This window comes from Podarcis filfolensis (genome assembly GCF_964270895.1).
Source record: "Podarcis filfolensis genome assembly, chromosome: W".
NCBI lineage: Eukaryota > Metazoa > Chordata > Lepidosauria > Squamata > Lacertidae > Podarcis > Podarcis filfolensis.
In genome coordinates, this window is record NC_139619.1 from 8,958,321 (window position 1) to 9,030,409 (window position 72,089).

The following is a 72,089-nucleotide window of genomic DNA, read 5'->3' on the forward strand; positions in this document are numbered from 1 at the left end:
AGAAGACAGAGGGCCCTGTCACTAGGATGACTTACCTGGGAATCGAGTTGGACACAGTGGCCCAAACTTCCCGCCTGCCTGACGAGAAGTTGTTGGCCCTGAAAGACCTAATTTCACAGCTTTTACCCTTGAGGAAGGTCACCCTGAGACAAATTCAATCTCTCTTGGGTCACCTCAACTTTGCGTGCCGTGTAGTTTCTCCGGGTCGCCCCTTTTGCGGACGGCTGGCAAAACTGTCAGCTGGCCTAAGGTCACCGCATCATAGGGTGCGCCTTTCCAAGGCTGTAAAATCGGATCTCCAGGTCTGGCTCCAATTCCTGGATGGCTATAATGGAATTTCTCTTTGGCAGGATAGCTTAGCCCTTCGGTCTGACTTCCAAGTGCATTCAGATGCAGCAGGTTCCCTGGGTTTCGGTGTATACTTTAGAGGGCAATGGTGCGCCCAGCGATGGCCTCCTTCTTGGCAGGGAAAACCCATTCTTCGTGACCTAACATTCTTAGAATTCTTCCCTATAGTAGCGGCAATTCATCTTTGGGCTGAACAATTTAAAGATCGCCGGGTTTGCTTCTGGACAGACAACCAAGCGGTGGTGTCTGTGCTGAATAAACAATCGTCTCGCTCCCCTAGAGTTTCTGCTCTGCTACGATATTTCGTCCTATCCTGCCTTAAACTAAACTTATACGCTTCAGCCAAATTCGTGCCGGGGATTGATAACAACATTGCGGACGCTTTATCTCGTTTCCAGATGGAGCGCTTTCGCTCATTGGCGCCGAATGCGCAGCAGCTACCGCAGCCGTTTCCGGAGCACCTCTGGAGTATTGGCAACGAGAAGCAATAAAGGGAGTATTGTCAGCAGTGGCGCCCTCTACCCTTAGATCCTATAACAAGGCGTGGTTAGACTTCACATTATTCCGTCAAAAAAAAGGACTGTTTAAACCAGGAAGACCCCCAACTAAGGCAGAGGTGATAGAATACCTGGTGCGCCTTCGGGACCTAGGTCGGGCCCCCAAAACTCTCAATATCCATTCGGCGGCTATATCCTTCTTCTCCAAGGCTTTGTTCTCAGTTGACCCTTGCGCACATTTCGTGGTGCGGAAGATGCTGGAGGGTTGGCGTAGGTCGCAGCCTCCGAGTTCCGATAGTAGACGGCCCATAACTTTAGACATACTTACGCAAATACGCGCGAAGCTCAGGGTCATCTGCTGGTCCAGGTACGAGGCCAGGCTATTTTCCACAGCATTTTCTTTCTCATTCTTCGGCGCCTTACGCGTGGGAGAGGTGGTCTGCGACGACCAATCAATCGGCATCGGCAAGGGGCTCCTCTCTGAGGATGTGTCCTTGTTCAGTTCCGAGGTAGTCCTAAAAATCCGCAGCTCAAAGACTGACCAGCTCGGCAGAGGGGCTCTAGTACGTCTGCAGGCTACTCAGAAGGCCGGCCCTTGCCCAGTCAAGGATGCTAGAAAGTTTTTGTGCTTAAGGCCAAAAACTAGTGGCCCTTTCTTCATACATGCAGATGGTTCCCGCCTTTCTAAACACCAATTCACGAGGGTCATGCGAAAGGCGATTGCGGCCATTGGGCTCCCTCCCGAGGAGTACGCCGCACACTCTTTCCGTATCGGGGCCGCCACCACCGCCGCCCACATGGGTCTACCAGCAGAGAGGATAATGGACATGGGTCGGTGGAAGTCGAATGCCTACAGGGGTTACATTCGGAAATCACGCTAACCCCCTCTTTTGTGTTTCCCGGCACACCCAAACATAACCCAGACATACGGGAACCAGCAGCCTTCGACCTACGCTCCACAAGTGCCCCAGAACACACTACCCCAAGGCCAACGACCCCAGCCAAGTCCACGAACCCAAATGCCCACCATAAATCCACCTACTCACCCTTGGACTAACGCTACCGCTCCTCCCTTACACCCGCCAAACCAACCACCCCCCGATGACCAAGAAATATATTGACAACTAGATGGGGATCCCGATCCAAACCAAGCCATTTGTCCCGTCCTAACATTATCACCAGATGACCCTGTCTGCACTATCGAGATAGACGGCCACCCCTACCAATGTCTGCTGGACACAGGAGCCACATATTCTACCTTAACCGACAGCCACCTAGAACCAGGCGCAGAAACCAGGAAAGTCATGGGACTGGATGGGATACCCCGCACTTGCCCACTCTCACAGCCAGCTAAAGTCACCCTCGGACCCTTACTAGCGGAGCACACCTTCCTCCTAACTAGCAGCCCTGTAAACCTCCTTGGCAGAGACCTGCTTTGTAAACTCAATGCCACCATAAAATGTTCCAGAGGCGGCATTTACTTGTATATGCCTGAAGACTCTATCCCTGCATTCCAGGGCATGATACAAGAAGCAAAATTAGACCAAAAATTTCCTGAACTCCCTCCAGAACTGGAAAAGGAACTACCCCTTTCATTGTGGGGTACCGAATCAACCTCCGTAGGACTCCTATTATCGGCCACCCCAGTAAAAATCACTTATAGGACCGACCTGCCCTTCCCTTGCACCAAACAATATCCCTTACCCAAGGAAGCTATTGAAGGATTAACCCCTATGATAGAAGACTTCCTTGAGAAGGGGATCCTGATCCACTGTGCGTCACCTTGCAATACCCCAGTGCTCCCCGTAAAAAAACCTTCAGCAGAAGGCTCCCCAGTCCGGTATCGCTTCGTCCAAGACCTAAGGCTGGTAAACCAATTCGTAATACCCCGCCACCCGGTGGTGGGCAACCCAAACTCCCTCCTAAACGCCATACCGGCAGGGACAACGTGGTACTCCGCTGCGGACCTCTGCTCCGCCTTCTTTAGCATACCTTTAGACCCCACCAGCCAGTTCCTTTTTGCATTCACCTGGGGACCTGGCCAACTAACTTGGACCAGGCTGCCCCAAGGCTACGTGGAATCACCCGCAATTTTTTCTGCGATATTACATCAAGACTTGCAAGACATACGCCTACCTGCTAGCTCCGCCCTCCTTCTTTACGTAGATGATCTTTTATTATGCTCTACTAGCGAGGAGGCATGCAAATTAGATACAAAATACCTCCTTTTCGAGTTGGCACGAAAGGGACATAAAGTGTCCCCAAAGAAGTTGCAATATTGCAAGCAAGAAGTTAAATACCTCGGGCATATCCTAGGAGTGGGTACCCGAAGCTTAGCCACTGATAGAATCGAAGCTGTCACCAAAATTCCCCTCCCCAAGACAAAGCGGCAATTACGCGGCTTCCTTGGAATGGCCGGGTTTTGCCGAGCCTGGATTGCGGGCTATAGTGAAATCACAAAGCCCCTATCTGCTATGACTCACCAAGACCACCCAGATACACTAGTCTGGGAGGAGGAAGCCTATAAATCTTTTGAACGATTAAAACGAGAATTACGATCTGCCCCCGCCCTCGGCTTACCGGACTATCGGATTTCCTTTAATCTGTTCATCCATGAGCAAATGGGGGTAGCCTCAGGCGTTCTAACTCAAACCTTCCGAGATCAAGAGAGGCCAGTTGCCTATTACAGCTTACAGCTAGACAATACCGCAAAGGGAGCAGTAAGTTGCCTCAGGGCTATTGCCGCCGCTGCAATCCTCCTCGAAAAGGCCCAGGAGACAGTGCTAGGACATGAAATTACCATCCATGTTCCTCACTCTGTCTCCACCCTCCTAACCCTAAGAGGCTGTCATCACTTTTCAAACTCCCGTCTAAACCGCTACGAAGCCCTTCTATTAACCCCATCCAATGTCACCATCAAACGAGTCAATTCTCTCAACCCTGCCACGTTGCTGCCCCTCCCCGATGATGGCACTCCACACCATGACTGCGCCACAATAGTCCGCCAAGCAGAGAAACCCCGTGAGGACTTAGATCACCTCCCCTTAGAAAACCCGGACTTAATACTCTATACTGACGGTAGCTCAAAGGTCATCGAAGGGGAAAGAAAGACTGGATATGCCGTCGTCTCCGACTTTGAGGTCCTAGAATCCAATCCAATTAACCCACAATATAGCGCCCAAGCCGCGGAGTTAATCGCACTAATACGCGCCTGTGAAATTAGCGAAGGAAAAAAGGTCACCATTTATACAGACAGCAAGTATTGTTTTGGACTAGTCCACACGACCGGCCAAATATGGCTCCAAAGAGGCTTCTTGACTGCTGCCAGCTCCCAAATCTCACATGCCGCCCTGGTGGAGAGACTGCTAACAGCCATTCACTTACCCACCGCAATAGCCGTTGTCCATTGTAAAGCACACACTAAAGGAAGGGACCCAGTATCAAAGGGAAATAGACGGGCTGATAAAGCAGCCCAAGCAGCTGCACTTCGCCCCCCCCCCCCAATGAATCGGAATTCCAAGCCCTACAATTCCCGGCAGACATAGACCCTACTCAAATTTATCAATCCGCCTCAGAAGAGGAAAAATCTATGTGGATATCTATAGGCGCTACTGAGCAAAATGGTATGTGGACCCTCCCCGATGGCAGAGCCGTCCTTCCAAAAGTCTGGACTCCAAAATTGGTAAGGATCCTTCACCAACAAACACACTGGGGAAAACAGAGGTTAATAGAGCATGTTAAAAGGTCCTGGTACGCGCCGGGAACAGCAGTCGCGGCCACCGCAGCCTCAAAGAACTGCATCACCTGTAATAACTTTAACCCCAAGCGTGAGCCCAGGAAACCACCGGGTGCCAGACCATGGGCTTTTGTCCCCTTTGAAAATTTACAGTTGGACTTCATCCATTTGCCTCAATGTCAGGGCTTCAAGCACGCTCTAATCATAATAGATCAACTCTCCTCTTGGGTGGAAGGGTTTCCCTGTCGGAAAGCCACTGCCACAGTAGTCGCTAGGGCCCTCCTACAGGACATTATTCCCCGTTTTGGGGTGCCCCGCCGCCTGGACAGTGACAGGGGAACCCACTTCACCGCTGAAATAGTACAAATTGTGGCAAAAGCTCTCCAAATAAAATGGGATCTACATACTCCATACCATCCACAATCTTCCGGCCAAGTAGAACGCATGAACCAGGAAATAAAGATACAACTAGGAAAGCTCTGCAGACTCACTGGGCTGAAATGGGTAAATGCGCTCCCACTGGTCCTCCATAACATACGCAGTGCCCCAACTGGACCTTTGAAGCTTTCCCCATTTGAACTCCTATTCGGGAGACCCCCTCCCATCTACAACACTCTATTTCCCCTCTCGGAATTCGAGGTGGGGGAAGCAGAACTCACTAATTATATTATTCAGCTCCAGACACAGCTCCAGCGTCTCCACCAATACGCAGCCATCGAAGGACAGAACCTGCCCACCGACGTCCAGGCCCACTCTTTCCACCCAGGTGACTGGATCCTCGTCAAGGTCTACCAGAAGCAACCTCTCCAGCCCGCCTGGGAAGGCCCCTACCAAGTGCTTCTGACCTCACCAACCGCTGTGAAAGTGGGAGAAAAGAACGCCTGGCTACATCACACGAGGTGCAAGACATCGCCACCACCCCAGGAGACGCTAGAGAGCTTCGGGGAAGATTATACCTTCGAGACCCCACCTCCAGCTCCAGCCTCCTACATCGACGACGACGAGGAACAGACCGGACCGGATCGGGGCCAAGATCGGGCTCAACAGACCGGACCAGATCGGGGCCAAGATCGGGCTCAACAGACGCTGCAACGCCCAACTGGACTTCTGAGATCATCCCAGACACCAACGCCATCAAATTACGCTTTAAACGGGTTTGACAGCTCGTTTGACAGCTAGTTTGACAGCTCATTTGACAGCTCCCTAGACTGCCATTAGCTTGACAGCTCGTTTGACAGCTCGTTTGACAGCTCGTTTGACAGCTCCATAGGCTGCCGTTGTTTGACAGCTAGTTTGACAGCTCATTTGACAGCTCCCTAGACTGCCATTAGCTTGACAGCTCGTTTGACAGCTCGTTTGACAGCTCCATAGGCTGCCGTTGGTTTGACAGCTCACTTTGACAGTTCAACAGGCTACCTCCCTCCCGTCCAACCTCTCACGACTGGGAACTACCAGTCAACCATGGACTTGATCCTCACCCTCCTCCTCCTCCTTGTACGGGCGAGAATCACGATATCCTCCCCTGACCATTGTGCAGGGCTACAAACGAACTATCATTTCCTGGACTACCACAAGGTCGAGACCGGAGGAAAATCAAATCCCGACCGAGTGGGAGATTTTGATTTCTGCCTTCCAGAATCCCGGACTCTACTGCGTCACTCGCTTGTACCCCAACTCACTGATAACGAATACTGGGAACTCTTCATCCGAGATCAGGACTTACACCGCATTGGGTCAGCTGTCCTCACACTTGACCATTCCTTTTATCGGCTCAAGTGCCATAATGGGACCTATCTTCTCTACAACAACGGTGAAATCTCACGGCACCCAAGTTGGACTGAGATCAAGGTGGGAGGGGCCTCGCCTATGTACACGGACTCCAACCATCCCTCCGAGAACCTGATCTTCGGGTTCCAATGCCTTCTCATGACCCCGGAACCCCGTAAGCCTCAACTCCAAGGAATCTGCCTAAGACGGTTCTGCTGCCTGTGGAACCTTGGGGTCACTCGTGAATGGAAGGGGGCCGAATATCTGGAAGGCTGGCACCACCCCGTGCATCCCTCTCGCTCCCCCTCGTGGGACAATGTTGGGCCTCTGAGATGTGGTGGCATTGCCAAGGATAGGCGCCTCCTCAACACCACCGACCCACTCCATCCATTCGGTACTGCTCCCCGACAACTGGGTACCGACCCCGCCTTCCCGGGGGAAGATCTTCTATCATCCTGGGAACAAAATTCCTACATCAAACTCCTCGGCCAGGTGGCAAAGGAAGCCCCCTACCCAGATTGCTGGATCTGCGCCCACGCACCCAGCCACCTTCAACAGAGCCTCCCCCTTGTCCCTGTACCCGTGACTTTGGAGCAATTTCGTTCCGGGGACGTTACTTCCTGGAACCTAACCGCATTAAACCTCACACATCAGTACCTATACCTCACCGGCCCCACAAAGGGACCCCTCTGCCGCAGCTTCACCGGAGAGGAAACCTTCATCGGATCCAGCTCCTGCAATTCTGACCTAGAGATTTTAACCACTGGCCAAGTCACCATCACCGACACAGCAGGCTCCCGGACTTTTCCAGACCTCACTACTGCCGGGGCCGTGGTGGTTGACCAACCCCCCCACTGGAAGCCACAACCTACAGACTCTATGCTACTGCAAGCCTTTGCCTCCGGGAGGATGGAATCCTACCTTAGTGGCTTATTCTGGGTATGTGGACACCGCGCATACACTTGGGTCAGCCCACACATGTCTGGATCCTGTTTCATAGGATACATCATCCCTGGCATCAGGATCGTCCCACATCTACCCCCCGGGAGGCAAAGAAATAAGAGAGAACAAAAGGAGTTGTCAGACCTCTCGGACGTGGCTGCAAATGGAGAGACTGTCGGCCGAGCCCTCTTCCCCGCCTATGGGGCTGGATCTAACCACGTAGACATCCTTCGACTCACCGACATCCTTCTCAAATTCATGCAAGAAGCAACCCAGGTTACAGACTCCCTGATGACGGAACTGTCTGAGGTAAGACAGCTGAGTTTACAGACCAGGATTGCGACAGACTTTCTGCTGTCCAGTCAGGGAGGCCCTAATAGGCACAGAGTGCTGCACATATGTGACTGATCAATCTTTAAATATTACCGGACATCTGAATAATATCCACGAGTTAGCAGGGAGACTAAATGAGATACAACATGAGGGACTGTCTGATGTGGACTTATGGGGTTGGTTACCCAAGCTGGGGTGGCTCCGACAACTGCTCAAGGCTATCCTTCTTACTGCTCTTATTGTAGCCCTTTGTATCTCAATCCTCTGTTGTACTATACACTGCGTTACTCCTTGCTGCTCCCTCCTTCGCTGCCCTACCCAACCTGCCCCTCTTTCCCTTCGAGCCTATTCCCACTCACAGGGCACCCCTACCTTCCCAGAGTACGTGCAGATGAGACACTTGGGGGAAGGAGAATACGAGATCACTGAGATATAGGGTGCGGAGAAAAGATTTGCAAGTTCTTACAGAACTTTAATGCAAATCTATCTCCGAATGGGGGACTGATACGGAAGGAAGGGGGGGGCATCTTCCCTTGTCCTTCCACTGGCCACCAGAGGGTTCGAGGCGATGACCTCGAAGGCACCCATCTAGCCAGCGCCCTCCACTGTTGCACAAGCACCACACTCTACCCAAAAGTGCCCTTCTCTTTCCTCTGTACGGGCGAAATAAGCCCTCCATTTCTTAAGCCTCCCTCTCGCTCTATCATTACTGCGAGTGGACCGTGTCAAAATGTATCTCCCATTCGCTATAATGGCCGCGTTTTAACCAATCAGGACCATGCATTCGCCCTGCAGATGCATTCGCCCTGCAGAGCTAGCTCAGCGAGCTCCTGCACGCCTCATTTAGCCCCTTGACAAGCTACTGACAGCTCCCCGCTGGGAGAACAATGGAACCGAAACTCGTAAAACCCTGAAAGTGTCAAACCTTGCAACAATGTATCTATTTTGTTTCCGATTTCAATTACCAATGTCAGAACGGACTGAAATGGACTAAAACTTCAGAAATTCATATAAAATCAACCGTAACACCGATTTCCTTGGTTCTGGTGCCGATCGACTCAGTTCCTTTAGGACTCCACGACACTTCCTCTACCTCCGCCTCCATAATCCCTCAAGCGAGGGGTCACGTACATAGGAAGACCCTAATCCGGTCAAACCACTCTGCCCAACCTTTCCTCCGGGCAATGCCAGGTGGCAGACTTTGCATACTTGGACCATTGTCCTCCTATCACCGGTACTCAGGAAGCGCTTATCCGCGCATATCTTCAACTCTGCATAATTCCCCCTCCCTCCTCCATATGTTAATCTGTGTAACCCTACCTCCCCCTAAATATTCCTGATGTAATCCATGTAATCCAACCCCTCTGTAATGTATTCATGACGCAAATATGATGTATTTCGCACTGTATTCTGGGGCATGGAGGGAAGTTTTAAAAGTTTATGTCACCCCTTTCCCGCTGTTCAATCTCGCCTTGAACCTGTTGCGCAATAAACGTGGATCTTCTGCAGCTTGCTCCTGTCTCCGGCTGAGCTCATTTCCTCCGCAGGGACCCACGGACTTAGTCCGACGAGCTGGGTGGCTGAGCAGCCTCGCGCCCAGATTTTTCCATAACAATTAGGAAGTCTCGCGGGGAGCTTCTCGCGGGAAGCTTCTCGCGGGGAGGGAACCACCAGAAGACCCTCGGAGGAGGACCTCCGGGCTGAAGGATGGGGGTGGAGATGCTCCTTCAGGTATACTGCGCTGAGCTTCCTGACCTAACATTTGCCTCGCTTAACATAATTAATTAGGAAGTGAAGTTTTCCTCTTCCATTCAAGCAGTACAGGAAGTAAGAACGTGCAAAAAGGAATACTACTTCTAGAATTCCCAACTCCTGACATAAAACAGCACAAAGGTTGCCTTTTCTTGACCATCAATCACCTGCGCAAAGTCCCTACACCACCCCCTATTGTGCTTCAATACAGCCCCATCGGTCAGGCTGGACACTGAGGTCCAGCGCTGAGGGTCTTCTGGTGGTTCCCTCATTGCGAGAAGTGAAGTTACAGGGAACCAGGCAGAGGGCTTCTCAGTAGTGGCGCCCGCCCTGTGGAACGCCCTCCCACCAGATGCCAAAGAAATAAACAAGTATATGACATTTAGAAGACATCTGAAGGCTGCCATGTTTAGGGATGCTTTTAATGACTGATGTTTTAATGTATTTTTAATCTTTTGCTGGAAGCCGCCCAGAGTGGCTAGGGAAGCCCAGCCAGATGGGCCGGGTAGAAATAAATTAAAAAATATAATTATTAAATTATTATACACGTTAGAAACAGAATTTGAAGGGGCAGTCTTTTCTGGCATTGCCAAATGAAGCTGCTGACCCATTTCTAAGTCCTAATATCCACAATTTCTCTGAATGCCTGAAAAACCCAGTGGTGCAGGACCTCCTAGCATGCCATCTGCTGGGGAACATTTCCTAGCACTTGGCTGGGAGCTGCTGCAGCGCTATAGTCAGGAAAGGCTTTCTGTATATCGGTAAGTCCCAACAGTTGAATAGGAACCTTCAAAAACAATGTATGTATTTGTATCTCAGATGTTTTAAGCTATTTCACATGTCCACCAAGCACGAGAAAATGTCCCTTCATCTTCTTGACATTTCCAACAAATATTTGGTATGTTTTCATGTATTCTAAATAACTTCTCGAGAGTTAGATACCAGCAATACTTAAATATATATATATATATATATATATATATATATATATATATATATATATATATATATTTAAAAGTCTATTTTAAGTCATAACTCAATTATTATTTTAACTCTTTAGTCCACATATGTTACCACTATTCCAACTGTACAATATAACCAAAAAAAGAGAAAATCCTGCCTCTTTAATCATGCACTTTTTAATCTGTTCTTCTTCCATTTAGGATTTCAACAAAAGTTTCTACATTTTTGATATCACATGATGTGCACAATTGTATCTCAAAACCCGTCTTCCACTCTTCCATACCCCAAGTCTTCATTTCCAACTAGAATCTCTCAATCAATCAATCAATCAATCATTTATTTGTATGTTGCCTTTCCAAATTTCAAACCATGTGCAAGGCAGCTTACAAAAAAAAAAAAAAATATTCCATAACTGCAAACATAACAAAACTAGTCGTAAACAATGAACAAAATATCAAAAAGTACACAACAAAATTGAAAAAAAATCCACATAAATAATAAGATTCCACGTAAATCATATAATCCAAACTAAAGAGATAAAAAAATAACATCAGCAACAGCAACACCCCCCCCCCCCGGAAAAAGAACCCATAAACAACACCCCAACCCTCTTTTATTAAGTGTAAAAGAGAAACCCCTTGTTTAAATTTTACAATCTCCACGTTTCCACTTTAAGAACTCTCAGTAGATTAACCATTTCTCTTTATCCGTCACCCTTTTGTCTATAAAAAGTGTCTTCTGGTGAAACCCAAAATAGAGTCTTTGTGTATAAACTAACTTTATATCTATTTTCAGATTCTTAATACGCCACGCACGTCTAATACAGTGGTTCTCAAGGTGCGCATTTACTCTGACTTGATCTACCACAACTATCCAAGCCATCTAACCCTGAAATCCTAACCTTCTAATTCCAAGTCTCTTCTTTCTCAATATCCCCATTCTGTTAACCGCACCAAGCAACAAGCTGTAAAATGCAAGTTTAAAACACAAGCTTTCCTTTGCATCTCGCAGAACTTTAAATGTAATTTGTGGGTTTTTTCACCTGTCCTCCAAACTTCGGTCTTTTTGCCATCCTTTAAATGGGAAATCAGTAGTCAAGCCATGCTTTTTGGTAAAACGTTCGTCTGGATCACAGAAGTCCTACCTGAGATGGGAGGTTCTGCTAGTACCAGCCACTTCTCCTTCTGCAAGCAGCGCCACCCGAATTCCCCCCTGGGATGAGCCGCTAAACTGAGCCGCCTGAGAAAGACTGGGGCGGGCAGCAAGTGGGAGGGGGAAGTCGTGCGCTTCTGTCCCGTCAGAAAAGTGCTGGTCCTCCCCGGAGGCAGCCTGCTTGCAGACAAGGGGGCTGGGCTGCCTCAAAGCCCATCAAGGCCACAGGCTGCTAGCATGACTCATCCCGGCTTTCTCATCTGAGGGGAAAGGGTGCGCGATCTTAAATGCTGGCCTTGGCAACTTGGCTGAGCTACCTTGGGCCAGCTTAGCCTCCCTCACAGAGGGTTGTTCTGAAGATACACTCAGGAAAACACCCGAGGCATGAAGAAGAAGAACGAGGAGAGTCTGGAAAGGGGGGTGGGGAGCGCTCTCACCCCAGCCGCTCCAGGATGGGAAGTGCGTCCCAGGGGAAGGGGGATTCAGGCGGAGGAGGACGTCGGGGTGGGTGGGGGTTGCCAGGAGCAGCACGATGTCCCTCCAACCCCCGGCTTCCACTCTCCAGGCAGGCGCCCAACGTGGCCAGCTGGCACTCCAGCCTTGGCGTGCAGATCCCGGGTTCAGCCCCAGTTCCAGGTTCTGATATTGAGGGAGAAAACATCGCTCTGCACATTTCCCACATCATGCATACTTCTATGATGTCCCCACTTTCCCCCCTCTCGCAAAGCCCCAAAGCCTCCTACATTGTAAGCCTTCCTTACAGGGGAATCATCAGAACCACCTGTGCTGCAGAGCTTCTGGCTGAAAGGCGACTCAGGAGATTTGCAATGACTGCTGCAATGCACCCCTAATGATTCAGATTGTATCATTATAGGCTTATGGTGTTTATTTGTTGTTGATATATTAAATTTGTATAATCTTAGAAGCGGTGTGGCTGTGAGTACCATGAAGGGAGCCTGCACTTTGTGATTTGCCAGGGCACTACTGCAGGTTAGGAAGGAGGAAGAGGCAAAGATCCTTTCCCCAGTAAAACATGTTTGCACCCAGGGTATTCCAGACTGTCAGTATTTTGTGGAAGGGATTCAGGTCCAGCCGAGAACTTCAGCTTTTCCAATGAGAATGGATTAAAGCACTCTGACCATTTTCTTAGTAGAGTCTAACCACTGTTGTAAGTTTTGGGTAAGCAAGTCATGAACGCAAAACAAACAAGTGGTCGTCTCCTCCGGGTGAACCCCTGCACTGTAAATATATTGACAGCACACTTCCAGGTCTTTGGCATCAGCATCCCAGAACTGTGAAGGTTGCCTCAACTGTTGAGCAACACAGCTAAGGAAGAAGGAGTGGAGTGTCTCCGGGGGGAGCATAGCTCCCATTCCCTTCCAAACACACAGACAGGACAGTGTGGTGGCACCCAGGGAATAGTTGCAGCAGCCGGATGGCTGGCTGAAACACACACCATTGCAATCTTTTTGCCTGGGATTCAATCTGAATCAGCCAGTTAGTGAACTTGGTGCTCCTGTGCAACAAAGGCACTACAAAATTGCTCTTCCCTGCACACTTCCAGGTCCCTCCAGCTGGGCTTTTTGAGTGTGATGGGTTTTTCTCACTCCAGAGCAGTTTGTCTTTAAGCTGAAGGTCACCAGGAAAGCAAGGGAGACTAAAAAAATTGCACTCTTGCTTTCCTGGAAGAAGATCAAAAGACTCCCCTGGACTAGAAGAAACATCTCATTAACAACTGGAGAAATGCCAAAGAACTTTGGATATCTGCTTGGGAGCTTTCTGATGCAGTATTAATTTAACAAGGAGCCAGGAGTGAAACCGAAAGTAGACTGACCAGCTAGCTGAATCCAATTATATTGCTATGGGGGGGGGGAGGGAAAACCTCTAACATTTTACTTTTCAATACTTGTACTTCCAGGGTTAATTGAATGGTTGGGGGTGTGTGGAGGAGAGGCAGAAAGAAGAGCTAACTTGTCCGTGGCTGGGGGCACAATCTGGATGGTTATGCCGGGGCGCAAGATCACCTAACTACTGCTCTGCGCCTCTGGACCAGGGGTGAATGGTGCTCATTGGGACTGGGAGGGTGGAAGGCAAGGAGGCCAACAGTAGGTGGTGCCAGAGCCAAGGAGTGGCTGAGCAAATGTGTTCTGTATCTGAGATGGAGTGGGAAGGGGCTGGCGGCCACCTCAGCCATCCCGTCTGCCCTCAAGGACCGGCCAGAATCCACTGGGCAAATGCTCATCTTGCCAGAGTCTGGGTCTTCTGCTCTTATTCTCTCAGAAACCGTGCCCAGGTGGGATGTTTCGTTTTTCGAAGCTGCTTCATCCCTGAGGAGGTTGGAGGTGACGCAACTCCTGCATCTCTGACGTGGGAAGGTTTGGGGGTATAACAAATTTCCCCCTTCTCCCTTGGCTCCCTGGAAAGAAGGCATCTTTACATTTTGAGCGCATTTCACAGGCCAGGAGCCAAGCATCCCTTCCGGAGGGGGAGAAGAGGCCCAGAAAAGATGAGCCCTTCTCAGCCCAAAGGCGTTCCCCTGAGATTCAGCTTCCGGGCTATGGCTAACCAGGTTAGGAGCAGGAATATTGGGAGCGGGAAGGAACTGATGTCATCTGCCAGAGCAGCTGGCTAATTGAAGGGAATGAGGTGATAACAAGGCTTTCAAATCTGAACTCTTGTTTGCGGCTGATTAGGATAGAGGGAGGTGGAGAACACGGGCAATCAGAAGCAGACTCTGGGTAGTTGGTTCCTTCTCTTTGTTCGGGTTCCTACGTCACACCAGCAGTTTAAATGGCAACACTCCTTTGCAAGATTGTCCGCCTTTTTAATTGTTTGTTATGGAAAATCAATAAAATGATAAGTTGCCCCTGCCGAAGGGTTGCATGACATCTAGCTGAAGACTTTTTGTGCTAAAAGTTGAAGCTATGCTGGGTTGTGTGTGTGTGTGTGTGTGTGTCCGTCCATGTGGACGCTGTGTATTCAACATTCCACCCCTCCAAAGCATCCTAAGAACCTTAGTTTTCCTTTCACAGTGCTACGATTCCCAGCACCCTTAACAAACCATTGTTCCCAGGACTTTTTGGGTGTGGGTGGGAGGAGATGTACTTTACGTGTGCGGTGTGCAGGCATCTCCAAGCACATGTATGTGGGGATTCAAGACTAACTCTTATGCTTTTCTTCCTTAGACCAGCTTGACGTTGAACGAGAGGTTCTCTGGGTTGAGGAACACACGCCATTTCACAGTGAAGCAGAACACGGGCCGAATGGTCACTCTGCCATTGCATTTGGTGAAATCAGACTGGATTTGCAAAGGAGCTTGCCCCTGAAGCCAGTTGGTTGCCTGCCTCTGGCTGGCTGGCGGCTTGGCACCAGCAAAACACAAAGAGACAGCCCCATGCAACCTCACACCCAAAGATTTCTGCCCATGCTTCAGACATGCAGCCCTAAGAGCAGCTCTGACTCCCACTCTAGGCCCCTCTGCCCCAGTCTTCCTCCTGATGTAGGCTACAGGATCTGGGAAGTCTGATCCAGCTTTGAGGTGTGGTTCCATATGGCCGTTAGTACTGTTCTGCTTTTGCCAGAGAGCCACCTGGTAAGGAAGATCTCCAAGCATGCTTCCTAGGGGGTCCTCTTTAATCCTCAGGTGTGCCAAAAAAGGCATGATCCAGCACCCTCATGCCACAGCTGCCTCTGGAGTGACCCTCCCTCCGGTAAGAGGCATGCCTCACAGCTGAGTGCCTGGTTGTTTGTGTAGGGCGAAGGCTGGGAATCTTGTGGGCTCCCAGATATTGCCAGATCCAATGGCCTTCTGCCTCAGCCAGCATGGCCGACGGTCAGGGGTGATGGAATCCAACAACATCTAGAGGGCCACACAATTCCCCATCCCTGGTGTAGTGAATTTGAGGTTCTTGGTTTCTCTCCCTCTGCCCCCTTTTGCCTGGAAAAGCACTTTGGCAGATTCCTTTGGAGGATTTGGGTGTGACAAGCTGTAGCAGCGCACTGAATAAAACAACTCTGAGAAGCTGAAACACCGGGCTGTTTTCTTTTCTAATAAAAATATTCACTGTGCAGTTCACAGGCAGGAAACACAATGTTGATATTGTCCAGGAAATGGGTTTTCAGTTGGAGGGCATGGGTTGCGTGAGAGCATGTTGTGTGGGATAACCAGTCTCATATAACCAACATGCTTCAGTCTAATTATTGCATGAAGGGGTTAACACCATAGAGTAAGCTGTCCTGCCATCTTAGCCATGTCTCTTCCCCTTACCTTGGGAGTGAGTTCTGATCTATTCTGGTATTCACTTCTTCAGCGTTTAATGTACTGTAGGTTTTTCCTGATTTTATGGTTTTATCTTTCTGTAAACGGCTTTGATGTTTCCTACCATCTGGTAGTGTATAAATTTTATGAAATAAATCAATAATTTTGAATAAATAAATGAATAGGAAGATGTAAAACCACAACCTCCGAAATGAAAGCTACTGTGCCTCCAGATGGATGTTTTTGCCTGGAGGGGGGCCGTATTCTGCAATGTGCTATCGATGCAATAATAGTGCAGCTTTCTAATGGACTGTCCACGCAAACATCATTCTGCTTTCTCAGTTGCTCTGCAATGCTTCGCCAGGGTTACCACATCATGGCCCCCTGGGGGTGCGCTCCTGTGTTGTAGCTCAGCAAAAGCAGGACAAAATTCCGCTAGTATGGCTCACAGTGAGGGCTGCTGAGAGTTGGGAGAGATCTTGGAGGCCAAAGAGTTTGCTTTTCTGCTCAGTACAGGGGATCTTGCCAGCTCTTCACCCCTGACTGGCCGAAGATGCCCATCTCTCATCCATGCAGCTCCACAGCGTGCCTGGATGATGACTCAGATGGAGCTGGACACACCATTCCTGAAGGATGCAATAATCTTGCAATTGTGGTGGACCAACTACATGTCATTTTGCTTTGCAAGTTGTTCTGTGATGCGTCCCCTGTGCTACTATATTATTATCAGCCAGAGGGGCCCTCTTGAGCTATAAAGTGCAACTTAAGTGGGACAATTCCCCCCCATAACATTTAGATGGATTTAGGGGAGTGCAACTGGTTTGGTCACACTGGCGTGAAGCCTTGCGGGCTCCACAGGGGACACCGCAACTATGATGTTGAATAGACGTTGAGAGGCGTGGGGCACTGAATTTTGGCATCGTACAGGGCTCCCCTGGAATTTGAGATGCCATGGTTCACCACTGAAGAACATTTGTGGTATGAAAAAGGTACCTGGTTTCAGCTGGAAGTTAGGGGGCACTGGTTGGAAGGGTTGGAGTATGTCTGTCCCGAAAGCTTTGCAGGCACGAACAGTACTGAATACAGTCTTGCAGATAACTTCCCTCCTACTGTCATGAATAGAAACAATCTGTTTTACAGAGGCTGTTTAGCTTGCTCTTTTTACCCCTTTACTAGACAGCATTTCTGTGCTGTTTTCAGAGTGGGGAATGCCCATTCCTTCATGGCCAGCATGGAAACAAAGAAGGCTAGCCATTTAGGAGGTTTGCAAAGAGGACAAGGGTGTTACGGGGTAATCTTCTAGCAAACAAGCTTGGTACAGCAGATCTGAGAGGTGGTTTTCTGCTCCCGGAAAGCCAGCCTGGAAACCAGGTTGCCAGGTGAAGGAAGAAGGGAGAGATCAACCAACTCACTTGCCTTCAAAGAATTTCTGGTTGCCTGTGGCTACTGGGATAGTGCTTAAATATCAGGCTGGCTGACACATCTTAAAAAATACAAGGAAAAAGCTTTTTTTCTTTCATGAGCAAAGCTCCTTTGGGGCCCAGAATAGCTAAGCTGAGGAAGAAGTGGCTGGTATTACTTGTTTGTTCTTGGTCCTGATCTTGCCTGCCCTTGCACACTCCGGTTGTCTTTGCATATTTAACCAGCACGTCTGTTCCGATTGGAGTCCTATTCCTGCAGTTCCACATCCTTCTCTTTGGCACTTGGGCATTCGGTTCCAGGAGCTGGACCTGAGCACAGAGGCTTTCTTCTACTTGGACTCGACAAAGGAGCAAGAGTGGCTGACAGCTGTGGAAAAGGCTTTGCGTTCCAAATCCAAGTACAAGAAAGTAAGTCAAACCCCACCCATTTCTTCAGCAGCCAGACAGCTGTCAGGAGCTGGAGTGAGGAGGAGGAGGTCAGCAAGAAAAAACACCTGGTGTCAGTGGTGTTTTATTCAAAAGAAGCCAACATTCTTTATTCAAAGAAACCCAAACCGTGCAGGCCTCGTGATCACAGAAACCTTTCCCAACAGGTCTTGCCCCAGTGAGGTAGTTGTGAAGGCTGAAGGTTGCTACCCTCCCACCACTCTCTGAAGTCTCCTCCTCCCCCTGGTCCTTCCCAAGCAACCTGAGACTCTGACACCTTGCCTGTCTTTGCTCCCTCCTCTTAATTTCTCTGTGTTCTCGGAGACCAGCAGGGAGGGGAGCTGATCGCAGCAGGATGGGGAGACCCCCTGGCTTCTTCAGCAGCCTGCCTGATCTCTGCCTCTTGACCCCCGCCTCCAGCCTCCACTTCTGCCTCGGATTCTGGACTGCTGTTTGCCACAGAATCTTCCTGCCCTCCTGCCTCTTCAGTTTCCAACACCTCCTCTTGCTCATAGTCTGCTCCCTCTTCTCCCTCGGACGACCCCCCACCAGTTCCCTGGCTCTGAACCTTCTTCCCTTGGGGGATCCCCAGCTGGTGCCACCTGCCACTCCTATCTGCATCCAGCCGGCCCAGGACAGCAATCAATGAACAGAGCTGGTAGACATCCCAGTACCTTGCATCTTCTAGGTGCAGCTGGTGCTCATCTTTGTCAGGAAGGACCAGCTCAGCCACATCAAGGAAGTGATGAGGGAGACAGTGGGCACAGGCATCATGGGGAAGATGGGGAGTAGACCCTGACAGCGGAATTCCCTACGTCGATCTATCTGTTTTTCTAATCTCTGCCCATGACAAAGTCTGCTCACACACTCTCAAGCCCCCATGGATGGCTGAGGCAGGTAAGGTTGTGTGTGTTGGAGGAGGGCAGGAGCAGGCAAGGTGAGCCATGCCCCCAAAGGAGGCAGCTGCAGCAGCCCCCTCCTCCTGCTGCCCTCCAGGAACAGGGCGGGGAGGGACCAGCCCCCAGGAAGGACACGTTTGCCTCCCTCTGCAGTGCTCAGAACAAGAGGGGAATGAGGCCACCCAGGCCCTCTGGAGCACAGAAGGGCTCACCATCCTTGACTTTCCCCCTTCAACTTCCTTTTTACCCAATCCCTCATTTTGAGGAAGTCTCCTCTTTTGAAGTCAAATGTAACTGTTCTGGATTTCCTTAGCAATTGTCCACTTCCATACTGTGTATGTTGAATTTGATAGCACTGTGGTCACTGTTCCCATTTGATTCAACCACACCTACATCTTGTCAGTTGAGAGCATCAGGCAGAGCACCCAGCACCTACCGAATCCTTTTTTTATTCTAGCAGGTCTTTTTAACGGAAGTCTGATGTCATCAATGTTAACTTTTTCTGCAATGTATTTCTCGTGTGTCACTTCAGAGATGATTATAGTCAAGTGGTGTATAAGCTGTTTAAATAGTAAATGGTTGAATGCAATTTTAAAAATAATAATTGTATAACAAGGGGGAAAACATACTTGTATCTGACCATATCTTAATGGGCACAGACTTTGATAAATAGCATCCTAGCCATAGGCTAATTTTGTGGAGTTTAAAGCTAAGCATACAAGTTCTCAAAGCATGCTTTGAAATCCATATGAACTCTAGTATGCTGTCGGGGGAAGAGGGAGGGGGAAGAGGAAGGATGTGGTTGGCTGAAATGAAGTCCGATCCTGTACAGATCAATCACTAGTGGAAGCGCCAACAGAAACGTGTACAGATTCCACACAATCATGAGGAAGCCTGAATCTGGGCAGGACCTTGTCTCTTTGCCTGTCATTTGTGGCTGCTCCACCCAGGTCTGAGACGCCTTCCGGAGTGAAACAGTGATCGGGGGGCGGGGGAGGCAAGAGGATGGAGCCGTGTAAACCCCTCCGCGGGTACTTTGAAAACAGACTCCTTTTGTCTGGATCTTCCCCGCGCAAAGATGGGTCTGTATGCATTTTGAGCAGAGGAGGAGGGTCTGTGGAACTGCCCACCACTGCGGTGTACTGTTCCCAGGATAGGTAAAGATCATTCAACAGTTTTCAAATTGAAAAACGGTGTTTCATTTTGAGATCCTTCGTAACACCATCCAGTTCATTTAACCACAACCTACGACCCTTGAGGTTTTTACTGAAGCAAAAGGATTGATTCCATCCCTGCATCATAGAATCATAGAATCATAGAATCATAGAGTTGGAAGAGACCACAGGGGCCATCGAGTCCAACCCCCTGCCAAGCAGGAAACACCATCAGAGCACTCCTGACATATGGTTGTCAAGCCTCTGCTTAAAGACCTCCAAAGAAGGAGACTCCACCACACTCCTTGGCAGCAAATTCCACTGTCGAACAGCTCTTACTGTCAGGAAGTTCTTCCTAATGTTTAGGTGGAATCTTCTTTCTTGTAGTTTGGATCCATTGCTCCGTGTCCGCTTCTCTGGAGCAGCAGAAAACAACCTTTCTCCCTCCTCTATGTGACATCCTTTTATATATTTGAACATGGCTATCATATCACCCCTTAACCTCCTCTTCTCCAGGCTAAACATGCCCAGCTCCCTTAGCCGTTCCTCATAAGGCATCGTTTCCAGGCCTTTGACCATTTTGGTTGCCCTCCTCTGGACACGTTCCAGTTTGTCAATGTCCTTCTTGAACTGTGGTGCCCAGAACTGGACACAGTACTCCAGGTGAGGTCTGACCAGAGCAGAATACAGTGGCACTATTACTTCCCTTGATCTAGATGCTATACTCCTATTGATGCAGCCCAGAATTGCATTGGCTTTTTTAGCTGCCGCGTCACACTGTTGGCTCATGTCAAGTTTGTGGTCAACCAAGACTCCTAGATCCTTTTCACATGTAGTGCTCTCAAGCCAGGTGTCACCCATCTTGTATTTGTGCCTCTCATTTTTTTTGCCCAAGTGCAATACTTTACATTTCTCCCTGTTAAAATTCATCTTGTTTGTTTTGGCCCAGTTCTCTAATCTGTCAAGGTCGTTTTGAAGTGTGATCCTGTCCTCTGGGGTGTTAGCCACCCCTCCCAGTTTGGTGTCATCTGCAAATTTGATCAGGATGCCCTTGAGTCCATCATCCAAGTCGTTGATAAAGATGTTGAATAAGACCGGGCCCAAGACAGAACCCTGTGGCACCCCACTAGTCACTCTTCTCCAGGATGAAGAGGAACCATTGATGAGCACCCTTTGGGTTCGGTCAGTCAGCCAGTTACAAATCCACTGAGTGGTAGCATAGTCAAGACCGCATTTTACCAGCTTCTTTACAAGAATATCATGGGGCACCTTGTCAAATGCCTTGCTGAAATCAAGGTAGGCTACATCCACTGCGTTCCCTTCATCTACCAGGCTTGTAATTCTGTCAAAAAACGAGATCAGGTTAGTCTGACATGACTTATTTTTCAGAAATCCATGCTGACTATTGGTGATCACAGCATTCCTTTCTAGGTGCTCACAGACTGTTTGCTTAATGATCTGCTCCAGAATCTTCCCTGGTATTGATGTCAGACTGACTGGGCGGTAATTATTTGGGTCCTCTCTTTTCCCCTTTTTGAAAATAGGGACAACATTTGCCCTCCTCCAGTCTGCCGGGACTTCGCCTGTTCTCCAGGAATTCTCAAAGATGACTGCCAGTGGTTCTGAAATCACACCTGCCAGTTCTTTTAATACTCTTGGATGCAGTTCATCTGGCCCTGGAGACTTGAATACATCTAGACTAGCCAAGTATTCTTGTACTATCTCCTTAGTTATTCTGGGCTGTGTTTCCTCTGCTGAATCATTTGCTCCAAATTCTTCAGGTCGGGCATTGTTTTCTTTATCGGAGAAGACTGAGGCAAAGAAGGCATTGAGGAGTTCAGCCCTTTCTGTGTCCCCTGTTTGCATTTCACCATCTTCTCCTCTGAGTGACCCCACTGTTTCTTTGTTCTTCCTTTTGCTACGAACATACCCATAAAAGCCTTTTTTGTTGCTTTTAACCTCTCTAGCAAGCCTGAGTTCATTCTGTGCTTTAGCTTTTCTGACTTTGTGTCTACACGTGCTGGCTATTTGTTTGAATTCCTCTTTGGTGGTTTCCCCCCTTTTCCATTTTTTGTACACATCCTTTTTTAATCTTAACTCAGTTAAAAGTTCTTTAGATAGCCACCCTGGCTTCTTTAGGCACCTTCCATGTTTCCGTCTCATTGGTATTGCCTGAAGTTGTGCTTTTACTATCTCCCTCTTAACAAACTCCCAGCCATCATGAACTCCCTTTCCTTTTAGTATTACTGTCCATGGGATCTCACCAAGCACTTCCCTAAGTTTTATGAAGTCGGCTTTCTTAAAGTAGAGAAATTGAGTCCTAGTATGCTTGGCTGCTCCTTTCCGCTGTATAGTAAACTTCAGAAGAGCATGATCACTCGCGCCTAATGATCCTTCCACTTCTACCCCACTAACCAGGTCATCAACATTGGTTAGGACCAGATCTAAAATGGCTGTTCCTCTTGTTGCTTCTCCCACTTTGTGGACAATGAAGTTGTCTGCAAGGCCAGTGAGGAATCTGTTTGACCTTATGCTCTTGGCTGAGTTTGACATCCAACAAATATCCGGGTAATTGAAGTCCCCCATTACTACTATCTCCCTTCCTTTTGCATGCTTGGCCATCTGTTCCAGGAAGGCATCATCTATGTCCTCCGTTTGGCTTGGGGATCTATAGTAAACTCCCACGATGAGGTCATCAAACAGCTGTGATTGGAGGATCGTCTGTTTCATAGCAGCTCCTGTGCCCCTTCCCTCTGCTGCATTTGGCATGAAATTGCCGGTGATTTCCCCAGGAGTAAAAAGGCCTACCTACTCTGGGCTTATTCTTGGGAATTACTTTGCAACAAAGAAGAAAGCTTTTCGTCTTCTGTTTCTTTTCATTTTTATGTTTTCAAAATGCTTGATATCTGACGCTGATTTCTGTATATTGTGTTTTCTTTGTTTTTCAAGCTTTCATAAAAAATAGCCTTTGAAACCAGCTGGTACAGTGGTCAGAAGACTTGCCTTCGTGTCCACAGAATGGAGAAGAAAAGTTCGCCCAACGAATCCCTGGGTGCGACCCCAGAGACCTCCGGCTCCCACCTGGCTGAGCCTTCTCATTTCCAGCTCACTTTGATGCCCTCTGTTCCCAGAGATACCACTGGAAGAGCTGCTTCCCTTAGCCAGGAAGAGTCGGGGTCCCAGCAGCCTTCCCAGCAGGCCTCCCACATTTCCTCCTCCTTGGGCAGTGCTCCATTGCAGGTCCCCGAGCAGCTTTCCGAAGAAAGGCCCCATGGCACTGGCCAAAGTGCTTCCCTCCCATCTCTGGATGAGGTTTCTTCTTCCCAGGGAACGGGTCACCAGTGTGCAGCGACGTTCTCTAGCTTGCAGTCTGGGAGTAGGAAAAGTATGATCAGCTTTGAGGGCATCTCCTTTGGGAGTGCTCTCCAGGGGACCCAGGCTGTTTCCTCTACCTCTAAGTCTCCAGAGGGGTCTGTCCCAGCTCCGAGCACAGCTGATCTGGCTAAAGGCGGCCAGGGGCAAGGCCAGGTAAGTCCAGATTGAGAGGTAGGGAAAGGGCTTTGAGGCTGTAATGCCCTCCTTGAGTCTCTCCAGCTGCTTTGGACAACTGCCCCCATCCCTGACCCCTGGCCATCATGGAACTTTGAAGTGTCAGGCATAGCTCTAATGGCTTTAGCCCAAACGTAGCAGAGTTTTCCTGCACAGCGAAGAAGCTAGTTGAGGTGGAAATGACTAGTCAGCTAGACTCAGAATAACTATTTACAGGATTTATTAAAAGGAAAAATAAAACCAGCAGAGTTTCTGCATACAAAACAAAGCAAAATAAATCCTTTCTTTCTCTCTCTCTCTTAACCATACACAGCACTTCTACTCCTAACACACCCCTAACACACCAAACTGTGCTAGCAATCCCTAGATAACAGAGTTGAGTGCTGGTCGTTAACCAATCAGAGTAAGTAGTTTCTAGGTCAAGCTGACCTTGGCTTTCTGCCAAGAGTAAATTGACACGGCCTTGAGTTAATTGTGTGAAGCCAGAATCTGTAAGTTTCCCATGAGAACCAATTAACAGAAACTGAACACCCCCTCACAGATTCTGCTGGACAATTAACATCAAATACACCTATGTAGGAGATTATTTTTCCAGCAAACCTAAACCCTTGCACATTCGCTTGTTCTTTACCTTTGCCAATGGTTTAGTTAACACATCTGCTACATTTTCTTCACTTGATACATAAGTACAGGTGATTACATTGTCTTGTACACAGCAACGCACATTTTGGTATTTTACAGAGATATGTTTGGAACGCGATTTGAAACCCTCTGTTTTACTTAAGGTTATACAAGCTTGATTATCAATGTAAACTTGTACTGGTTCTCCACAATTTACATTTAAATCTGTTAACAAATGCTTGAAATAAATCACCTCGTTGCACAATTCACTCAACGCGGCGTACTCTGATTCCGTTGATGACACACTTACAACGTCTTGCTTGCGTGACCGCCAGCTGATTAAAGCTCCACCGACCATTATGACTAGTCCTGTGACAGATTTTCTATCCGGCAAATTTCCCCAGTCACTATCACAGTAGCAACTCAACATTTCATCCTCTGAAGAATTTAATTGTAACATATAGCCAATTGTCTGTTTGAGGTATCTCAGAACTTGTTTTACCCCTTTCCAGGCATTTAGTGTGGGTTTTGAGACCAATCTACTTAATATGCCTACTGCATAGCTAATATCAGGTCTGGACCACTGTGCTAGATACAATAAACTTCCAATTACAGAATGATATACATCAGGATGTTCAAATTCAGGACTCTCATCTGTATGAAGTGTTTTTATGAAACCTGGATCCATAGGCACCACTGCCCCTTTGCAATCCTGCATCCTGTATGTAGTCAGTAGTTGTTTAACTTTGTTCTGCTGACTAATTAGGCAGCTGCCATCTTGGGCCCAGCACACTTCCAACCCTAGATATGTCCTAACCGGGCCTCTGAGAGTATCCTTGAGCCACTAAACGAGCTTTGTATTTGTACTCTCCTGTCACCAGAGGTTTAAGTTTGTACACCCACCTGCAGCCTACAATCTTTGCCCCCTCAGGCGCTGCTACTGGTGTAAAAACCTTGTGCTCATTCAGAGAGGACATCTCTTCCTCCATTGCCTGCTTCCAGAGCTCTGCCTCCTCTTTTGGTAACTTTAACACCTCCTGAAAACTCTTGGGCTCTGCAATTACACTAAACACATTTGCAGTATCTGGAGAAAAACGCACCGGAGGCACTCCTTTGTTTTGTCTTTTAGATCTTCTGGGAGAAAATTTTTCTTCTGACCCACTTTCCTCCTCAGAACTACGACCTCTCTTTTGTTGCTTAGCAACTGGTCTCTGGCTAATTCCACTTTCTTGAGAGCTCTTATCTGAACTTTCCTCCCCCTCAGACTCTGATTCTCTATGTTTACCTTCAGAGTCATGAAGCTCCTGGGAAGGTTCAAACCAAACCTCAGTATTGGCATGTAGTCTCTCCCAGCCACTATGTTCACAAAAACTGGCATTCCTGGAGATCACAATGCCATTTGTCCCTTCAGCAAAGCGGAAACCTTTTCCCAGCTCCTGGTAACCCACAAACACTAACTGTTTGGTCTTAGGATCTCCCTTCTTTCTCATTTGTTTTGGAATTAATACCCAGGCTTTTGATCCAAACACATGCAAATGGTCAATTTTGGGTTTTTTCTGAAACAATTTAAAGTACGGAGTTGTACCTATTGTTTGATGAAAGAGCCTATTTTGGAGATAACACGCGGTGAGCATGCTCTCCCCCCAATAAGACATGGGCAAATCAGCATCATCAAGCATGGCAAGCATCATGTCTTGTAAAGATCTGTTTTTTCGCTCTGCAACGCCATTCTCCTCTGGGGAAAAAGCGTTCGTTTTTCTATGCCCAATGCCACGCTTTTGTAACCAATCTCTAAAAGCATTTGACATAAATTCGCCACCTCTGTCCGTCTGAATCCTTTTGAGTTTAATGGACAGAAATCTTTCCACAGATGCCACCCAGCCTTTAAACTTAGTGAACACGTCACCCTTATTCTTCATGGGATAAACCCAAGAATAACGCGTGGCGTCATCCACAATTGTTAATGAAAAACGCGATCCACCCCTGCTTACAGCAAACGGACCAATTACGTCCATGTGAACCAGCTGTAGCGGTGACTCACTAACTCTGTCACTTCTGGGGTAAGAGACTCTGTGGGTTTTAACCTTTTTACAAACATTACAATCAAGGTACTTGTTACAACTCTTTAAATTACCCCCATCAGCCAATTCAGACATTTTTAGTACACTTTTCCAGCCAGCATGCCCCATTTTCCTATGCAATAAGTGCACACAGTTGTCATGTATAGCTTTGTTATTCACTGCAGGCTGAGATTTACTGACTACTGCTGCAACTTGAGATCCCGCTTTAAGCCAAAACAAGCCTCCCTCTGACTTAGCAGTGCCTAAAATCTCACCAGCCTTCTTAATAATGCAACTGTCTCCTTCAAAATACACTTTAAACCCAGCTTTTAGCAAACAATCTACAGACATCAGATTGCTCCTTAATGAAGGCACATAAAGTACATTTTGCAGGCATTCACGAAGACAAGGAACAAAAACTGCACCCCCCGAAATCACTTCGGAAGTACTTCCGTCTGCTAGAGTCACCTGGCTGCGCTGTGCTGAGTTCTTGGAAACAAACAATTCATCTGAATTTACGATGTGCCGAGACGCTCCCGAATCGACCACCCAGACAGCTTGTTTCTCATCAGCAATCTTGACCTCGGCGGTCACCAGCTGAGCCGACTGTTTTTGTTTGAAGAACTTCTTTTTCCGCTGCTGCTGCTGCTGCTGCTGATCTCGTCTCTGCTCCTGCACCGGCAACTGAGACTTGACCAACTCAGGACATTGTCGTTTTAGATGCGCTGAAGACCCACATCGGAAACAACGCCTAACAGCAAATGCAGACTCCTCACCGGCACGCTGCTCTTGCTTCACCCCTGGCACGGCATGAGAACTCCTTCCAAACCGCCCGCCTGTAGAAGCCTCTGCAGCCAACGACCTTTCTTGCCTCTTCTGCCACTCTTCAATCAAACGCCCAGTAACGTAACTGATTGATAAATCACGCTCCTGTATGCCTTCTAGAGACAAAACTAAATTATCCCAGCTTTCCGGGAGAGAACTCAAAATAATAGCCACCTTCTCCTGCTGGTCTAATGCACAGTCTCTTTCCTGTAGCGCAGCAAACTTTAACTGTAAACTGTGTAGGTGTTCCTGCATTGTAACCCCAGGCTGTAACATTGCCTTGTACAATGCCTTGCGAATGAACAGCTTGGAAACCGCTGTCTCACGCACATGGAGTTCTTTAAGTGCTTGCCACACACCTCTAGCTGTCTTGATTCCCCTCACATACGGCAACTGGGAATCTTCCAGCCCCAAGACAATTGTGGCCCTTGCTCTTTGGTCTTTATCGAGGTCTTCATCATCAGGCTTCGCAGGAAACTTACTCACCACTTGCCAGAGACGATCCCTCTGCAGCACTGCCTGCATGCGTTCCGACCACAGCAAGTAATTGGAGTCATTCAGATGCTCAAAAGCCATCTGAACTGGTTGTGAGGCCATCTTGAGAGCGATGTCCCTGGAACCCGGAACCAGCTACTCACGACCACCGAGAGAGAAAACAGGAACCACAGCACCCAGCACTCACACACTGCAGCTGTTGTCCTTGTGTCCACTGCGTCACCAGCTCACCACAGTCAGGAACCAGCCAGTGTCCATCTGCTGCACCAACAGGAACAACAACTTCTGGAACTACTGGAACCAACGCCGTTGATGCTGACACCACCACAACTCAGGCTGGCAGCACAATACCCATAACCTCATGGAACTTTGAAGTGTCAGGCATAGCTCTAATGGCTTTAGCCCAAACGTAGCAGAGTTTTCCTGCACAGCGAAGAAGCTAGTTGAGGTGGAAATGACTAGTCAGCTAGACTCAGAATAACTATTTACAGGATTTATTAAAAGGAAAAATAAAACCAGCAGAGTTTCTGCATACAAAACAAAGCAAAATAAATCCTTTCTTTCTCTCTCTCTCTTAACCATACACAGCACTTCTACTCCTAACACACCCCTAACACACCAAACTGTGCTAGCAATCCCTAGATAACAGAGTTGAGTGCTGGTCGTTAACCAATCAGAGTAAGTAGTTTCTAGGTCAAGCTGACCTTGGCTTTCTGCCAAGAGTAAATTGACACGGCCTTGAGTTAATTGTGTGAAGCCAGAATCTGTAAGTTTCCCATGAGAACCAATTAACAGAAACTGAACAGGCCATACCGCCTGGGCCTGGTGAGAGATGGAGCCCCAGAACACCTGGAGTGCACCAGGCTGGGGAAGGATGTCGTGAGGTGGAAGGCAAAAGGAAGGCAGACAGCCCATCCCGGGGTCGGTCCTTTTCCTCCTTCTAGCTTAATGGCTCACCTGAGCCGCCATCCTTTAAACTGGGGAAGCAGCAGCGGCTCATCAGAACTCACAAGTTAGGAAGTCCTATGTTATAGTCCCCATCTTCTTGTTATGTCCTCTTGGTGGGGAGAATCGTGCCGTTTTCCTGTGGGTGGGCAGCCAGCCAGCAGCAGGCTGGCAGGTGGGCCCAGGGAAATGGCTTTGTTGGGGGAGCCTCAGAACTCATCCTCTGCATGTTTGTTCCCTGTTGCCCCAAAGTGGGAACTGTCTTGCAATTCAGGCTTGTGGCACACAGGTAGAGAAGGGGAGCCGTTTGTCTCTTCAGATGCCTGGGAGAAGAGAGCAGTGGGTGGGGGCAGCCTCTGCTCCCCTTCTAGAAAGGAGGCCTTTGCCAACATGGGTGCAATTCTGCTCCATGTGGGGAAAGTGTTTATCCATCATGGACTTGGGGGGATGCTGCTGCCAGCCAATATGGGCTTTGAAGGATATTTTTTTACTGTAGGCCTGTTTATTCTGCTGCATTTCAATGTTTGCCTATTTTCTGACCTAGTTGTAAAGTACCTTGAGATTCCCACATAATAGGTTGCAGGTAAATACTCTAAAAATAAGAACTCCCCCCCCCCCATCATGTCACAAAGTCAATTGACACAGAGCCTAAAATAATGCCAACGAGCTCTTCTACCTGGAAGTGCAACATCAGCCCTTCAACACATCAGCATGAGGTGCAGTTGTCACACGGCTACGACTCATAAGCCATGAATGCAGGTCTGAATAGTGCTCCTTTGGAAACCCCCACCCTCCATGCAGAAAAAGAGCATCTGCCCCTGAAATCCTTTCCGTATAAAGTGTATGAATGACAGGCAGCTAAAAAACTGTCTCCTCGGCGATTTGGCTCATGTGTCTCATAGAACACTTTGTGGGAGAGCTTGCTTGCAGATAGGGATAGCGCACGGTTGGAGAGCCTTTGATTTGTAATTGCTCTGGTTGCTTAGAAGGGTAGTTGGCGGATGAAGTTAATCAAGTCAACTTTAATCGTTTAACCTGCCAGAAAAAGGGCCAGTTTAAAACAGCGGCTGTCTAGTTCACAGAGTTCCTGAACAAGCATGCATGGAAACACCGGTTTCTATAAGAACTGAAATGTGCTTCATTTGCAACTAAGTAGAGCCTCTCTGCTAATGCAGAGCACAATCCACAGCTTCAGGCAAGGCCATTTATATACCCAGAATCCAGAGCAGCCTTTTCTCATACTCCTCTGAAGTACCACCACTGCAACACCAGCGCTTGGCCTTCTGGCACCTGCAGGCTAGGGAAAGAGCTCTTTAGCACCCTGGGGTGGAGCTCCTTCTCAGCAAAAGCACTGTCTGCTCATTCCCAACTTCTTCAGCCAGTGCCTCTGTGCCTTCTGTAAATGTCTGGAGTAAATGTCTAGCAGGAAGTGTCTGTCCTCTCCAGGATGTTGAAATACTGAAGAAGGCGCCCAATAGCCCTAAGACGGGGGCGGAAACAGTACTTAAGGATGATCAAGCATTGCCTATGAAGGTCCAGGAGCCTGTAGGAGTTTGCAGATAAGAGTCCAAAGTTAAAAATGTAAAGGCTAATGGAATTCTATTTAAAAATCAAAAGTCACTGTGGTGATTCAAGTTATAGTGTGAGACAAAAGACAAGATGGAAAAGAAAAGATAAGGAAAAGAGAAAAGAGATAGAGAGAAAAAGAAGAAAGAAAGAAAAAGAAAAAGAAAACACAAAAAATCCTACTGAAAATGGTTGGTTGGTTTGTTCAGAAAAGAGAAGGGGGGAAAAACCCATTGTAATAAGTAAATAGAAAAAAGGGGGGAGTGAGGATGGAAAAATAGATATATATATATAGAATTCTTTAATGAGAAATTTAAAAAACTTTTTTTAAAAAAGAAGTGAATATAAATGGATGAATAATGAATAATAATGTATTAATGAAAAGGGGAGGGTTGTGTGCCTAACTAAAGAAGGAGGGAGAGAAAGAGAGAGAGAGAGAGAGAGAGAGAGAGAGAGAGAAGGGAACAAGAAAAAGGGGCAGTTTTAATTCTCCTGTGGGACCCCCAGGGCTTGGTGTCGGGTCCCTAGATCGGGGCTGAGGCGGCGGTTCCAGGAAATGGGCTCCAATGGTTCAGGCCGCCTACCTGGGTTCATAGGGTTTTAAAATACGGATAAGAAATGGACTGAAAATAAACTCCATAACATAAAGCATGGTTTTTGCTGTGCCCCCCTGCACTGGCAGGGGAGGGTCCACGCCGCGTTCTTCTAGCCCCCAGCCGGTCCCCGGTGCGCGGTTCCTCTGCTCTTTTGCTCCAGCCGCTGGTGATATTGGCTTGGGGTCGGAGCTGGGCTAGCTGGGGCGTTCCCTCCGGGCTTCCCTGTCTCTCCCGATCCCCTCCTATCATTCTCCCCCCCCCCCATGTTACCTGTGGGGGCGCCTTACCAATACAGTCGTACCTTGGATCCCAAACGCCTTGCAACTCAAATGCTTTGGCTCCTGAACGCCACAAACCCGGAAGTGAGTGTTCCGGTTTGTGAATGTTCTTTGGAGCCCAAATGTCCGACGGGGCTTCCTCTTATCCCGAAGCCCTGGCGTGCTCAGCAGTCGCTCCGGGGCTTCAGGAAGCTATTCGCAAGCCTTGGGAGCCCGCGGGAGTTCCCGCCGGGCTCCCCCGGCTTGCGCAGAGCTGCCTGCACCCCGAAGCCAGGGCGCACTGAGCAGTCGCGCCCGGGCTTCGGGTAGCTCTGCGCAAGCCGCAGTGGAGCTGGAAGGGACCCCTGAGGGTCATCAAGCCAACCCCCTGGGGCAATGCAGGAATCTCAAGTAGACTATCCCTGACCGATGGCCCCCCGTCTTCTGTTTTTCCTCTCAGCCAGGACACACAACAACGGAGACTGGAGGTGGGGGGAAAGATAAATTTTGATGAGGGAAAGGCAATGGGGCAGATTTGTCAGGCGCACACAGGCACAGCTTGAAGACTTTACGCAGAGAGGAACCCCACACGGGAGACACAGATACACAAGCACACAGAAGTCAATAACCCAAGAGTGGCTTCTAAGTGGGGGGTTGGCTGAGGACAGGGTGGGGCGGAAACATGTGGAGCTTTGCAGAGGGGAGGCAGAAAGCGTTTGTCAGAGGGAAACTCACTTTCCCTTTTTAGAAACCGGCCAAGATCCCTTCTGCATTTGCAGCGCTGCCCCCAAAGTGACCCTTTCAATCCACTTGGTAGTCCAGCTGTAGGCGCTGGTCTTCCAGGCAGAATGAAAGGCGCACCCACCGATCCCACTTCCTTCCTCTCCCTTCCTGCCCCCCTCCGTTCTTTGCTCACCTGCCTCCTTCCCGTCCTCTCCCCTGCCTGCCTCCTCCAGCCGGGAGCGCCCACCCACGACCCCCAGCTTCCGAAGCCTACAGTGAATGTGTCCCCCCCCCCGCAGGATGACACCCAGTGCGGACCGCCCCCACCCTGCTCCGCCACTGCTCTGGAAGAAGCTGTTCTGCTGAGAGCAGGACATCTCTGAAGTCTCGGCTGGGGTTCTGTAATCTCTGGTGATACATCCCACTGGCTGAGGTGTGGTGAGCTGCAGACTGACTCCCACAAGTCACCAGCTGAGAGGTCCATGGTCCAGATGCCACTACACCCATAGGTGCTGAAAAGTACCAACTTGAATGGCTCTGAAAGGAAATCAGACAAATTCAACGTTGAGATTTCTATGCTGTCCATCGGACTGGGTTGCCCCAGCCATTCTGGGCGCTGCCAGCAAATTGAAACATCCAAAACAGTAAAACACCCCAAAATCTTTCCTGTACTGAAGCCAATTGGATTGACTGTTGAATCTTCTTCCAAGTACTTTGGAAAGGACAGGAGCTTTCCCTGCACTTGAGAGCAGTCAGCTAACATAGGGGTACAGGCCAGGCCACAGGCCACTCCCAGCTCAATCCCCTCACCTCAGCATCGGCCGCCTGAGGCAGCTGCCTCACTCTGGCTCATCAGAGGTCCGGCCCTGCTTGGGAATATGAGTGGGAGAGGGCCATTGCACTCAGGTCCTGCTTATGGGCTTGTTGTGAGCCTCTGCTGGGCAACTATGGGGAACAAGGTGCTGGACTAGATCATCCATTGGTCTAATCCAGAAGGACTGTTCTTACATCCGGGGTGGACTGGAGGCAACTCCAACTTGCAAAAAGCCCTGGAACACCAAGAATTGCAGACTCCCACACTAGCAAGCAAATGAGCTATTGCTTCGCTTCTTTAAACAAAAGAAAAAAACAAACCCCTTTGGCCAAGCTTGGCGACCACGTCCAGTAGCAAACAGACCAATGAAAATTGCATTTTTGTGTGGGTAGGAAGGGTGTCATTTTCCTTTGGCTGATTTAGGTCCTCGGCTTTTAGACTCCAGAACTGGCACAAACAGGGATGGAACTCTGCTTCAGTTCAAAGGGAGGTATGATTGGCAGGCAAGGTGACACAGCCAGTTATGTGGAAGGGAGGAGGAGGAGGGTGGGGAGGTCACAAGGGAGGAAAGAGCTCTGCACCTCAGCTCGGAATTATTTTGGAAGAGTGGAGGGGAACAGAGGAAACCTTTCTTCCCTTTCAGTCTTTTCTCCCCCCCTCCTTTTTTCTCCCCCCCCCTTTTCTAAGAATATGCTATACGGAATTTCCGAGGGGGAAATTCGCTACGGATCTCGCCTTCCCCAGAAACCCCTTCACATAGCTAGGGCGCGAGACAATGAGCTCGAGAAAGCCCTTTCCTTCCCCTGTCGCACCAAGCACCACATCTTTTTTTATTAATAAAAGACCCTGCTTCCCTCTTTCTTGTTTGAAAGCGTATCAATATGAACGGGGACTTGGGAATGAACTCTGTATTTACATACTGCTGCGTATAGCCCAATCAAAAGCATCGGATTTGGACAGCTAGTCAATAGCGCTTAGCGGATAGCGGCCTCTAGTGGACAGAATCTTACCGCTGCCTGTTTCCGTTCTGCGGAGCAGCGGAGCTTCGCCAGCTTGACTGAGCTCCTGAGTGGCCGCCTGCTGAGAGAACAATGGACTCAGTCCATCAAAAGCCCATTAACTGGTTTCTATTGCCAAAAGTGATCCTTTGTTGCAAGAAATCTGTCAAGCCATTTCCCTTATGGACTGCTGGCTTAGGAAAAGCCCCTCACTTCAGAAAATCCACCCCCTGCATCAATTTCCTCCATTCCAACGCCATTCTTGCCCTTAAGGAAATGACTCTTTCCCCCTCTATCTCCCGCCATAATCCCTCAAGCGTGAGGACACGTGTACACCCAGGGAAGTGCCCAAAGGTGACACTTACTGAGCAGTTAGTTGGCCAAAGAAACCAAGAGCCCATCCCCAGACTTGCCCCAGGGTATGGATGTGCAGGAGGGTGCATATCTGAGTGTTAGTACTGAACTGCATTGTTTCCAATATGATGTGCTTCTGAATGGGTACTCCTCTTCATCTTTTAGCTCATCAAGCCATACTTTAAAATGGTGTTTACATGTGACTAGGGTTGGGTAAGGTCCTTACCGTCAGGATGTTAATAGTTGGATGCTCAGTTGAGGTTTATCCCCTTCTCTTCAGCTGTTTAAGGACTGCCCCTCCTTTCTGATTTACTGCCGCTGAACTTTGTGCCATCTGCAGATTTCAACATGCTTCTACTTCACCTGACCCAAACCATTGGTTGGCTTTCATTGAGTTCTGTGGACACAGTAAAAAAAAGCTGCCATCTGGTTTCTCTCTGGATGTTCGGATTGTTGAACACAGATTTGCTCTCCACCGTAACCATGTCTCTCAGCATACCACTTTATTTCCCCCCAGATAGGTGGCAACTATTCACTTGTAGGAAGATGTGCTTATTAAGATTACAACATTGCAGTGGGAGCAAAAGCCACCTTTCTTCTCTCAAGAGGGTTAGTCGAGTTTCTGTTCTTATGGAAAAATCCAGGTGGGAGGCTGCTCAGAGCCCGTGGGTCCCTGCGGAACAAAGAAGGAGGCCAGCCACCAAGCGGAGCAAATAGCAGAGACCAAAGTTGATTGCGCAACAGGTTCAGAGAGGAATTGAACCCCGAGAACGGAGTGACAAGGACTTTTAAAAGTGCCTATCTTATCCCAGCAGACAGTTCGCTAAACATCACCACTCCATCAGAAAAGGGGAGGGTTATACATGATTAACATAGGAGGAATGTGTTGGGGTAACATGCAAATACAGGATATGTCTTGGGAAATCCGCTCCACTTCCCAGTGGGGAGGAGTTGCGGTGGACCACGTGGCCACCCACTCCCCACCAGGGGCGGGGGACTCTGTCCCCCGTTGCCTATGGGATCCCGGCCACGTCAGAGCCCGGCCAGCCAACCCCCAGAGAACTTTCTCTTTGGCTCGCTTCCTCAATCACCCGCCCTCCCTCCCTATTTTGCAGGTTAGGCAATGGCCTTGCTATGGACTACGGTTGGTCGCCTTGGTTGTCCGAGGGGCCTGGTAGGAATTTTTCCACTTGGCAAATTGGCACTGGACACTTGGTTTTCGCCTACCTCATAGCAATCGTCACAACTTTGTTCGGGTTGCGGTTAGGCATTGTTTGACCTTGTGTGGGGGAGGGGAGGTGTGGCCACCACCTGCCCCTCCATGCTTAAGGGTATTCCGTTAAAGGAATCCGGGGGTGTTGATCTAGTCTGAAGCCCAGCTGGGGGGCTAAGGCCTTGACACGACCCCGACGGGAGCACCAGGGGGAGCTTGAGTTGGTTCGCATCGACAGGGCTCTCCCTACCGGTGGCTTACCCTTACTGGGACTTCCTGCACAATGGGCAGGAGTCAGATATAATCAGGTCCAATCAATGCCTAAGCCAATACCGCTCACATTCTTTAATTTCAATAAAGTTGTGGCCAAAATTTGCCCAGTAACATAAACCTAATATCCGTGTCCTTGTGTGAGTCATTTCCAACGAGGGGGTCTCGACACCCAAGTACATTCTAAGCACCTACTGGAAGAGGACAACAGAACTTTGGTTTGCATAGTCTGCCGCCTGGGTAAGTCCGGAGGAGAGCTTTTGCCCAGCGATTGTCACCTACGGGTAAAGTACCTTCGTGTGAGTAGGTGACCTCCCCCTTGGGGAATTCTGGCGGGGACCCAGGGGTTCCCAAGTCCTTGGCCAATGAAGCAGACTGGCGGTGGAATGAAGAGAATCGGTGAAACCAGTGGTTTTCTATGAATTTCCAAGTGTTTTTAGGCTTTTTAAATACAGACGGTTCTTTTCGGAAGTGGCCTGGCCTGACATTGCTACATTGTATCTAGCTGGACCATAAAGAAGGCTGATCGCCGAAGAATGGATGCTTTTGAATGCTGGTGCTGGAGGAGACTCTTGAGAGTCCCATGGACTGCAAAAAGATCAAACCTCTCCATTCTGAAGGAAATCAGCCCTGAGTGCTCACTGGAAGGACAGATCCTGAAGCTGAGACTCCAATACTTTGGCCAACTCATGAGAAGAGAAGACTCCCTGGAAAAGACCCTGATGCTGGGAAAGATGGAGGGCGCAAGGAGAAGGGGACGAGATGGTTGGATTGTGTTCTCGAAGCTACCAGCATGAGTTTGACCAAACTGCAGGAGGCAGTGGAAGACAGGAGGGCCTGGCGTGCTCTGGTCCAGGGGGTCACGCAGAGTCGGACACGACTAAACGACTAAACAACATCTAGTTTTGATTGGATTAACAGGGTAACGAGGTTTCGATTGACTCAGTCCGTTGTTCTCGCAGCGGGAGCTGTCATCACCTTGTCAGCGCTCAGTGGAGCGTGCAAAACAGCTGGAGCTGAGCTGCCTCTGCAGAGCCATGGCATTGCTGCGATTGGCTGAAGGGCTACATTCAACGCCATCTGATTGGCTAGAGCGCATCCTCATGCAAATACATTGTTCATTCATAAAATACATTGATCGTGTATAGCATCGGGATACGGGGTCAGAAATGGCGCTTTCTTCTCAGGGTTTTGGACTTTTGTGCGGTGCTTGGTGCAACGTTGTGACGGGGCGAGGGGAGTCCTAGTGTGGCAGGGTTCCCTTGAGGTCATCGCCTCGGGCTCCACGTCTCTTACTCAGGAGTAAGACTTCGTTCATATGCCCCCCTCCATTCCGTAACACTCTTCATATGGACTTCATGGAGTGTGCACTCTTGCAGGGTCTGCTTCCAGAAACTACTATTGCAGATGTATATATTTTGGCAGAAATGGTTTAGAAATATGCACGATGGCAAGCAGGCAGACAGGAACAGTTGCAAAGCAACCTTGGTCCTGCCTAGCCTGGAAGCTGTTTCCAACTAGTGAACTAGAAACCTTTCAGCAACCTTTACAACCATCTACAAACCCCGAAGTTTGTATTTTCTTGAGCTTTCTCTAGAGAAGGGGCTGTTTTGTATATTGGAGCAGGCTAGTGCATTAGCTCTCATGTTTTGTGTAAAGCAATCCCTTGTTAAGTACCGTCAGCTGAATTGGGCTTGTGCCCAGATCTTAGCACACTAACCGATAAAACAGGTGAGGGTAACCTCTGGCCCTCCAGACGTTGCTGAACTACAATTCTCATCATCCTGCCCATTGGCAATGCTGGCTGGGGCTGAGGAATTTCAAGGAAGCTTTCGACTTGCCCCGACCTACACCTACCTACCCACTGAACGAAGGAGCAAGAAAGCAAAAGGCAAGTTCAGCATTCCAGAGTTTTCCAAATGCCATGGCATCTCAATGGGGCTCCCTTGCCAATTGATGGTAAAGCAAGCCATTGGACAGGCCATCATGCATGAGGACGGTTTTTCGAATGGATTTGAATCACACTTTGACTTTATTCTAATTCAAGATAGTGCCTCACAGAATCAGGGAGCTTTGCAGAGTCCTTTGGAGACTGTGGAAAAGATTGCGCAAGAGAGAGGCTTGGCACCAGAAGAAATTCATAACTTGCTGAACATCGCACTCAGTGCCAAGCTTGGTAAAGAAAACATGTTTTGGCTTCTTCTCTTTCCCCTTGACAGCAAAGTATGTCAACGGAGCTGCATTGCCCTGCCTTCTCCCTTAACAAGAACCGGGGCTGCTTCGAGCTTGAGAGAAATTATCAAGAGTGAAGATGTTAAGCATGTTAAGCAGTGTCTTTCAATGTCTTGCAGGCACAGTGATAAGCGCTAGACTCTGATTCCCATTTCCGTAATAACAGAGGATTCTCTTATTTCAGCTGTGTCTTGGCTCTGTGCTCGCAAGTGTTGTAGTGACTTTCAGGTAACTTGGAAAGCATGGTAATGATGTCTTGGTTCTGAAGAATGATATTTCCCCCAGTCTGACTTCGCTATCCTGGTAATGATTCAGCTAGATGTTGTACACGCTGACCATATTCCAGAAGGGGTTTGTTGTCTTGGCCTTGCTTTGGCTTACTGAGATCTGTCTTCTCCCTATAGGTGCTCATTCTAAAATGGATAATTGTAACGTTTGACTTCATTGATCAGAAGGAAAATATGAATGCTCTCTATGGTTTCTTCTTCCGCTTCTTACAATATGAGAAATTGGTAAGATAAAAAGGAATGTGTTATTTTGAAGGAACTCGCTTTTTATTCTGTGGTGTGGAGAGTGTTTTTGGCAGCTCGTGGAAGGACAGAGGGTGGAACGTAGACCGTTCAAAGGCACTATAAGCTATATATATATATATATATATATATATATATATATATATATATATACACACACACATTTTCCTAGTTACGTTTTCACATAAAAGTATACACTCAAATACATTTGTATCAAATACATTTGGAACAAGTGATTGTTACATTTAGGGAACATTCTCTGAGATTGGGGGGAAATACAAAAACCCATTCGGATACATTTGGATACATTTAGAAAAGTACAGCATTTTGAGGAAAAATACATTTGAGTCGAAAAATACATTCAGATCCATTCTTAAAGTCAATGAGAAAGATACAGCAAAAACGATACAATACGATACAGCGAAAAACGATCCATTCCCCAAGGCACCGTTGACCTTATTGTAGGGTGTTAAGGCAGAATACGATCTATTTGATATTGGTAGGGTCCTTCTCCTTCATTCCCCTCTCTGACCCTGACTCTCTTACGACACAGGGACCATCCCAGAGTGTGGGCACAACTTCTGCCGGTCCGGCCTGATCCAGTGCAGCGGGGCAAAAAGGAGGCTGGCTTCCTGTCCTCAAGGCCGAGTTGGAGTCCAGAGAAGGAGCCTCGTCCGCAGTCGACAATTGGCTACCTTTGTCGAAGTAGCCAAGAATCTCAGTCTTCAAGAGGGAAAGGAGGAAGGAGGAAAAGGAGGAGTCTGTGAGAAGCACCAGGAGCCCCTGAAACTCTTTTGCAAGGAGGATGAAGCCCCCATCTGTGTGGTTTGGGGCAGATCCAAGAAGCACCAACACCACGAGGTGATTCCTCTGGAAGAGGCTTTCGAGGAATACAAGGTACCTTGAGGGGGGGAAATAGCTGTGTATTCTTCTTGGTAGGTGATCTTCTTAATTCTCAGATCTAAAGTAGGCATGGTATTAATTGGTGGTTGTTTATTACCTTAGAAGCAGCCAAGGGGAAGCCTGAGGGCTGCTGGGATGGCTGGGAGGAGGGAGTCGAAGTCTTTCTCTCTGCCAGGGGGACCAAGGGATCTTCCCTTGAAATACAGCAGCTTCATGGGACCATGGCAGGGAGAGAAAGGGTTAACCTCATCCACATCCCCCAGCAAGGTTGCTTTGTACATATTTAGAACACTACAAATGTGAATTGCATATGTCTCCTTTGGCTAGCAGGATGCCTCCTCAATACCCTGCCAAGCAGAGAGCAGCAAGGGGTCAGCTGCAAGGGGGTGGGGACTGGGGGTTCCTTTTCCCTTCTGGGGTACCTCAGAGCCCATATAGAGTCCTTTTGTAGCTTCTCTATCGGTAGGAGAAAATAACAGAGGCCAACCAGAGAATATTGAGAAGCAAAGCAGCTAGTAAGCCAGATCTTTATTACCTGTTGCAACAGGGTGCTCACCCCCCCCCCCACGCAGGAGGGAGGAGGAGACCCCAAACCAAGTCCTTATATAGACATTTGAAATTGCCCACCCTGGAGCCCAAGACCACCCCTCCATACATCATACATACATGACAGAAGGGGCGGCCTACAACAGACTCCTGTCTGGCAGGAAACCTGTTGATGGGTTTACCTGGCTGTTCATGGGTTTACCTGCATATTCTTTTGTGATGACAACTACTTACGGTATTTATGTATGTGTTTATATCTTAGACCTTCTAATTCTCCTAGCACCAGGAATTGACCAGATGGTGCAGGCTGCCCCCCCCCCCCAAGTATCTGTTGGAAGCAGATTTAGGAGTGGAAGCACCTACTGGGGGGAGCACACTTCTTCTGGGGATGCTTCCTCCTCCTCCTCCTCCTCCTCCTCCTCTTCCCACTTCTCGCTGGGGCCTCAAGATGAGAAGTCAGGCTGGAAGTCTCCTCGGAGAAGACAAAGGAGCAAGCATGGCTGCCTTTCCTCTTCTCCAGACCAGTTAGTTGGACTAGAAACCTTTCCCATCCCAGTTCTGCAGTGGTTTTCAAGCAGTGTGCTGTGGCAGCTGGGGTGCCTTGAATGATGGCCAGGGGTGCCGCGGGAGACACTGGCCTCTGTCTCTCTTTCCTTCCCTCCCTCCTCGGATGCCATCTCTGCCTCCCCAAGGCTTGCCCAGCTGTTCTCCCCCAGAGAATGGTGCCTCTGGGGCTGGCCAGGGGGTGTGGGCTGCCAGGAGCTGATGCGGCCTCAGAGGAAGCAAGCCAACTGTCGAGGGGCCCTTGCTGTTGGGAATGGACAGGCAAGAGAGAGAGAGCACTCCGCAAGGGAGGCTGTTCGAGAAAGGTGGAGGGGAGGCAAGCAAGGGGGGACCTAACTGGTCTCCTGAGCCCCACAGGGGTGCCGCAGAGAGAAGTGAGTTGGTCCAGGGAGCCGTGGACCCAAAAAGCTTGAAAACCTCTGTACTTTTATTTCCTCCAGTAAATTACTTTGCTATTATAGCAAGGCCACTGGACCCAAGAAGCCAGTATAATATTCAACGCCTCTCTTTGTGTCTCAATCAAAGCTGAGTTTTCCCTTTTCTTGTCAGGGAGAGATCTGTCGCCGCCTGGAGATTCGGAGGAAAGAGAGAGGGGAAATTCTGGCCTATCAAGCAGACCTAGACAAAGAAAGCAAAGACCTCCTTGGAAGTGTCACTCTTGTTACTAGTGAGGGAACAAGCACTTCAAGAAGCTGAGGAGGGAGGGGAAAATCTGCCCATTTCAACTTCTCCCCATTTCTCCTTTTTCCATATCGGTTTGCTATTTATTTATTATTCTGAAAATGAATCAAATGCTAGGGTGGCTACCTTCTCGTATAAAGATGTTGATACGTGCTTTACCCTCATAAATTCATTTTTTTTGTGAACATTACCTGGCTGGGTCAACCTTGAGAAATTCAGAGGTGTGAATTTCAAAAGATTGTTGTTTTGGTCTCCATATTTTTCCAAGAATTGCGAATTAGGTAACTTCACCTTTGAATGCAGCTAAATGGAGTTTATTTCCCATTGTTGTTTATTATGTGAAAAGCAGTCAAGGAGAAGCCTGAGGACTTGTGAGCTGAGAGGGTGGAAGCAGTTCAATTCAAATCCTAATTCTCTTGCTGATGCTTTGAAGGCTGACCCTCTTCCTCACTCAGACCTCCTCAGAAACGGAGAGGCTGAAGACTGTGGAGAAGTTGAGACAACTGCGCCAGTTCCTGGAAGAAGAAGAAGAAAAGCGTTTGCTGAATCATGTGGAAGAGGTGGAGAAGGAGATTGCAGGGAGAAGGAGATTGCAGGGAGAAGGGATGAGCAGCTGGCCAGACTCTGCAGGAAACTCTCCTCTTTTGAGAGGATCAGGTGCGCAGGACCAGGTGCGCAGCCTGGGAGTCATTTTGGACTCACAGCTGTATACCTGAAGGAGCGTCTCCACCCCCATCGTTCAGCCCGGACACTGAGATCCAGCGCCAAGGGCCTTCTGGCGGTTCCCTCATTGCGAGAAGTAAGGTTACAGGGAACCAGGCAGAGGGCCTTCTCGGTAGTGGCGCCTGCCCTGTGGAACGCCCTCCCAGCAGATGTCAAACCAATAAGCAACTATTTTACTTTTAAAAGACAACTGAAGGCAGCCCTCTTTAGGTAAGTTTTTAATGTCTGATGCTGTACTGTTTTTAATATTCAGTTGGAAGCCGCCCAGAGTGGCTGGGGAAACCCAGCCAGATGGGCGGGGTATAAATAATAAATTATTATTATATTATTATTACCATCCAGGTGATGGAGGAAAAGGGTCAGCAGCCAGCGAGTGAACTGCTGCAGGTAAGACGGCTCCAGGAAAAGGCTGCCTCCCATCCTTTCTGTGCCCCTTTCATGTACGCAAGGAGTGTAGGGGCTCAGTTGACGGAGCCTCGAGTCAGCTTTGTAATGGACAGGAACACCCCAGAGACCTGGGATGCTGAACTCACCTGAAGGCCGACTAGAGATTCTTCAGTCTTCTTGAGGGAAGGGGAGGGGATTTTCTGCTCCTTGCTGATGATTTGCCTCCGAATGCCTTCCCGCTGGGCAATGCTGCCTTCCTGCCCTGCCCTGGGCTTCGCCAAGGATGCAGTCAGGCCTCCTTCTGACATGAGCCAGTCTCTTGACCAAGCTTCTCTTCCCGTTCCCTCCACAACTTCTGGGTGGATCCCCTTCCCCATAGATCCTGATCGGCCCAAAATGTTGCTCGGTCACAGTGACCAAAGAGCAAGACAGAGGGACTCATCCAGACTGCGCCACCTTCTCCACTCACAATCCCATATGGCCAGACGTACAAGTGCTTCTGAACGCCCTCTTTAAGGAGGCTGAGAAGGCTGACATACTGGCAAAGGCAGGAGAAGCCCTATTACGGAATGATTGCCAGATGTCCCCGTCTCCCGGAGACAGTCCCCGGATTTACAAATCTATCCCCAACAAAATCCGTCCCCGGAATGTCCCCGGATTTCATATAAGGTCCCCAGATTTATATTTTAAGTGTTGTAGATTTATTAGTAGGGAAGGAATGTTGCGTGATAGGTTCAACGGCACAAGACACATCATATGGGGACTTCCAGCGAGGCAAAATGGCGGGTGCCATGGCAATGAGCAGCTCCTGAAGTCAGCCAGAGCCAAGTGCACTACCAGGCTGGCTCCGGGCTGCTGAGACTGCCGCCTGCGCTGCCACTGCCGAGGGGGAACCAGGGATGCCCGGCGCGTCAACTGGGGGAACCACTGACACCTCCCCCCCGGACCCAAATCGAGGCGGGAGCAAGAGCGCCCGGCCACGTGGCCGACTGCCCAGCGGCGCTCCAGGGCCAGTAAAAATCCCGGAGCCAACCCAGGGATAAGGAGGAAGGGAGAAGGAGAAGGAAGAGAGAGAAAGAGGAAGGAGAAAAAAGAGGGGAGCCGCTGAGGAAGAGAGGTAGGAGAGCACCAGGAGGGCAAGGACACGGGGCCGAGCCCAGGTCCGACCCGAGCCTACTCCAGGGCAGGTAGCACGCCAAGAGATCAGGCTGGGGCCCAGAGGAAGGCCATGCAACAGAGGAGACCCAGAAGAAATGATATTACTTCTTATTTTTTAAAAAAATGATTTTTAAAAAATAACATTTTTTTCTCTTTTGGGGAAAACAAAGTGTCCCCGGATTCTTTGAAAAAAAAATCTGGTAACCTTACCTTAAATCCTAACCTTCTAATTCCAAGTCTCTTCTTTCTCAATATCCCCCATTCCATTAACCTCACCAAGCAACAAGCTGTGAAATGCAAGTTTAAAAGGCAAGCTTTCCTTTGCATCTCACAGAACTTTAAATGTAATTCGTGGTTTTTTTCACCTGTCCTCCAAACTTAGGTCGTTTTGCCTTCCTTTATATGGGCTATCAGTACTCGAGCCATACTTTTTGGTAAAATGTTCGTCTGGATCCCAGAAGTCCTACCTGAGAAGAACAATGGGAGTTTCTGCTAGCGCCAGCCACTTCTCCTTCTGCAAGCAGCGCCACCCGAATTCCCACCTGGGATGAGACGCTTGGCGCACTAAACTGAGCCGCCGGAGAAAGACTGGGGCGGGCGGCAAGTGGGAGGGGGAAGTTGTGCGCTTCTGTCCCGTGAGAAAAGTGCTGGGCTCTGTCTCTCCAGTTGCGCTTCCTCGGTTCAGAGGTGGACTATAGCAGCTGGGCTGGGCTGCCTCAAAGCCCATCAAGGCCACAGGCTGCTAGCATGACTCATCCCGGCTTTATCATCTGAGGGGAAAGGATACGCGGTCTTAAATGCTGGCCTTGGCAACTTGGCTGAGCTACCTTGGGCCAGTCCTTGGGCCAGCTTAGCCTCCCTCACAGAGGGTTGTTCTGAAGATACACTCAGGAAAACACCCGAGGCATGAAGAAGAAGGAGGAGGAGGAGGAGAGTGGGGTCTGGAAAGGGGGGTGGGAAGTGCTCCCACCCCAGCCGCTCCAGGATGGGAAGTGCGTTCCGGGGGAAGCGGGATTCAAGCGGAGGAAGACGTCGGGTTGGGTGGGGGTTGCCAGGATCAGCACGATATCCCTTGAACCCCCGGCTTCCACTCTCCAGGCAGGTGCCCAAAGTGGCCAGCTGGAAAGAGCTCTTTCTTACTCCAGCCTTGGCGTGCAGTTCCCGGGTTCAGCCCCAGATCTCTGGAGCGGAAAGGCTCTTGGGCGTGAATATGAAACACAGCACCTGTCAGAACAGGTCATACTGAGCCAGTGCAGATAAACGTGACTATTGGTTCGCTTCCTCGGCATCCCAGAACTGTGAAGGTTGCCTCAACTGTTGAGCAACACAGCTAAGGAAGAAGGAGTGGAGTGTCTCCGGGGGGAGCATAGCTCCCATTCCCTTCCAAACACACAGACAGGACAGTGTGGTGGCACCCAGGGAATAGTTGCAGCAGCCGGATGGCTGGCTGAAAAGCACACCATTGCACTCTTTTTGAATGGGATTCAATCTGAATCAGCCAGTTACTGAACTTGGTGCTCCTGTGCAACAAACCCACTACAAAATTGCTCTTCCCCGCACACTTCCAGGTCCCTCCAGCTGGGCTTTTTGAGTGTGATGGGTTTTTCTCACTCCAGAGCAGTTTGTGTTTAAGCTGAAGGTCACCAGGAAAGCAAGGGAGACTAAAAAAATTGCATTTGTTAATATAGTAAGGTTTTAATAACTCTAATAATGACTAACTGTGTGGAAATGACTGGAAAAAGGAAAAAAGGAAAATCAAGGCTTTCGACTCTTGGTTTCCTGGAAGAAGATCAAAAGACTCCCCTGGACTAGAAGAGACATCTCATTAACAACTGGAGAAATGCCAAAGAACTTTGGATATCTGCTTGGGAAGTTTCTGATGCAGTATTAATTTAACAAGGAGCCAGGAGTGAAACCGAAAGTAGACTGACCAGCTAGCTGAATCCAATTATATTGCTATGGGGGGGGGGGGACCTCTAACATTTTACTTTTCGATATTTGTACTTCCAGGGTGAATTGAATAGGTGGGGGGGTGTGGAGGAGTGGAGGAAAGAAGAGCTAACTTGTCCATGGCTGGGGGCGCAATCTGGCCGGTTCTGCCGGGGTGCAAGATCACCTAACTACTGCTCTGCGCCTCTGGACCAGGGGTGGATGGTGCTCGTTGGGACTGGGAGGGTGGAAGGCAAGGAGGCCAACAGTAGGTGGCGCGAGAGCCAGTGGCGTAGCGTGGGGGGTGCAGGGGGGGCCGGCCGCACCGGGTGCAACATCTGAGGTTTGGGTTAGGGGGCGCAAATCCACGGGTTAGGGGGCGCAAATCCACGGGTTAGGGGCACAAATTACTTGCCTTGCCCCGGGTGCTGACAACCCACGCTACGCCACTGGCCAGAGCCAAGGAGTGGCAGAGCAAATGCGTTCTGTATCTGAGATGGAGTGGGAAGGGGCTGGCGGCCACCACAGCCATCCCCTGTCTGCCCTCATGGACCGGCCAGAATCCACTGGGCAAATGCTCATCTTGCCAGAGTCTGGGTCTTCTGCTGTTGCTTTCTCAGAAACTGTGCCTAGGTGGGATGTTTCGTTTTTCGTAGCTGTTTCATCCCTGAGGAAGTTGGACGCAACTCCTGCATCTCTGACGTGGGAAGGTTTGGGGTTATTTCAAATTCCCCCCTTCTTCCTTGGCTCCCTGGAAAGAAGGCATCTTTACATTTTGAGCGCATTTCACAGGCCAGGAGCCAAGCACCCCTTCCTGAGGGGGAGAAGAGGCCCAGAAAAGATGAGCCTTTCCCAGCCCAAAGGCGTTCCCCTGAGATTCAGCTTCCGGGCTATGGCTAACCAGGTTAGGAGCAGGAATATTGGGAGCGGGAAGGAACTGATGTCATCTGCCAGAGCAGCTGGCTAATTGAAGGGAATGAGGTGATAACAAGGCTTTCAAATCTGAACTCTTGTTTGCGGCTGATTAGGATAGAGGGAGGTGGAGAACAAGGGCAATCGGAAGCAGACTCTGGGTAGTTTGTTTCTTTTCTTTGTTCGGGTTCCTACGTCACACCAGCAGTTGAAATGGCAACACTCCTTTGCAAGATTGTCCGCCTTTTTAATTGTTTGTTATGGAAAATCAATAAAATGATAAGTTGCCCCTGCCCAAGGGTTGCATGACATCTGGCTGAAGACTTTTTGTGCTAAAAGTTGAAGCTATGCTGGGGTGTGTGGGTGTGTCCATCCGTCCATGTGGCCGCTGTGTATTCAACATTCCACCCCCTCCAAAGCATCCTAAGAACCTTAGTTTTCCTTTCACAGTGCTACGATTCCCAGCACCCTTAACAAACCATTGTTCCCAGGACTTTTTGGGTGTGGGTGGGAGGAGATGTGCTTTACATATGCAGTGTACAGGCATCTCCCAGCACATGTGTGGGGGGATTCAAGACTAACTCTTATGCTTTTCTTCCTTAGACCAGCTTGACGTTGAAAAAGAGGTTCTCTGGGTCGAGAAACACACGCCATTTCACAGTGAAGCAGAACACGGGCCGGATGGTCACTCTGCCATTGCATTTGGTGAAGTCAGACTGGCTTTGCAAAGGAGCTTGCCCCTGAAGCCAGTTGGTTGCCTGCCTGTGGCTGGCTGGCGGCTTGGCACCAGCAAAACACAAAGAGACAGCCCCATGCAACCTCACACCCAAAGATTTCTGCCCATGCTTCAGACATGCAGCCCTAAGAGCAGCTCTGACTCCCACTCTAGGCCCCTCTGCCCCAGTCTTCCTCCTGATGTAGGCTACAGGATCTGGGAAGTCTGATCCAGCTTTGAGGTGTGGTTCCATATGGCCGTTAGTACTGTTCTGCTTTTGCCAGAGAGCCACCTGGTAAGGAAGATCTCCAAGCATGCTTCCTAGGAGGTCCTCTTTAACCCTCAGATGTGCCCACAAATGCATGATCCAGCACCCTCATGCCACAGCTGCCTCTGGAGTGACCCTCCCTCCGGTAAGAGGCATGCCTCACAGCTGAGTGCCTGGTTGTTTGTGTAGGGCGGAGGCTGGGAATCTTGTGGGCTCCCAGATATTGCCAGATCCAATGGCCTTCTGCCTCAGCCAGCATGGCTGACGGTCAGGGGTGATGGAATCCAATAACATCTAGAGGGCCACACAATTCCCCATCCCTGGTCTAGTGAAGTTGAGGTTCTTGGTTTCTCTCCCTCTGCCCCCTTTTGCCTGGAAAAGCACTTTGGCAGATTCCTTTGGAGGATTTGGGTGTGACAAGCTGTAGCAGCGCACTGAATAAAACAACTCTGAGAAGCTGAAACACTGGGCTGTTTTCTTTTCTAATAAAAATATTCACTGTGCAGTTCACAGGCAGGAAACACAATGTTGATATTGTCCAGGAAATGGGTTTTCAGTTGGAGGGCATGGGTTGCGTGAGAGCATGTTGTGTGGGATAACCAGTCTCATATAACCAACATGCTTCAGTCTAATTAGTGAATGAAGGGGTTAACATCATAGAGTAAGCTGTCCTGCCATCTTAGCCATGTCTCTTCCCCTTACCTTGGGAGTGAGTTCTGATCTATTCTGGTATTCACTTCTTCAGCGTTTAATGTACTGTAGGTTTTTCCTGATTTTATGGTTTTATCTTTCTGTAAACGGCTTTGATGTTTCTTACCATCTGGTAGTGTATAAATTTTATGAAATAAATAAATAATTTCAAACAAATAAACAAACAAATAAATAAATAAATAGGAAGATGTAAAACCACAACCTCCAAAATGAAAGCTACTGTCCCACCAGACGGATGTTTTTGCCTGGAGGGGGGCCGTATTCTGCAATGTGCTATCCATGCAATAATAGTGCAGCTTTCTAATGGCCTGTCCACGCAAACATCATTCTGCTTTCTCAGTTGCTCTGCAATGCTTCGCCACGGTTCCCACATCATGGCACCCTGAAGGTGCGCTCCTGTGTTGTAGCTCAGCAAAAGCAGCACAAAATTCCTCTAGTATGGCTCACAGTGAGGGCTGCTGAGAGTTGGGAGAGATCTCGGTGGCCAAAGAGTTTGCTTTTCTGCTCAGTACAGGGGATCTTGCCAGCTCTTCACCCCTGACTGGCCGAAGATGCCCATCTCTCATCCATGCAGCTCCACAGCGTGCCTGGATGATGACTCAGATGGAGCTGGACACACCATTCCTGAAGGATGCAATAATCTTGCAATTGTTGTGGACCAACTACATGCCAACAGGATATCGGACTGAATGGGCCTTGGCCTGACCCAGCAAGGCTCTTCAATTCGCTTATGTTCCCCTGACTTTGGGGACGCCTTGCAGGAGTCTCACCTGTCTCATGGCTATTCTTCTAGTGTGGACCAGTTCGACAAGCTCTCCCCCGAAAGCAGGAGCACCATCCAGAACATGCTGGCGCTGTACCTGAAGAAGAAAGCGAACACAGACCAGGAGGCAGGGACTTCTAGGGGAAGCGAGGCCTTCATGCGGGAAGCCTTGACTCCTCACGTGCTCCCCGGGATCAGCTTCGACCCCACCACCCAGTCTTCTGCTGGTGTCACTGTGGGATGTAAACACAGGAGCAGTCAATGACAACATTCCTAGAGTGTACATGTTAGAACATGGGGAGGGATGTCTGTCTAGCAAGCAGGTAAACTTCCTGGGGACAGACTTCCTCCGCATGTGACCAGAGGTGGGTGTGGCCTCACCTGTGCAGGTAAATGATAAAAGCACAGGGCAGGCAGCTATCTCTCTCTCTGCCATCTCTCTCTGCCATCTTCCTTCGATGAGGAAACATCTAAGGATGCTCTCTTGGCTCCCAGCCAAGAGAGGAGATAAGGACTATCTTGCTATAAGATAGATTCCGAATGCATGTAACCTTTTTAAGCGTGTCTGCCTTCTGGGATCATATTGTGAACAGAACGTGAGTAAACTCTTTTATACTTTTATAAAGACTGTGTCGTGTCTTGTATTTTAAGAGGGAACAAAGGGGAAATTACCAGAGTAATTATTATAGAGGTTCTAGCGAACCTGTGCAAGCGTTACCGTTGCGAACTTAAAGGGGAATGTCTATAAACTGCTGATATTTTGGGAACTTGTTAGCACAAGTTGGATAAGGATATAATTAGTCAATATATCCTCTCCTGCACCCCAGAACATTCCCACAGTCACTCTTCCCCCTGGCCCAGAACAGGAGGCTCCTTCCCAACACGCAGAATGCCTTGCACGTGATCGATGGGCCTGTGGTCACTGTGACATAGGCAGGGCCGGATTTATGTATAGGCTAAGTAGGCAGAAGCCTAGGGCCTCTAGATCTAGGGGGCCTCGCCAGCCTGCCCGCTCCCCAGCGTCGCAGACAGTCTTCCCTCTCCCCAAATTGCAAACCCAAGACTTCATGCAGGGCATTTCTCCCCCATTTCAATGACATTTTGCTTCAAAAGGAAAGGTGGACTTGGAGAAGGCAAGCAAAATGCGAGGGAGATAGTGAAAGATACAGGAAATTGAATGCAGATTTCCAAAAAATAGCAAGGAGAGACAAGAGGGCCTTCTTAAACGAGCAATGCAAAGAAATAGAGGGAAACAACAGAATGGGAAGAACCAGAGATCTGTTCAAGAAAACTGGAGCTATGAAAGGTCCCTGTGTCGTAAGAGAGTCAGGGTCAGAGAGGGAAATGAAGGAGAAGGACCCTACCAATATCAAATAGATCGTATTCTGCCTTAACACCCTACAAGAAGGTCAACTGTGCCTTTTTGCTGTATCTTTCTCATTGACTTTAAGAATGGATCTGAATGTATTTTTCGACTCAAATGTATTTTTCCTCAAAATGCTGTACTTTTCTAAATGTATCCAAATGTATCCGAACGGGTTTTTGTATTTTCCCCCAATCTCATCGCCTAGAGAATGTTCCTTAAATGTAACAATCACTTGTTCCAAATGTATTTGATTTAAATGTATTCGAGTGTATACTTTTATGGGAAAACGTAGCTAGGAAAATGTGGATGGATATATATATATATATATATATATATTGCTTATAGTGCCTTTGAACGGTAAACGTTCCACCCTCTATCCTTTCACGAGCTGCCAAAAACACTCTCCACACCACACTGCCATCTACTGGGTCTACAAATGATACCATGAATACACACAAATACAAGCTCTAAAATAAATTAGTTTTATTTTCCCATAAGTATGCAAACATAAGACTATCACACCTGAATTGATAGCTATGCCATGGCATTTGGAAAACTCTGGCATGCTGAACTTGCCTTTTGCTTTCTTGCTCCTTCGTTCAGTGGGTAGGTAGGTGTAGGTCGGGGCAAGTCGAAAGCTTCCTTGAAATTCCTCAGCCCCAGCCAGCATTGCCAATGGGCAGGATGATGAGAATTGTAGTTCAGCAACGTCTGGAGGGCCAGAGGTTACCCTCACCTGTTTCATCGGTTAGTGTGCTAAGATCTGGGCACAAGCCCAATTCAGCTGACGGTACTTAACAAGGGATTGCTTTACACAAAACATGAGAGCTAATACACTATTCTGCTCCAATATACAAAACAGCCCCTTCTCTAGAGAAAGCTCAAGAAAATACAAACTTCGGGGTTTGTAGATGGTTGTAAAGGTTGCTGAAAGGTTTCCATTTCACTAGTTGGAAACAGCTTCCAGGCTAGGCAGGACCAAGGTTGCTTTGTAACTGTTCCTGTCTGCCTGCTTGCCATCGTGCATATTTCTAAACCATTTCTGCCAAAATATATACATCTGCAATAGTAGTTTCTGGAAGCAGACCCTGCGAGAGTGCACACTCCATGAAGTCCATATGAAGAGTGTTACGGAATGGAGGGGGGCATATGAACGAAGTCTTACTCCCGAGTAAGAGACGTAGAGCCCGAGGCGATGACCTCAAGGGAACCCTGCCACACTAGGACTCCCCTCGCCCAGTCACAATGTTGCAGCAAGCACCGCAAAAAAGTCCAAAACCCCGAGAAGAAAGCGCCATTTCTGACCCCGTATCCCGATGCTATACACGATCAATGTATTTTATGAATGAACAATGAATTTGCATGAGGATGCACTCTAGCCAATCAGATGGCGTTGAATGTAGCCCTTCAGCCAATCGCAGCAATGCCATGGCTCTGCAGAGGCAGCTCAGCTCCAGCCGTTTTGCACGCTCCACTGAGCGCTGACAAGGTGATGACAGCTCCCGCTGCGAGAACAACGGACTGAGTCAATTGAAACCTCGTTACCCTCTTAATCCAATCAAAACTAGATGTTGTTTAGTCGTTTAGTCGTGTCCGACTCTGCGTGACCCCCTGGACCAGAGCACGCCAGGCCTTCCTGTCTTCCACTGCCTCCCGCACTTTGCTCAAATTCATGCTGGTAGCTTCGAGAACACTGTCCCACCATCTCGTCCTCTGCCGTCCCCTTCTCCTAGTGCCCCCCATCTTTCCCAACATCAGGGTCTTTTCCAGGGAGTCTTCTCTTCTCCTGAGGTGGCCAAAGTCTTGGAGCCTCAGCTTCAGGATCTGTCCTTCCAGTGAGCACTCAGGGCTGATTTCCTTCAGAATGGATAGGTTTGATCTTCTTGCAGTCCATGGGACTCTCAAGAGTCTCCTCCAGCAGCAGAATTCAAAAGCATCAATTCTTCGGCGAATGTGAGCGGTATTGGCTTAGGCATTGATTGGACCTGACTATATCTGACTCCTGCCCATTGTGCAGGAAGTCCCAGTAAGGGTAAGCGACCGGTAGGGGGAGCCCTGTTGATGCGAAACAACTCAAGCTCCCCCTGGTGTTCCCGTCGGGGTCATGTCAAGGCCTTAGCCCCCCAGCCGGGCTTCAGACTAGATCAACACCCCCGGATTCCTTTAACGGAATACCCTTAAGCATGGAGGGGCAGGTGGTGGCCACACCTCCCCTCCCCCACACAAGGTCAAACAATGCCTAACCGCAACCCTAACAAAGTTGTGACGATTGCTACGAGGTAGGCGAAAACCAAGGGTCCAGTGCCAATTTGCCAAGTGGAAAAAATCCTACCAGGCCCCTCGGACAACCAAGGCGACCAACCAAAGTCCATAGCAAGGCCATTGCCTAACCTGCAAAATAGGGAGGGAGGGCGGGTGATTGAGGAAGCGAGCCAAAGAGAAAGTTCTCTGGGGGTTGGCTGGCCGGGCTCTGACGTGGCCGGGATCCCATAGGCAACGGGGGACAGAGTCCCCTGCCCCTGGTGGGGAGTGGGTGGCCACGTGGTCCACCGCAACTCCTCCCCACTGGGAAGTGGAGCAGATTTCCCAAGACATATCCTGTATTTGCATGTTACCCCAACACATTTCTCCTATGTTAATCATGTATAACCCTCCCCTTTTCTGATGGAGTGGTGATGTTTAGCGAACTGTCTGCTGGGATAAGATAGGCACTTTTAAAAGTCCTTGTCACTCCGTTCTCGGGGTTCAATTCCTCTCTGAACCTGTTGCGCAATCAACTTTGGTCTCCGCTATTTGCTCCGCTTGGTGGCTGGCCTCCTTCTTTGTTCCGCAGGGACCCACGGGCTCTGAGCCGCCTCCCACCTGGATTTTTCCGTAACAACAGAAACTCGACTAACCCTCTTGAGAGAAGAAAGGTGGCTTTTGCTCCCACTGCAATGTTGTAATCTAAATAAGCACATCTTCCTACAAGTGAATAGTAGCCACCTACCTGGGGGGAAATAAAGTGGTATGCTGAGAGACATGGTTACGGTGGAGAGCAAATCTGTGTTCCACAATCCGAACATCCCGAGAGAAACCAGATGGCAGCTTTTTTTTACTGTGTCCACAGAACTCAATGAAAGCCTGTGGGATGTAAACACAGGAGCAGTCAATGACAACATTCCTAGAGTGTACATGTTAGAACATGGGGAGGGATGTCTGTCCAGCAAGCAGGTAAACTTCCTGGGGACGGACTTCCTCCGCATGTGACCAGAGGTGGGTGTGGCCTCACCTGTGCAGGTAAATGATAAAAGCACAGGGCAGGCAGCCATCTCTCTCTCTTGCCTCTTGCCTCTCTCATCTTCATCTTTTGAAGAAGCAGGATGCCCTCTTGGCTCTCAGCCAAGAGAGGAGGATAGGACTATCTTCCTATAAGATAGATTCTAAATGTATTTTACCTTTTTTAAGCTGTCTGCCTTCTGGGATCATATTGTGAACAGAACGTGAGTAAACTCTTTTATATTTTTATAAAGACTGTGTCGTGTCTTGTATTTTAAGAGGGAACAAAAGGGGAAATTACCAGAGTAAATTATTATAGTGGTTCTAGCGAACCTGTGCAGACCTTACCGTTGCAAACTTAAAGGGGGAATGTTATAAACTCTGCTGATATTTTGGGAACTTGTTAGCACAAGTTGGACTAGGATATAATCTCACAATATATCCTCTCCTGCATCCCTGAACATTCCCACAAAGCCAACCAATGGTTTTGCAGTTGCTTTCCATGGACATTTTGCAACCAAGCACAGAATTCCTTGAACCTCGGAAACGCTTCTGATTTCTGCTTGAGCATGAACACATGAATATACCTGGAAAAAGCATCAATCAATACCATGAAGTACTTTGCTCCACCTAGAGAGGTTGCAAGTGGACCAACAAGGTCTGCGTGGACAGTCTGGTAGGCTTTAGATGCCCACCTGCCAGAAACCTTGCCCTATTGAACTGTGTGTCATCATGATGGCCTTGGCCGGTTGTGAGTTGTGAAGGCCGCTTCCTGCAAGGCCCTTTCCACCTGGCCTGGGGGGCAGGGCCCAGACACCAGCTCTACTAAAGAGGCTCCTGGTGAGACCAGAGGGACATCGCTCGGCCTGGCAAGAAACCCAAACTACTGGATTCCTTTGCCCCATCTTTTTGTGCCTGCTAAACAGCCGTGTCATGCTTATGATAATATTTTATTCTCTTGGGAATTCTGCTGTTTTAAATGTGCATTTTATATTTGACTTTACTTAGCAATGTTGGGTTTTTGGGGGGGAATGCTTAAGTTTTTTGTTTTGTTTTTGTTAACTTTGTGTTAAATATGTATTCTGTAGTTGACTTCCTTTGTAATGTTTTAATTTGAAATCTTTAATATTTCAGTTTTTGGTTAACTATGTTGCTTTAACTGTCTACTCTATATTGGACATTCTTCAGATTGTTTTATTTATGTTTTAATATGCTGTAAACTGCTTTGAGATTTTTCTAGAAAATATAAAGTGGTATAGAAATGAAATGAAATGAAATGAAATGAAATGAAATGAAATAAAAAAATAAATAAATAAATAAATAAATAAATAAAAACAGTAATGGTCATTGAAATGTTGTGTCCAAAGACTGCAGCCAATGGAGAGATCACCCCTCCCTAAATTTTCTATCAGATTATTTAGATTTGGTGAATAATTCTCTTTTTTTAAAAAAAATAATATTTATTAAAGTTTCAAAAAAAAATTACACAAATAAAGAAAAAGAAAAAACAGAAAATACAAAATACAGAAAAAGTAAAAACAGTTAAAAAGAAATCCATCTTTCCATGACTTGTCTTTCATTTACTTATTTCCTTGACCTCCTAGAATCATAGAATCATAGAGTTGGAAGAGACCACAAGGGCCATCGAGTCCAACCCCCTGCCAAGCAGGAAACACCATCAGAGCACTCCTGACATATGGTTGTCAAGCCTCTGCTTAAAGACCTCCAAAGAAGGAGACTCCACCACACTCCTTGGCAGCAAATTCCACTGTCGAACAGCTCTTACTGTCAGGAAGTTCTTCCTAATGTTTAGGTGGAATCTTCTTTCTTGTAGTTTGGATCCATTGCTCTGTGTCCGCTTCTCTGGAGCAGCAGAAAACAACCTTTCTCCCTCCTCTATGTGACATCCTTTTATATATTTGAACATGGCTATCATATCACCCCTTAACCTCCTCTTCTCCAGGCTAAACATGCCCAGCTCCCTTAGCCGTTCCTCATAAGGCATCGTTTCCAGGCCTTTGACCATTTTGGTTGCCCTCCTCTGGACACGTTCCAGTTTGTCAGTGTCCTTCTTGAACTGTGGTGCCCAGAACTGGACACAGTACTCCAGGTGAGGTCTGACCAGAGCAGAATACAGTGGCACTATTACTTCCCTTGATCTAGATGCTATACTCCTATTGATGCAGCCCAGAATTGCATTGGCTTTTTTAGCTGCCGCGTCACACTGTTGGCTCATGTCAAGTTTGTGGTCAACCAAGACTCCTAGATCCTTTTCACATGTACTGCTCTCAAGCCAGGTGTCACCCATCTTGTATTTGTGCCTCTCATTTTTTTTGCCCAAGTGCAATACTTTACATTTCTCCCTGTTAAAATTCATCTTGTTTGTTTTGGCCCAGTTCTCTAATCTGTCAAGGTCGTTTTGAAGTGTGATCCTGTCCTCTGGGGTGTTAGCCACCCCTCCCAGTTTGGTGTCATCTGCAAATTTGATTAGGATGCCCTTGAGTCCATCATCCAAGTCGTTGATAAAGATGTTGAATAAGACCGGGCCCAAGACAGAACCCTGTGGCACCCCACTAGTCACTCTTCTCCAGGATGAAGAGGAACCATTGATGAGCACCCTTTGGGTTCCTCACACCTCCCTTTTTTGTATTCTAGTTCAATTGATTATTTCAGCAAGTCCTTTCCATTCTTGTATTTATCTTATTAATTTATCTTAATATATTATAACTTTACATTCTGACCTGTTGACAATCCATTCTTCCTTAACCCTATATAACATTACTGCAAAAACCACATTACTTCATTCCAACATCCTTTTAGCATTCCTTAATTTTACAGTGTTTCTGTAGATAGTCTTTAAATTTCTTCCAATCTTCTTCTACCGACTCTTCTCCCTGGTCTCGGATTCTGCCAGTCATTTCCGCCAGTTCCATATAGTCCATCACTTTCATCTGCCATTCTTCCCGGGTGGGTAGATCTTGTGTCTTCCAATACTTCGCTATAAGTATTCTTGCTGCTGTTGTTGCATACTTAAAAAAAGTTCTATCCTTCTTTGGCACCAATTGGCCAACCATGCCTAGGAGAAAGGCCTCTGGTTTCTTCAGGAAGGTATATTTAAATACCTTTTTCATTTCATTATAGATCATCTCCCAGAAAGCCTTAATCTTTGGGCACGTCCACCAAAGGTGAAAGAATGTACCTTCAGTCTCTTTACATTTCCAACATTTATTATCGGGCAAATGATAGATTTTTGCAAGCTTGACTGGTGTCATGTACCACCTGTATATCATTTTCATAATATTCTCTCTTAAGGCATTACATGCCGTGAACTTCATACCTGTGGTCCATAACTGTTCCCAGTCAGCCAACATAATGTTATGTCCAACATCTTGAGCCAATTTAATCATAGCAGATTTCACCGTTTCATCCTGAGTATTCCATTTCAACAGCAAGTTATACATTCTTGACAGAATCTTAGTTTTGGGATCTAACAGTTCTGTTTCCAATTTTGATTTTTCCACTTGGAAGCCAATTTTCTTGTCCAAATTGTATGCCTCCGTTATTTGATAATAATGAAGCCAATCTCGCACTTTGTTTTTTAGTTTTTCAAAGCTCTGCAATTTTAATTTATCTCCCTCTTGTTCCAAAATTTCCCAATATTTCGGCCATTTGGCCTTCATATTGAGTTTTTTCTGAGCCTTCGCTTCCATCGGTAACAACCACCTTGGGGTTTTATTTTCCAGTAGGTCCTTATATCTTATCCAAACATTAAACAGTGCTTTCCTGACAATATGGTTTTTAAACGCTTTATGTGCTTTGACCTTATCATACCACAAATATGCATGCCACCCAAATACATTATTGAAACCTTCTAAATCCGAAATGTCTGTGTTTTCAAGAAGCAGCCATTCTTTCAGCCAGCAAAATGCAGCTGATTCATAATAAGTTTTGAGGTCTGGTAGGGCAAATCCACCTCTTTCTTTTGCATCGGTTAGTATTTTAAATTTTATTCTGGGCTTCTTGCCCTGCCAGACAAATCTGGAAATATCTCTCTGCCACTTCTTGAAACAGTCCATTTTATCCAAAATTTGCAATGATTGAAACAAAAACAACATTCTTGGCAATACATTCATTTTTATAGCAGCAATACGGCCTAGCAAAGAAAGCTTCTGGTTTGACCATATTTCTAAATCTTTTTTCACTTCTGTCCAGCATTTTTCATAATTATCTTTAAATAAATTCACATTCTTAGCAGTCATATTAACCCCCAGGTATTTTACTTTCTTCACCAATGTTAAACCTGTCTCCTTCTGAAACCTCTCTTTCTCAGTCGCTGTTAGATTTTTCTCTAAAACCTTAGTTTTTAACTTATTCAACTTAAATCCTGCAACCTGACCAAATTCTTGAATCAGTTCCAGTACTCTTTTAGTACTAGATTCAGGCTCCTGTAATGTCAATACTAAGTCATCTGCAAATGCTTTCAATTTGTACTGTTTGGCTCCGACTTGTATACCTTTAACCAATTGGTCCCTTCTAATCATATTTAGGAGAACCTCCAGGACCGAAATAAAAAGCAATGGGGAAATTGGGCAACCTTGTGGTGTCCCTTTCTCTATCGTAAACTCCTCCGTCACCACATTATTAACAATTAATTTGGCCTTTTGTTCTGAATATATTGCACCTATACCATTTCCGAAACCTTGACCAACCCCCATCCCCTGGAGGTTCTTCTTCATAAAACTCCAAGAAATGTTGTCAAAGGCTTTCTCCGCGTCTACAAATATCAAAACTGCTTTAGTATTAATATTAACTTGTAGTTTTTCTAAGATATGAATTATATTTCTCGTATTGTCAGACAAATGTCTGCCCGGGAGAAAGCCTGCTTGGTCTTTATGTATCTCTTCCACTAGTACTTTTTGTAAGTACTAAAAAATTTTGTAATCCACATTAAGCAGAGATATGGGGCGGTAATTCTTAAGTTGTGTCTTCTCAGACTCAGTTTTCGGTATAAGTGTAATGTAGGCTTCCTTCCACGACTCTGGTGCTTTTTTCCCTTCCAAAATTCCATTACAAACTTCCTTTAATGGTTGTATTATCCAATCTTTCAAGGATCTATAATATCTTGAAGTTAAGCCGTCCAGTCCTGGAGATTTACCCAATTGCATATTCTGGATGGCACCTTCTACCTCCTGTTCAGTTATTTTGTAATTCAGCATTAACTTATTTTCTTGAGAGATTTTTTGTAGTCCATTTATTTTCAGAAATTGATCTATATCAATTTCTTTCTGTGGCCCTTGTGTATATAATTGTTTAAAATACCTCTGGAAACATTTTCTAATCTCCACTGGATTCTGTATATTCTTTCCTTCCACTTCCAAATTTGTAATAGTGTTAAGTTTTTGTCTTTTTTTTTCATTTGCCAAGCTAGCAATTTCCCACATTTATTAGCCGATTTAAATGTCTTTTGTCTCGGGCTTCCGGGTTAGCGCCATCGTCTAATGGCGGATTCCCTCCGAGTTCCGGAGGGAATCGGCTCAGCAGGGGTTGGGTCCTGACGCGCCGGCGATGCGGGGACCCCTAAAAACCACAGGCGTGGAAGCCTGTGGACCTGGTGACTTGGTGGGCACCTTTGCGCCCCCCCGACCCGCGAAGGAGCCTTTTTAAAGGCTGCGGAACGGGGGACGGGGAGCGGCGCGGTGCTGAGAGTCCTCTGCTTCCCCTGCTGAGTGAAGCCGCATGCCATGGACGGAGAGCGCTGACTTCTTCCTTGAAATATCAGGACTAAAAGTAACAACCCGTGAGTAATACGGAAATTGGACTTAAAAGAAAAAAAAAATTGATCTGGAACGAACGGGGTAGGCGCAAAAAGGAAGTCCGCCTCCCCGCCTTGTAAACATCTTAAAGCAAGGACTAGCTAACTAAGGTTGAGAGAATAATTTCTTTCTTATTGGATAAAAGTTATTAATTCCACGACTTGGCAGTTTAAGCTGTTTGCTGGAGGATAAGAGTTGTTTTTAAGAGCTGAAGTGCAACCCCCCCCCCGGGACCCGGGAGCAATCCGCGAGAGAGCCTGTTTAAGAGACATAGAAGATTTTGACAGCTGTCAAATTAGCTGTCAAAGCTGGGAAAGAAAGAGAACATTGGTTCTGTGGTCTCTGCCGGACATATTTGCTACAATTTGGTTATAAATTGTTGGAAACAAGGAGGAATTGATACAAACTAATTTGACTTTTGGCTTTTTTATGAACTAAGTAACCAGAATCCCTCTAGAGGAGGTTCTGGGACACTACAATGGCTGCAAGTGGAAAAATACTGATGGAGCTAAATAGAACTTGGTTTCTTCTGGGAAAGCTACAAGAACAAAATGATGTTTTGGCTATAAGGGTCAAAACATTGAATGAAACAGTAAACAATTTTACTGAACTTAGTAAGGACTTGACTCAAGTCTCTGCAAGTGAACAAAAGGCCCTTGCAGCGGAACAAAAAGTTTTGGTAGCCGAACAGGAAGAGAAGCTTGAGAAAATTGAGAAAGTGGGAAAAGAAATATATGAGGTGCTGGAGAGTAAGGAAGGAGGAGCTGTTGGGATACTGCCAGGGAGACAAAGGCCATCACTGCCTCCACGTTGTCTCCGGACGTCCACCGATCTCCCGTAGATACGCAGTTTCAGCTATTAGCGACACGAGCTCAAGATAATAGCTTGCCACATTCCGGAGCTCATGCACACTCTATCAGCAGGATTCACACAGCAAAAGTCGCACTCAGGAGAGCATTATTTTACAAGTTTAATTCAGCGTTGATCAGAACAAAAAAACATGACTGCCTGCTTCAGTGTCTTCGACACCAAGAGAGTAAACGAAAGCAACACAAAACATAAACATCCTGTGAACAGGAAATGTGCAGGCTGTGACACAAACAACCTGCTCCCTTTTAAGGTGGAACGGAAATATCCTAACATCCTCCCCCTTTCCGTGTAACCTGTAGCACCTGTGGTTCAACCCAATTGCAACCTTTGTACGTAAACCTTAAGTTGTTCTCTGTTAACAACCTTAGACAACAGATCAGCAGGAATTTCATTTCCTGCCATGTAGGACACCTGAATGAGTCCTTTCCGAATACACTCACTTGCACGATTTAGCTTAATCTGCAAGTACTTGGTTCTTTGCTTGCAACTCTCTGAGTTCAGCAAAGCCAAACAGGATCTATTGTCTTGATACACTTGTATAGGACATTTCACAGAAACTCCGATGTCCTTAAACAGTTGCATCAACCATTCACAATCCATGAGTGAAAATGACAGAGCATTGAGTTCTGCTTCACAGGAACTTAGGCTCACTGTCATCTGCTTTTTGCACAACCAGTCAAACAAACAGTGGTTGTACATGTAGCATACTCCAGAAGTGCTTGTACCATCCGTGGTGTCACTTCCAAAACTAGCATCTGCAAAGATTTCAAGACCTCCAGTCTTCTGACTGGTGAACCTCAGCCTGTAGTGCAAAGTCCCTTTCAAATAGCGGGCTATGCGCTTCAGAGCTTTCCAATCCTGAACAGTAGGATTATTAGCATGTCTGCTAAGCAGGTTAGTGCTTACGGCTATGTCAGGTCTTGAACATCTAGCAATGAAATTCAACTTGCCTAGAATGCATCTGTACAGCGTAGTGTCAGAAAACGCTTCAGCAGTACTATCTACCTGGTAACCTGTCACCATCGGTGTGTCTGCTGGGTTTGCATCAACCAAATTCAACCTGGTTAATACATCAGCAATTTTCTGTGTTTGGTGTACCAGAAAATTACCTGCTTGGTCCCTCTCCACCTGCAGAGAAAGATAGTTGGATACCTCACCAAGATCCTTCATGTCAAAGTGCTCCTTCAGCTGAGCTAGGGTGCTTTGGTAGAAAGCCTGATTCTTCCAAAACATCAGAAGATCATCAACAAAACATAAACAATACAGTATGTTTTGCCCCTCCTCCTTGACAAACACACACGGATCAGCTTTGCCCTGGTGAAAACCTAGAGAAAGCAACGTCTCAGTGAGTTTTGTGTTCCAACACCTGGCACTCTGCTTGAGACCATATAAGGATTTCCGCAGTTTACAGACCATTCCCTTCTGTATCTGCATTCCATCAGGTGGAAGCATGTACAGCTCCTCCCCCAAAATCCCGTACAAAAAAGCTGTATTAATGTCATGATGGGAAACATGCAGTTTCTCCTCTGCAGCGATTTTGAGCATCAGCCGAATGCTCTCATATTTGACGGTGGGCGAGTAGGTCTCGTGGTAATCCTGTCCTGGTACCTGTGAAAAACCTCTGGCAACCAACCTGGCTTTATGTCTGACAACTTTGCCATTCTGGTCTGTCTTGGCCTTGAAGACCCATTTGCTGCCAACCAGTCTCATTCCTGGGACTACCGGTACCAGTTCCCAAGTTTGGTTCCTGTTCAAGGAATCAACTTCAGCCTTCATGGCATTAAGCCAAGGCTCAGCATCTTTAGAGGTTAACTCCTGAACCTCTTTGAAGCTTGAAGGTTCCCATACCTTCTCTGAGCTACTAAGAACAGCAGTTGCCATCTTAGCAAACTCATCAGCAAATCTCTTTGGAGGTCTGCATTTGGTCGCCCTTTCAGACCTGCGAACCAGACGCAAGTCTTCTGGACTCATCTCCTCCTTCTTAGGAGAAAAGTGACCAATGGTGAACAGTGGTTCTTCCAGTTCATTGTCAGACGCATCAGATGGTCTGATTGAGGCCTTTGCGCTCTTGTAGTCTGCTGTGTCATCACTGTCACTGACACCAGCAGCAGCACCGCCCACTGAACTGGAATCCGAACTCTGATCATCATCATCATCATCCTCATCCTCAGCTTTCTCAACATTATCTGCCTTTTTCACATCACCTTCATCCTCCTCTGGGTAACTCTGGAAAATTCCCACATTTTCCCCCCACTTAGGATTGTACTCAACACTCTTTGTGAACTTAATGGACTTAGAGTCAGTCATCCATACTCTGTATGCACCTTTTCCGTACCCCATGAACAAACCATGTGCCCCACGCTTCCCAAGCTTGTTGCTCTGTGGGGTGTGTACCCACATGTCAGAACCAAAGATTCTCATGTGCTTGACGTTCGGTTTCTTACCAAACATCTTCTCGTAGGGAGTACAACCAATAGGTGATGACAGTCTGCGATTATAGGAATAAACAAACGTCGACAGAGCTTCCCCCCAAAACTTCTCAGGGAGGTTGGCATCATGCAACATGGTTTTCTTTTTTTTTTTTATAAAATTTTTATTGGTTTTTTAACACATAATAATAGACAATACAAAACAATACAAAAACAAACAAACATATAAACATGTATAATTTCTTCACATTTTTTCTTAAACCTTCTTTCATCGACTTCCTCATACCTCCCCTTTCTGCATCCCTGTTCTAAATTTTTCCAGCAAGCCCCAATGTCAACTTATAACACTTTTTTTCCCTTTGAATCCTTTTTCTCATATCCAATTATTTGTCCCCGCAATTCTGTTTTACCTGACCCAAAACATTTTAGCACTCATTAATTTTGCAACAGTTCTTGAGATAAACTTTAAATTTCTTCCAATCTTCTTCCACCGTCTCTCTCCCTTGGTCACGAATTCTGCCAGTCATCTCCGCCAGTCCCATGTAGTCAATCACCTTGGTCTGCCATTCTTCCAGTGTGGGTAGTTCTTGTGTCTTCCAGTACTTTGCTAGAAGTACTCTTGCTGCTGTTGTAGCATACATAAAAAACGTCCTATCTTTCCTTGATACCAATTGGCCCACCATGCCCAGGAGAAAGGCTTCTGGTTTCTTCACAAATGTGCATTTAAGCACCTTCTTCATTTCATTATAAATCATTTCCCAGAAGACCTTAATCCTTGGGCACGTCCACCAAAGGTGGTAAAAGGTACCTTCAGTTTCCTTACATTTCCAACATTTATTATTGGGCGTGTGGTAAATTTTTGCAAGCTTGACTGGAGTCATGTACCACCTATAGATCATTTTCATAATGTTTTCTCTTAAGGCATTACATGCCGTAAACTTTATACCGGTGGTCCATAACTGTTCCCAGTCAGCAAACATAATGTCATGACCAATATCTTGTGCCCATTTAATCATAGCTGATTTAACCGTCTCATCCTGTGTATTCCATTTCAGCAACAAGTTATACATTCTTGACAGATTTTTAGTGCTGGGTTCCAAAAGCTCTGTTTCTAATTTTGACCTCTCCACCTGGAAGCCAATTTTCCTGTCCTGTTTAAAAACTTCATTTATCTGGTAGTAATGTAGCCAGTCTCTTACTTTAAATTTCAACTTCTCATAACTCTGCAATTTTACTTTTCCCTCCTCATGTTCTATAATTTCCCAATACTTCGGCCATTTGGATTCCATATTAAGTTTTTTCACTTCCTTAGCCTCCATTGGTGACAACCACCTAGGGGTTTTGTTTTCTAACAAATCTTTATACCGAATCCAAACATTATATAATGCTTTCCTGACAATATGGTTTTTGAAACCTTGATGGATTTTTACCTTGTCGTACCATAAATATGCATGCCAGCCAAATCTGTTATTGAACCCTTCCAGATCCAAAATGTCTGTGTTCTCAAGAAGCAGCCAGTTTTTCAGCCAGCAAAAGGCCGCTGATTCATAATACAACTTTAAGTCCGGCAGGGCAAACCCCCCTCTTTCTTTCGCATCAGTTAATATCTTAAATTTTATTCTGGGCTTTTTGCCCTGCCAGACAAATCTAGATATATCTTTTTGCCACCTCTTGAAACAATCCATTTTGTCCAAAATCTGCAATGTTTGAAACAAAAACAACATTCTCGGCAAGACATTCATCTTAATAACAGCAATTCGGCCCAACAAGGAAAGTCTTAGATTTGACCATATTTCTAGATCTTTCTTAACTTCTGTCCAACATTTCTCATAATTGTCTTTAACTAAGTTCACATTCTTAGATGTCAGATTAATCCCTAGGTATTTCACCTTCTTTGCTACTGTCAAACCAGTTTCACTCTGAAACTTCTCCCTTTCAACAGCTGTTAAGTTTTTATCCAGTACTTTCGTTTTCTGTTTATTCAGCTTAAAACCTGCTACTTGACCAAATGTTTGTATTAATTCTAAAACTCTTTTCGTACTAGTGTCTGGCTCTTCCAAGGTTAAAACTAGATCATCTGCAAATGCTCTCAGTTTATACTGTTTAGCTCCGACCTGAATCCCTTTAACCAGCTGGTCCTCTCTAATCATGTTTAATAAGACCTCCAGGACCGATATAAAAAGTAATGGGGATATTGGGCATCCCTGTCGTGTCCCTTTCTCAATAGCAAACTCTTCTGTAACCACATTATTTACAATCAATTTTGCTTTTTGTTCAGAATAAATTGCACTTATACCATTTTCAAAACCTTGGCCTACCCCCATCCCTTGGAGGTTCTTTTTCATAAAATTCCAAGAAATATTGTCAAAGGCCTTCTCCGCATCTACAAAAATTAACACTGCCTTGGTATTAATATTAACTTCCAATAACTCCATAATATCTATTATGTTTCTCACATTGTCTGACAAATGTCTTCCTGGAAGAAAGCCCGCTTGGTCTTTATGAATCTCCCCCACCAAAACTCTTTTCAGTCTTTTTGCCAAAATGTCTGCAAAAATTTTGTAATCCACATTGAGTAATGATATTGGGCGGTAGTTCTTAACCTGGTTCTTTTCAGTCTCTGTCTTTGGTATAAGTGTAATATAAGCTTCTTTCCACGATTCAGGTGCCTTCTTCCCCTCTATAATTTCGTTGCAGACCTCCTTCAACGGTTGCATAAGCCATTCTTTCAAAGCTTTGTAGTATCTGGAGGTCAGTCCATCTGGTCCTGGAGATTTTCCCAATTGCATGTTCTGAATGGCTCCCTCAATTTCTTGATCAGTTATCTTCTGGTTCAAAATCACTCTACTTTGTTCAGAAATTTTTTGTAATCCATATTTTTTAAGAAATTCTTCAATTTCTTTTTCGTTCACCGGCCCTTGTGCGTAGAGTCTCCTGAAATAGCTCTGAAAACAGTTTCTAATCTCATTTGGTTTGTAGATGTTCTTTCCCTCCACTTCTAAATTGGTAACCGTATTCTGTTTTTGTCTCTTCTTCAGTTGCCATGCCAAAAATTTCCCACATTTATCTGCCGATTCAAATGTCTTTTGTCTCATTTGTTTTATTTTCCATTCTATCTCTTGGTTCATCAATTCCATATATTGTCTCTGATAAAACTTAATTTCTCTCAAGATTTCATGTGACTTTGGTTTAGATCTCAATCTTTTTTCTCCTTCTTTTATCTTTTCCAGGATCTTATCCTTTTGCTCATTTTGTCTCTTCCTTTTTATGGCATTCTGTTGTATTAAGAATCCTCGCATAACGGCTTTACTTGCGTCCCAAATTACTCTTTTTTCCACTTCTGTTCTCAGATTTATCTCAAAGTAGTCCTTTATTGCTTTCTGGGCCTTTTTATACACCTCTTCATCTCTAAACAGGGAGTCATTCATCCTCCATCTAAAGGAGCCAGCTGTTGTTGGGTTCATCTCCATCTTTACAGCGTTATGGTCGGAACAAGTCTTTGGGCAGATTTCCACTTTCTTAATCTTTGGTGCCATCCCACTAGATACCCATATTTGGTCAATTCTGGTCCAAGTCATTTTTGCCTCAGAGAAAAAGGTTCCCTCTCTCTCAAGAGGGTTCCTTGTTCTCCAAATGTCAATCAGGTTCATATTGTCAGTCATTTCAAAGAAGGTCTTAGGTAGTCTCCCATCCTTGGAGACCACCTGTCTTTGTGCTTTGTCCATATTTGTGGAGACCACTCCATTCATGTCTCCCATTATGATTACATTATAGTCCAAATAGTCCATTAGTGTCTCATGCAATTTCTTAAAGAATTCTGACTTCCCTTCATTCGGTGCATAAACTCCTATTACCAATAATTTTTCTCCTTGAACTTGGATTTCAATTGCCAAATATCTTCCTTGTTCATCTTTAAATATTAATTTAGGGGCCAACTTTTCTTTTGCATAAATTACCACTCCTCTTTTCTTGACTTTGTCAGATGAAATAAATTCTTGTCCTAATCTTTTATTTATAAGTAGTTTTCGATGTATTCTGGTCACATGAGTTTCTTGTAAGCAAATCAAGTCCAATTGTTCTTTTTTCAAAATATGAAACACCTCCCTCCTTTTTCTAGGAAGGTTCAGTCCATTACAATTCCAGCTTAGAATTTGCAGAGACATCTTGTTATTTACTTAGGTACTCCCCCAACTGCTCCAAGCAAACCTTCTTCTGTTAATGTTTTAGCTCCAAAAGATAAGTTTGAAATATCTGGTATTTCTGCTGGGTCTGTAGTGTCCACCGTTTCTTTGCAAAGGTCCTCCTCGTTCCTTGCCAAAAATTGTTCTTTGTCTTGCACTGTTTTTATCTTAATTTTCTTTCCTTTATAATTGAAAGACAGGCCTTGCGGGAACTCCCATCTGAATGGTATATTGTTCTTTCTCAGTAGAGTGACCAAATCCTTGTAGTAAGTCCTCACTTCCAAGATATATTTGGGAATATCTTTAAAAATCTGCACACGAAAATCTCCAATCTCAAGAGCTCTTTGAAAATGTAAGTTTAATATCTTGTCCCTCTCCTCCTGAGATCTCAAAGTTATTAAACAGTCTCTAGGGCTCTTTCTATTTTGTTTCCTGCCCAGTCTGAAAGCAGTTATTATCTTAAACTCCTCTTCTTTCAAACTGTCCTGCCAAAATTCCAGAAATTCTTTTGTAAGGTAGTCTGTCAAATTGTCCTTTTCATTTTCTGGAATCAATCTTAATCTTAGATTCTTATTTTTCCTCTGTAATTCCAGTAAAGACAGGGCAGCATCATGTTCTTCTAGCTTTTTACAGACTGGCACCAACTTTTCCTGTGTATTTCCTGCAGAAACTTTTGCTTCTTCTGCAGAGATTTTCGCTTCCTCTGCAATCTTTCTAGTTGCCTCACTTTCTTGTACTAATTTATTTATTGTCTCTGTGTTTTTGTCTATTTTTGTTGACAGTTCAATCAGCTGTTTAGAGTTTTCGGTGCTCTGCTTTGTGAGTGCTTCCAGAGATTCATTTATTCTCACTAGTGCATTTGCCACTGCCGCAGTATCCATGGGAAAAGTTGTAGCAGGTGCAATTGGATTTGTTACTGAGGCCCTTCTCTTTTGTTCAGTTTTACCTTTAGCTCTCGTAACTCTTGCTTCTATTGGGCCACTCATGTCCCAAGGTCATTCCCACGGGAATAGCTTTCAAATGGGAAATTCCACAAGCCTGTTTCTCACAATAACAATTTTGTAACAGTTTTCCTGCGGCCTCTAGAGGGAGCCGCTCAAAGTTCCAAGTGCTAAAAACAAAAAGTTCCCTTCAAAAATAACACAAATAACAGCCTATTCCAATATTTTCCAAATGGTATCAAATGTATCTTTCCAGAGTACCCAATTTGTATCCAATAAAGTCTTTACTTGTTGCAAAGATATAAAGAACCAACTTTGTTGCAAGTCTCTAAGTGACAGCTCTCCTTCCCGGTGGCTCACTTTCCAGGCAGTCCTCCCCAGGGGTTCAAAACGGCAGAAATTTCCCCTTCTATGCTTCTTCCATGCAGGTACAGCAATTTACAAGTCTTCCCCCCCTGCCCCTGCCTGCTACGGGGGGGAATTAAGTCCAATGTCTGAGTCCGTTAAATTTAAAGCTGCTTCCTGTCAAATTGCAGCTTCCTATTTCATTGCTTTGTTTACATGCAGTCCGAGGAAGGCAGACTTCCTTATTTTTTGCCTTCTCCGTTTTCAGCCAAATTCTTAGAATTTTCTTTTAATGTTGTCTTTCCGTCTTACTCACGGGTAATCCAATTCAGTCCGAATGACAGGAAGAAATCGGCGCTCTCCGTTAATGGCGACGCGGCTTCACTCCACGGGCTGGGTAGCGACTCTCAGCACCGCGCTCCCCGATGCCGCTCCGGAGCCTTTAAAAAGACTCCTTTGCAGTAAAGGGGGGCGCTTAAGGTGCCCACCGAGCCTCCTTGCTCTCAGGCTTCCGCGCCTGAGATTTTAGGGGTCCCCGCTTCGCCGTAGCGGTTAGACCCGAACTCGTGAAGAAGCCTCCTTGAGCAGAGCTCAGCGGGAGGCGGCCATTAGCGTTGGCGCCGACCAGAAGTCCCCATGCAACATGGTTTTCAGGCCTTGAAGCAAAGTCTGATTTGCTCGCTCCGCAAGTCCATTCATCCATGGCGATCTAGGCGTTGACAAGTCATGCTGGATTCCCTTCTCAGTCAGGAAAGCTTCAAACTGCTGAGAAGTGAACTCCCCACCCCGATCAGTAAACAAACAGCCGATACGTTTACTGTGAACATTCTCCAACCAAGCACAGAATGCCTTGAACCTAGGAAACGCTTCCGATTTCTGCTCAAGCATAAACACATGAATGTACCTAGAAAAAGAATCAATTAGAACCATGAAGTACCTTGCTCCACCCAAAGAGGGCGCAAATGGACCAACCAGGTCTGCGTGCACTAGCTGGTAGGGTTTGGAAGCCTGCCTGCTAGACTCCTTGCCTTTTGGAGCAACCTTCACCTTGTTCTCTGCACAAGATACACACTTCATGTGAAATTTACAGGGTTTGATGTTCAAACCTTCAACCAACCCAGGCATCTTGGCCAGCGCCTGCCAAGACATGTGACAAAATCTTCGATGTTGATCATGAATACATCCTGCATGAAGAACCTTGTTAGTTTGTGCAACACAACAAGAATCAACATTAGACATAATAGCATTGTCATCATAAGTTATACAGAATAAGCCATCCATAAACTTTGCATGCAAAAAGTCCTCTTTGCCTTTCCTGATGACACAGCCGCTCCTCTTGAAGGAAACCTCAAAGCCACGCCCAATCAGCTGTGGGACACTAAGCAAATTGTCCGCAGCACCTGGTACAAAAAGTACATCTCTGATGGTAGTGTGCAGACTAGCAAGTTTCACAGTACCTACTCCTGCAATTTTCAACGTCCTTCCATCAGCCAGGTGGATCTCTCCGTCTTGAGGTTCGAAGGAGATAAAGAGATGTCGGTCTTTTGTCACATGGCGGGTGCATCCCGAATCCACAATAAACCTGGCTTTGGCTTTTGGAGCAGCCTTTTTGGCAAGCAAAACCTTGTTTTCCACCGGCGTGGGCTTTTGCTGCTTGCCCCCCTGCTCCTGGCCATCAAACTTGCCTTTTGCCTTTGGTGAAGCTGTGCCAGCAAACAAAGCCTTGTTTTCCACTGGCGTGGGCCTTTCACCCCCCTTCTGCTTCGGGCCATCTGCAGGCATCTGCCTCTGTTTACTTCTGGCCTTCCGGCCTCTGCAAAGTTGACCTTGGCTCCCACGGGAAACAGAGCTCTCAGCTGCCGACTCCTTGGCTCCCCCTGGAGGCTGGAATGCTGCCTGGGATGACATCACAGTCAGCTCCCCCTGCAGCTTGCAACCGGTGCCCTCGGCATCCCTGCATTCACTCGCATTCTGGGAAACAGCCAGGACCTCCGATGCAGTCAAACTCTGGGCTGGGATGACTGGCAGATGGGCTATCTTCAAAGCATTCCACATCTGATGTGCAGTCGTGTTGCCAGCTAGCGTAGCAATTTCCTCCAGAGAGACGGACAAGACTATTACGTCTACGGCTTTCGAATTCTGAGCCTTCCATTTCTCTGTCAGAGGAACTGGAGGGGCTTCACTCACAGTATGCCACACTCCAAAATGACGCAGCAAACTCTCACACCATTTTGCCCAGGTCTCATAATTGTGCCTGTTTAACTTTGGGCACTCAGCAGCTTCAGAGGCTTGGAAAAATTCCATTCCAGCTCTTTACTTTAGCCGTGAGTCTTCTTCACTTCAGAGACTCCTTATCTTGGCTCCCATAAATCACGAAGCCTGCTTGGCTCGGCTCCCAGGCCAATTAGGCCAGCCGGACATCAGAGACTCTTGCCGCGGCAAACAGAAAAGCCTTTGCTTTCGCTTTTCCCACACATACCTCAGCAGTCTGTCGCAGTCTTACTCTCCTGTAAGTGCCGTGAATCTGGGCCCGAAACCTGTTGTTGGGATACTGCCAGGGAGACAAAGGCCATCACTGCCTCCACGTCGTCTCCGGACGTCCACCGATCTCCCGTAGATACGCAGTTTCAGCTATTAGCGACACGAGCTCAAGATAATAGCTTGCCACATTCCGGAGCTCATGCACACTCTATCAGCAGGATTCACACAGCAAAAGTCGCACTCAGGAGAGCATTATTTTACAAGTTTAATTCAGCGTTGATCAGAACAAAAAAACATGACTGCCTGCTTCAGTGTCTTCGACACCAAGTGAGTAAACGAAAGCAACACAAAACATAAACATCCTGTGAACAGGAAATGCGCAGGCTGTGACACAAACAACCTGCTCCCTTTTAAGGTGGAACGGAAATATCCTAACAGGAGCAACAATGCCACAGATGAAGGAAAGCCAGAGGCCTGTCAAAAAGGATACAAAGGAAAATAAGAACTGGATGAGGGAAATTTTGTTTGAATTGGTGAATGAAGAATGGAGAGACCTCCTCAGGAGATCTGAAGACTTGTGGATTATAAATTTGATCAAGTTAGAAGTTGGAGCTTTTGGGACATTTGGACTCAAAAAGATTGAGAAACAAGATTTGAGCTCCACTTTTAAATATGGAGATCTGGCTGGAAGAAAAAATGGACATTACTGAGACAGAGCTTCCCCGAGTTTTGGTTTTTGGTATAAAGGACTATCAAAAAAACCGGCAGAGAGGAATTGAGAGAGAATTACGAGCCTCGGACGTGAGATCTCCAGGCTGATTGCAGATAGGATGATAGATATTGGTGGGGGATCAAAACCGGGAAAAGGGGGGTGGGGATTGGGAACCTAAAGGGTGTATAACTATATTTTGATTCTTTATTCTATTTGGTCAGGGGTATTAAAATGGGGAATTCGTGGAAGGGTATTGGGGTCAACCTTAGAAAAAGATTTAAAGAATGGGTACTGAGGTACAGAGATGGATGTTTATAAGCTAAAATTGGTTATATAAAATGAATTAAATACAATAATGAATTAAATATAATAAGGTTAAAAAATTGGGGATAAGAACTTGTTGAACTAATAATTGGAAATGGAATACAAGAGAGGGAGTTGTGGGGAAGTCATGGAAATATGTTATTGAAAAAAAGGTTGTAAAAGATGAATGTTTGTTTTTTTCTTTTTTTCTCTTTTTTGTTTTTTCTTTTTTAATCTTTTTTGTCTTTTTGGAAAATCTTAATAAACATTTTTGGAAAAAAAACAACAAATGTCTTTTGTCTCATCTGTTTGATTTTCCACTCTATTTCCTGGTTCATCATTTTCATATATTGTACTTGATGTAGCTTTATTTCTCTCAGAATCTCTTGCGACTTTGGTTTCGCTCTCAATTTCTTCTCACCTTCTTTTATTTTCTCCAAAATTTTATCTTTTTTTCTCATTTTGAGTTCTCTTCTTTATTGCATTCTGTTGTATCAGAAACCCTCTCATAACCGCTTTGCTTGCGTCCCAGATTACTCTTTTTTCGACACTAGTATTCATATTTATCTCATAATAATCTCTCAAAGTTTTTTGGGCCTTCTTGGTCACTTCTTCGTCTCTAAACAAGGTGTCATTCATCCTCCATCTGAAGGAGCTGATTGGTGTTAGTTTCATCTCCATTTTCACAGCATTATGGTCGGAGCAAGTTTTAGGACAAATTTCCACTTTTCTAGTCTTTGGAGCCAGTCCTCTAGTTATCCAAATTTGGTCAATTCTTGTCCATGTCATTTTGGCTTCAGAGAAGAAAGTTCCCTCTCTACCCAAGGGGTTCTTTGTTCTCCAAATATCAACTAAGTCCAAGTTGTCAGTCATCTCAAAAAAGGTTTTTGGTAGTCTGCCGTCCTTGGTAACTACCTGTCTCTGTGCCTTGTCCATATTTGTAGATACCACTCCATTCATATCCCCCATCATGATCATATTGTAATCCAAATAGTCCAACAAGGTCTCATGCAACTTTTAAAAAAATTCTGATTTTCCCTCATTCGGTGCATAGACGCCTACTATCAAAAATTTCTCTCCTTGTAGTTGAATTTCAATTGCCACAAATCTTCCTTGATCATCTTTAAATATAAATTTCAGTGATAGGCTCTCCTTTGCATAAATTACTACTCCTCTTTTTTTTACTTTGTCTGATGAGATAAACTCTTGACCCAATCTTTTATTAATCAATACTTTCCTGTGGAGCCTTATCACATGTGTTTCCTGTAGGCAAATCAAGTCCAATTGTTCCTTTTTTAATAGATGAAAAACTCTTTTCCTTTTTTGAGGCGAGTTCAAACCATTAATATTCCAGCTCAATAGTTGCAGGGCCATGATGTAATTATTCTGCTTTTCCTCCAACTGCACCAAGTGCTTGCTCTTGTTCTGTCGGCG